Source organism: Rutidosis leptorrhynchoides, chromosome 4 (genome assembly GCF_046630445.1).
Source record: "Rutidosis leptorrhynchoides isolate AG116_Rl617_1_P2 chromosome 4, CSIRO_AGI_Rlap_v1, whole genome shotgun sequence".
Lineage (NCBI taxonomy): Eukaryota > Viridiplantae > Streptophyta > Magnoliopsida > Asterales > Asteraceae > Rutidosis > Rutidosis leptorrhynchoides.
In genome coordinates, this window is record NC_092336.1 from 68,005,186 (window position 1) to 68,077,274 (window position 72,089).

General features: G+C 33.6%; 2 protein-coding genes across 2 annotated transcripts; one reads left to right on the plus strand and one right to left on the minus strand.

Annotated features, from left to right (window-relative positions):
• The first annotated feature begins 24,211 nt into the window (after positions 1-24,211).
• Positions 24,212-25,827, plus strand: LOC139839702 (homeobox-leucine zipper protein HAT4-like). The gene is made up of 4 exons (XM_071829841.1): positions 24,212-24,469; positions 24,556-24,872; positions 24,989-25,068; positions 25,168-25,827. Exons 1-4 carry the CDS (start codon positions 24,313-24,315, stop codon positions 25,523-25,525), a joined length of 912 nt encoding a protein of 303 aa, XP_071685942.1. The 5' UTR covers positions 24,212-24,312; the 3' UTR covers positions 25,526-25,827.
• A 1,153-nt stretch (positions 25,828-26,980) lies between these two features.
• Positions 26,981-27,727, minus strand: LOC139840708 (uncharacterized). Its single transcript, XM_071830957.1, has 2 exons — positions 27,539-27,727; positions 26,981-27,463 (listed from the first exon to the last, which is right to left on the minus strand). The coding sequence occupies exons 1-2, from the start codon at positions 27,725-27,727 to the stop codon at positions 26,981-26,983; spliced, it is 672 nt and encodes a 223-aa protein (XP_071687058.1).
• Positions 27,728-72,089: the final 44,362 nt, after the last annotated feature.

Genomic DNA, 72,089 nt, shown 5'->3' on the forward strand with positions numbered 1-72,089 from the left:
TAATCAATCAACCCAAAATATTTCAAAACTTCGTCATGAGTTAAATTAGGTCATGGAACCGAAATTACTTTACCGAAAAGAGGGGCGTATATTTTTGATAATATTTGATTGATTAAAGTGGGATAAAAGCCAAAAAGATTTTTTATTTTTACCATGTTTTTAAATTAATATATAAATATTAAATTAATATTATAAACTTCTTTAAAATTGTAAATATCTGAAAAATTAATATTTTTAATATAAGTTTGTATGTATAAAAACAAAAATATAATTTAAGTTTGGTGTGAATTTTTAATGTGAATTTTTAATTTTATGCATTTTAAATTTAAGTTTGGTGTGAATTTAAAAACAAAAATTTACTTTATTTTGGTAAGTTAAAAATATGGTTTTTAAAATTCGTCGTAAGTTGAAGACTAGGTCGTTGAACCGAAATTGCTTTACCCGAGGGAGGGACGAGAATTTTTATTGTCATTATTTTTAATCTTATTGAATTAAAGTATGCCAAAAAAAACCAAAAATCTTTGCTTTTAAAACCGCGCTTTAAATTGACAAATTTTAAAATTTTGTCGAGGGACGGACTAGGACAACGATCCGAAACGCCCTCATCCAAAAAAGAAACAAATTTTTAAAATTTTATTAATTTTATGTTTTATTAAGTATAAGGTTATATAAAAAAAACAAAAAAACAAAAAAAACTGAAAGTTCTGTAGCCGGCACCCCATGCGATCGCATGGGGTTTACACACCAACCTCATGCGATCGCATGAGGCTGGATTTCAGGCCAGTTTGATAAAAAGAACTGCTCGCTGTTCTGTCCATAAACACACACACATATACGAACCAACTCCCAAATCACCTCTAAAATTCTCCAAAATTCACCGTAATTCGTCAAATTTCTTACTCTAATCATGCCTAGATTCGCATTCTTCAGCAAAAAGGTAAAAATTACACCCCTAAACTCTATAAATTCCTAGTTTTTGTGATAATTACCAATATTTTACCTAATGCAGTTTTGTTAATTTCTAGTGTAATTAGTGATAAATTGTTAGTATTTTATGCATGTATAACCTAGATTGATGCTATTTAACATGATTTGAAGCCAAAAACTTCAAAAAATTTAGAAATCTAGGGTTTGTGTTCTAGAGCAATTTGGGGCTTTTTGATATAAACAGGTTATGGCCGATTTTTGTCATGAATTATTGCTAAATTGAGTAGTGTAACATGTTTAGGTAGTTAAATGATCCAAACATTGATCCTAAACATGATTTTTAAAGATTAAAGTGGACTTTTTAGGCGAAAATTCATGAACTTGATTAATTTGATATATTTGCCATTTGAGACTTGTTTAATTGTTAGTAATGACTATTTTGATATGTTATTTAAGTTAAATGCTTATGAACTTTGTCTTCATTTTCATATGTGCTTATTTGAAAAAGTATAGAATTGTAAAAATTGTGAAAATGTGTATAAGTTTAATTTTGATTTAACATGTTATTGTGATTATTTTAAGTTGTTATTTTGCTAACACTAATGCATATTTAGATGCACAAATTTTGTGTTTAATGTGTTTTGCAGAAAGCCGATACAGGAGGTTCAGGAGCATCATCATCTAGACGACCTGCTCCAGCACCAGAACCAGAACCAGAAATGCAACACGAGCCAGAATCCGGACAAGAACCACAACAGGAACCACCAAATCATGAGCCAGCTATCATATCAGGTACCAAATAATTACATGCCTACTCGACCTGCTCGTTTTCCGCCACACAACCCCGAGATCCGACCACCCTTTAACCGGTATGACTATAACCAAGCCTATCAGGACACCTATAACCAACAATGGAACCCACCTGACGAGATGAACTGGAACCCCTATCCAGACCGATTTAGTTCCATTGGTTATTTTTATGATTTTTATGTTTTTATCTTTTTACTTTTTCATGTTTAAACTTATGTTATTGGATACATTTATGTAATTTTTATCATTTTTATTATTATTGTGTACTAATATTTCACATTTAGGATTTGAAAGTGGGATATTAAGTCCCATTTCAAATTGTCATGCATGTTTATATTTGTATTGTATGTATATTGTTGATTGTACAAAACAGGGTAAAACAGCGCATTTTCAAAGACTGACATTAAGTTCAGCAAAAGCTAGTTTTGACGAAAAAACGAAAAACAAATGTGATGTACCAACAGACGGAATGAACAAATGATGTGCACCATTTATCATTCAGCAAACAAACGCCAATATGTTTGGAAACTTTGGTAAAATTTAATCATTTTTCTACGCTAATCACCCTCAATAATTTAAATTGTTACTGATTTCTTGCAAATGAGGGCATTGCAAGATCTTAAGTGTGGGAAGGAGTTAAATTCTTTCAGAATTTTAAAAATTTTTTTAACTTAAAACACTTGGTTACCATTAAAACACTTGAAAGACTTTACTTTGAAGTTCTAAAATGGAACAACCATATCACTTTACTTCCTTTCACACACATACACACACATACACAAACACAAAACACACTACAAAACACCAAACTGTTAAATCTTGGCTTTTAAAATGATACATAAGAATATTATCACAATCCTAGGTCAAATAGTAACCTCCATAAGTCTCAAAAACACCTCCTGGTATAACCCTAGCTTCCCAAGAATCCATATTCCCGTCATCATTCATACTCGTGAAACCCGAGGATTTATCCGATCGTTTGACACCATACACGGCTCCTGAAATCATATAATCATACCCAACAATAGCATAGTTGCAACCTAGCTGCAATCACTCCACGAAACGAAAAAAAAAAACAAACAAAAACAAAATTAAAAGAAGGTAACTTTCACAGAAATAAATTTCCATGAAAGGATCAAATACTTAAATGTAAACTTAAATTCCTAAATAACACTGCTCCCCGACAGCGACGCCAAAAAGTTGATGTGTGAAATCTATACTTATAAAATATCTAGTATAACACTTAGCAATTATCACACAAAATCAGGTAACTAAACCCGATCGTAAAGCAATTAATAAGTATTAGACCAGTTCATTCCACATAGAGCAGTTAATCAAAAATATAAAAACTAATAATTATCCTAAAGTTTAAAAGGGGAGTTTTGATTTGATATTGATAATGCTAAAAACGAACATATATTTCATAGCATTATCCCTCAAGAAAAACAAGCTTTTAGTTGCAATTGTTCTATTTACAAGTGATATTCGTTTAAATAATAAAAGGTGAAGACAAAAGACAGATTCGACGAATTGAAGACGCAAACGACCAAAAAGCTCAAAAGTACAAAGTACAATCAAAGAGGTTCCAATTATTGATGAGAAACGTCTCAAAATTACAAGAGTACAAGACGCGAAACGCAAAGTACAAGATATTAAATTATACGCAAGGACGTTCGAAAATCCGGAACCGGGACCAGAGTCAACTCTCAACGCTCGACGCAACGGACTAAAAATTACAAGTCAATGGAGTACAAGAATATAATATAATATATATATAATTAAATTTAAATATATATATTATATTATATAATAAATAAATAAGCAGCCCACGTTTTTAAAGACTTTTGAGCCTCCCCAGCTGGCCATGCGATCGCAAGGCCTTGAAGGGCAAAGCCCATGCGATCGCATGAGGCCCTTTTCCAGCCCACATGCCTATAAAAGTCGCAGTTTGGTGCATCAAAAATATATATCCATCCATCCAACTCTCAACGTATATATATATATATATATATATATATATATATATATATATATATATATATATATATATTTATAATTTTAATTTTAATTTTAATTTTAATTTTAATTCTAATAATAAGGGTATGTTAGCGCATATTGTAAGGGTGTAAGTCGAAATTCTGTCCGTGTAACGCTACGCTATTTTTAATCATTGTAAGTTATGTTCAACCTTTTTACATTAATGTCTCGTAGCTAAGTTATTATTATGCTTATTTAAAATGAAGTAATCATGATGTTGGGCTAATTACTAAAATTGGGTAATTGGGCTTTGTACCATAATTGGGGTTTGCACAAAAGAACGACACTTGTGGAAATTAGACTATGGGCTATTAATGGGCTTTATATTTGTTTAACTAAATGATAGTTTGTTAATTTTAATATAAAGATTTACAATTGGACGTCCCTATAAATAACCATATACACTCGATCGGACACGATGGGTGGGGTATTTATATGTACGAATAATCGTTCATTTAACCGGACACGGGAATGGATTAATAGTCACTAGAATTATTAAAACAGGGGTGAAATTATGTACAAGGACACTTGACATAATTGATAACAAAGTATTAAAACCTTGGATTACACGCAGTCGATAACCTGGTGTAATTATTTAACAAAGTATTAAAACCTTGTTACAGTTTAAGTCCCCAATTAGTTGAAATATTTGACTTCGGGTATAAGGATAATTTGACGAGGATACTCGCACTTTATATTTATGACCGATGGACTGTTATGGACAAAAACAAGACGGACATATTAAATAATCTAGGACAAAGGACAATTAACCCATGGGCATAAAACTAAAATCAACACGTCAAACATCATGATTACAGAAGTTTAAATAAGCATAATTCCTTTATTTTCATATTTAATTGCATTTTTAATTATCGCACTTTTATTTATTGTCATTGTATTTAATTGCACTTTTAATTTTCGTACTTTTTAATTATTGCAAGTTTATTTAACGCAATTTTATTTATCGCAATTTCATTATCGTTATTTACTTTACGCTTTAAATTAAGTCTTTTATTTATTCAATATTTTACATTAGGTTTTAACTGCAACTAAAGTTTTAAAATCGACAAACCAGTCATTAAATGGTAAAAACCCCCTTTTTATAATAATAATATTACTTATATATATTTGTATTTTTATAAAATAAAACTAATATAGCGTTAAGCTTTGTTTAAAAGATTTCCCTGTGGAACGAACCGGACTTACTAAAAACTACACTACTGTACGATTAGGTACACTGCCTATAAGTGTTGTAGCAAGGTTTAAGTATATCCATTCTATAAATAAATAAATATCTTGTGTAAAATTGTATCGTATTTAATAATATTTCCTAGTAAAATATAAGCTATTTCATATACACCTCTACGCACATCAGATATTAAACTAAAATAAAAGCAAAATAAATAAACGAATAAGCAGATAACAAACAATGTCCACTTTCATGCTTAATAAATGACTAGAATTGTTCTTTTATTATTAAAATCGTTATTAAAGTCTAGGTAAATAGTGTATATCAGTCTCACGAAAGCAATAAACTAAAGGCATAATGAAATCAGTTTACTCACATTAACATCTTTCAGAGGTCCTAATTTTTACCCTGTTTAATTAATGAGACTATCTTTTTGGTTAAACTTACGTAAAATGTAGTGACCCGAACTTTTCCATGTTTATATATATTAATTGAGATTGATATTTACATGAATAAATGTTTCCAATGTGTTAAGCAATCAAACTTGTTAAGACTTGATTAAATGAAATAAGTTTCATATAGACAATTGATCACCCAAGTTGACCGGCGATTCACGAACGTTACAAAATTGTGAAAACTACATGTTGTGGTATATATAGACATATATATATATGGTTGACATGAGATTATGATGAATAATTATCTCACTAAGTATATTAACAATGTGTGATATACATAAGAAATGAGATTACTAAGTTAAGAAACACGAAATGATATATATAACGATTATCGTTATGATAACGTCTACTAAATACATATGTATCATATTAAGATATTGATACACTATATTTAACATGATAAAATGATATTTAAATATATCATTAAGTGTGTTAACAATGAACTACATATGTAAAAACAAGACTACTAACTCAAGAATTACGAAACGAGACTTATATGTAACGATTATCGTTGTAACGATATTTTAATGTATATATCATATTAAGAGATATTCATACATCATAATATCATGATAATATAATAATTTAACATCTCATTTGATATAATAAACATTGGTTTAACAACATTAATTGAGATCGTTAACTTAAAGGTTTCAATTACATGTAATGACTAACGAAGACTTAACGACTCCATTAGAATGTATATACATGTTGTGTTTTGATATGTATTCTTACACTTTTGAAAGACTTCAAGACACATATCAAAGTACTTCTACTTAACAAAAATGCTTACAATTACATCCTCATTCAGTTTCATCAACAATTCTACTCGTATGCACCCGTATTCGTACTCGTACAATACACAGCTTTTAGATGTATGTACTATTGGTATATACACTCCAATGATCAGCTCTTAGCAGCCCATGTGAGTCACCTAACACATGTGGGAACCATCATTTGGTAACTAGCATGAAATATCTCATAAAATTACAAAAATATTAGTAATCATTCATGACTTATTTACATGAAAACATAATTACATATCCTTTATATCTAATCCATATACCAATGACCAAAAATACCTAAAAACACTTTAATTCTTCAATTTTATTCATCTAATTGATCTCTCTCAAGTTCCGTCTTCAAGTTCTAAGTGTTCTTCATAAATTCCATAAGTATAGTTTCATAAAAATCAAGAATACTTCCAAGTTTGCAAGTCTACTTCCAAGCTTTCTAATCCATTCCAAGAAATCATCTAATATCAAGGAACCTTTTTTATTTACAGTAGATTATCTTTCTAATTCAAGGTAATATTCATATTCAAACTTTGATTCAATTTCTACAACTATAACAATCTTATTTCGAGTGAAAATCTTACTTGAACTGTTTTCGTGTCATGATTCTGCTTCAAGAACTTTCAAGCCATCCAAGGATCCTTTGAAGCTAGATCCATTTTTCTCATTTCCATTAGTTTTATCCAGAAAACTTGAGGTAGTAATGATGTTCATAACATAATTCGATTCATACATATAAAGCTATCTTATTCGAAGGTTTAAACTTGTAATCACTAGAACATAGTTTAGTTAATTCTAAACGTGTTCGCAAATAAAAGTTAATCCTTCTAACTTGAATTTTAAAATCAACTAAACACATGTTCTATATCTATATGATATGCTAACTTAGTGATTTAAAACCTGGAAACACGATGAATACCATAAAATCGGATATAAGCCGTCGTAGTGAAACCGGGGACTGTTTTGGTTTGGATAATTAAAAACTATGATAAACTTTGATTTAAAAGTTGTTCTTCTGGGAAAATGATTTTTCATATGAACATGAAACTATATCCAAAAATCTTGGTTAAACTCAAAGTGAAAGTATGTTTTTCAAAATGGTCATCAAGATGTCGTTCTTTCAACGGAAATGACTACCTCTTTAGTAATTGACATGTAACTTAAATTTTTGACTATAAACCTATACTTTTTCTTTGGATTCTTAAATTAGAGTTCAATATGAAACCATAGCAATTTGATTCACTCAAAACGGATTTAAAATGAAGAAGTTATGGGTAAAACAAGATTGGATATTTTTGATCTTTTTAGCTACGGGAAATGTTTAAAAAATCTATACAAATCATATCCTAACTAATTTATATTGTATTATACATGTATTCTAATATATTATTTAATCTTGGGATACCATAGACACGTATGCAAATGTTTTGACATATCATATCGACCCATGTATATATATTATTTGGAACAACCATAGACACTCTATATGCAGTAATGTTGGAGTTAGCTATACAGGATTGAGGTTGATTCCAAAAATATATATACTTTGAGTTGTGATCTAGCCTGAGACGTGTATACACTGGGTCTGGATTGATTCAAGATAATATATATCGATTTATTTCTATACATCTAACTGTGGACAACTAGTTGTAGGTTACTAACGAGGACAGCTGACTTAATACACTCAAATCTTTAAAACATAATACAAATAGTTGTAATTATATTTTGATCATACTTTGATATATATGTACATATTTGTATAGGTTCATGAATCGATCCGTGGCCAAGTCTTATTTCCGAGGAAGGAAATATCTGTGAAAGTGAGTTATAGTCCCACTTTTAAAATCTAATATTTTTGGGATGAGAATACATGCAGGTTTTATAAATGATTTACAAAATAGACACAAGTACGTGAAACTACATTTTATGGTTGAATTATCGAAATCGAATATGCCCCTTTTTATTAAGTCTGATAATCTAAGAATTTGGGAACAGACACCCTAATTGACGCGAATCCTAAATATAGATCTATTGGGCCTAACAAACCCCATCCAAAGTACCGAATGCTTTAGTACTTCGAAATTTATATCATATCCGAAGGGTATCCCGGAATGATGGGGATATTCTTATATATGCTTCTTGTTAATGTCGGTTACCAGGTGTTCACCATATGAATGATTTTTATCTCTATGTATGGGATGTGTATTGAAATATGAAATCTTGTGGTCTATTGTTACGATTTGATATATATAGGTTAAACCTATAACTCACCAACATTTTTGTTGACGTTTAAAGCATGTTTATTCTCAGGTGAATACTAAGAGCTTTCGCTGTTGCATACTAAAATAAGGACAAGATTTGGAGTCCATGTTTGTATGATATTGTGTAAAAACTGCATTCAAGAAACATATGTCGATGTAATATATTTCTATTGTAAACCATTATGTAATGATCGTGTGTAAACAGTATATTTTAGATTATCATTATTTGATAATCTACATAATGCTTTTGAAACCTTTATTGATAAAATAAAGGTTATGGTTATTTTAAAAATGAATGCAGTCTTTGAAAAACGTCTCATATAGACGTCAAAACCTCTCAAAGAAATCAATTAATATGGAACATTTATAATCAATATGAACGGGACATTTCAGTTGGTATCCGAGCGTTGGTCTTAGAGAACCAGAAAATTTGCATTAGTGTGTCTTATTGAGTTTGTTAGGATGCATTAGTGTGTCTGGACTTCGACCGTGTTTTCTTTAAAAATGATTGCTTAACATTTTTATTGAAAACTATATATTATTAACATGTAAATATTATGTGATATATTAATCTCTTAACATGTTTGATATTGTGTGATAGATGTCTACCTCTAGCACAAATCCCATTGACTCACCTAATAATAATGAAGAGTCGAATATATATTGGCAAGATTCACAAGTTCCCGAAGAACCGGAAGAAGAGGAAACGGAACCGGAAGAAGAGGAACCGAAAGAAGAGGAACCAGAAGAAGAGGAACCGGAAAAAGAAGAGGCTCTGTAGGGGGGAATAGTAGGAACCACATAAAACTGGTCAAATAAAATAAAATCCTCAACCAATGGACCAAAGTTAATAATGGTCAATGGTGTTTCGGCTAAGGAAGCAAAATATTGGGAAAATTACCAATTTTCTGATGAATCGGATCCTGATGAGGATTCCGATGATGTTATAGAAATTACCCCGACCCAATTTAATTAGGCAAAAGAAAATAATAAGGGAAAAGGCATCAAAATAGAGAAATCTGATTCCGACCCCGATGAACTTTATATGTACCGTCAACACCCGTATTTTTAATATCGTGACAATAACCCGGGAACCTCTAAACCACCAGGTTTTTCTAAACCAATGTGGAAAACGATGACTCGTATTAGAGGAACATCATATATCCCTAGAAGATTAGGAAAAAGAACCAATTCCGAAGAAGAAGAAACCAGTGATTCAGATTAGAGGGGTGTGAGCATGTTGTGTAATAAATGTATTGCAGTGTGCTTGTACTTTTATGTTCTATGTAAAAATTGCTTGTATTGTTTGTTAGTACGAATCTAATCCTTGTCTATTTTACAGTATAAAAATAAAATGGACGTTAAGGGTAGACAACTGAATATTTTAGAAGACCTACCAGAGGATATGATTGAGGAAATCTTGTCTAGAGTCGGTCAGAATTCATCAGCATATTTAGTTATGGCGAAATTAGCTTGTCAAACATTTGAAAGACTTTCCAGAAATGCCTTAGTTTATAAAAGGCTTTCCTTTGATAGGTGGGGTATATCACATTGGGGAGAATTTAAGTTACGCCGTGTTTTCTTTAAAGCGTTAAATGCGGGGAACCCAAATGCAATTTTACGCTACGGGTTAAAAACCTATTTTGACTCAACATATCCCAACATAGGATTTCGTGAATTAGAAAGAGCTTCTAACATGCAACATAAAGAAGCATGTTATGCTTACGGGTTAGTGATGTTCGCTTCTTACCTAAGTGAGAAAAAGAACATCGGATTGTAGCTTTTAAATAAAACTTTCCCACAAGTGACGGATTCAGTAGTTGGGGTGAGAAACAAGTTTTTTAGATTATTACGGGGCTGTTGGACATTACGAAACCCTCGTCCTTTTGACGACATTACAACATGCTGCCTAGCCAATGGTCATAACGGTTATTTTCCACAAGACCAAGGATGGGAAGTCGTCTTAGTAAAACCAGAATGCATGACTTGTTTCTGGACTTATAAATTACGTGTCTTTATTTCCTTTGCTGAACAACTTGCGTATTAACTAGATTTATCTTCAAAACTGTCCTGTATCATAGTGTACTATATTTCATGTTATATGTAATATAGCGAAGTTGTAAGTTTGAAGAATATTTGTATGTGATATATTATTATAATCAGTTTTTCATATGGAATTATAGTAGTTGAATTGTATATTAGCTACTAAGTATGAAATTAACGGGTAGGTAGTACCCGAATTTAAACTTATAAAACGCTAATATGAAGAAAAAGCTTTTATAAATGAGTTCATATAATGCTACGAGATACTATTGACTACTCTTAATATTCTGTATGATTAACTTGTTTCATTTGACTATTTTGAAGGAAATGGCACCGACTACTCAACACACCTTGAATATGAGCGAAGAGGAATTTCGTGCCTTTCTTGCTTCAAACATAGCCGCAGTACAGGCCGCGCTACATACCAACAATAACTCTGAATCTAGCAATACAGCTAACGGCGTAAGAAATCGTGTAGGATGCTCCTACAAGGAATTCACTGTCTGCAAACCTACAGAATTTGATGGGACCGAAGGACCAATCGGATTGAAACGGTGGACCGAGAAAGTTGAATCGGTGTTTGCCATAAGTAAGTGTGCTGAAGGAGACAAAGTGAAGTACGCTACGCATATCTTCACAGGTATTGCATTAACATGGTGGAATACCTATCTAGAGCAAGTGGGACAAGATGCGGCTTACGCGCTACCGTGGTCAGCATTCAAGCACTTGATGAACGAGAAGTACCGTCCCAGAACCGAGGTCAATAAGCTCAAATCAGAACTTAGAGGGTTACGAACACAGGGATTCGATATTACTTCGTACGAAAGACGATTCACAGAATTGTGCCTATTTTGTCCGAGAGCGTTCGAAGATGAGGAAGAGAAGATCGACGCGTTTGTGAAAGGGTTACCGGAGAGAATCCAAGAAGATATAAGTTCACACGAGCCTACCTCCATACAAAAGGCATGTAGAATGGCTCACAAACTAGTGAACCAGATTGAGGGAAGAATTAAAGAACAGGCGGCCGAAGAGGCCAACGTGAAGCTAGTCAAAAGAAAGTGGGAGTAAAACGGTGATAAGAGTCACCAAAACAACAACAACTATCCCAACAATCACAACTACAACAAACGGCACAACAACAACAACAACAACAACTACAACAATCATCCCAACAACAATAACAACCGCAACAATAACAACAATCAGAAGCAGTTATGCCAAAGGTGTGAAAAGTATCACTCAGGGTTCTGCACCAAATTTTACAACAAGTGTAAAAGAAATGGTCATAGTGCGGTGAAGTGTGAGGTCTACGGACCAGGGGTTAACAGAACGAAAGGAACAAATGGTGTCGGAACGAGTAATGGCGGAGCAAGTAGTGTCGGAGCAAGTTATGCCAATGTAGTTTGTTATAAATGTGGAAAACTGGGCCACATTATTAGAAATTTCCCGAACCAGGAGAACACGAATGAACAAGGCCGCAAAAGAGTTTTCAATATTAATGCGGCAGAGGCACAGGAAGACCCGGAGCTTGTTACGGGTACGTTTCTTATTGACAATAAATCTGCTTACGTTTTATTTGATTTGGGTGCAGATAGAAGCTATATGAGTAGAGATTTTTGTGCTAAATTAAGTTGTCCATTGATGCCGTTGGATAGTAAATTTTTACTCGAATTAGCAAACGGTAAATTAATTTCAGCAGATTATATATGCCGGAATCGAGAAATTAAACTGGGTAGCGAAATATTTAAGATTGATTTGATACCTGTAGAGTTAGGGAGTTTTGATGTAATAGTTGGCATGGACTGGCTGAAGGAGATGAAAGTAGAGATCGTATGTTACAAAAATGCAATTCGCATTGTACGAGAAGAAGGAGAACCCTTAATGGTGTACGGAGAAAAGGGCAACACGAAGCTACATCTTATTAATAATTTAAAGGCACAAAAACTAATAAGAAAAGGTTGCTATGCTGTTCTAGCACACGTCGAGAAAGTACAAACTGAAGAAAAGAGCATCAATGATGTTCCCGTCGCAAAAGAATTTTCCGATGTATTTTCGAAAAAATTACCGGGACTACCTCCACATCGATCTGTTGAATTTCAAATAGATCTTGTACCAGGAGCTGCACCAATAGCTCGTGCTCCTTACAGACTCGCACCCAGCGAGATGAAAGAACTTCAAAGCCAACTGCAAGAACTATTAGAACGTGGTTTCATTCGACCAAGCACATCACCATGGGGAGCTCCTGTTTTATTTGTCAAGAAGAAGGATGGTACATTTAGGTTGTGTATTGACTACAGAGAGTTGAATAAACTTACCATCAAAAACCGTTATCCACTGCCGAGAATTGACGACTTATTTGATCAACTACAAGGCTTGTTGGTTTATTCGAAAATTGATTTACGTTCTGGATATCATCAAATGCGAGTAAAGGAGGATGATATTCCAAAAACTGCTTTTAGGACGCGTTATGGTCATTATGAGTTTATGGTTATGCCGTTTGGATTGACTAACGCACCAGCTGTGTTCATGGACCTTATGAACCGAGTGTGTGGGCCATATCTTGACAAGTTTGTCATTGTTTTCATCGATGACATACTTATTTACTCAAAGAATGATCAAGAGCACGAAGAACATTTGAGAAAAGTGTTAGAAGTATTGAGGAAGGAAGAATTGTACGCTAAGTTTTCAAAGTGTGCATTTTGGTTGGAAGAAGTTCAATTCCTCGGTCACATAGTGAACAAAGAAGGTATTAAGGTGGATCCGGCAAAGATAGAAACTGTTGAAAAGTGGGAAACCCCGAAAACTCCGAAGTATATACGTCAATTTATAGGATTGGCTGGTTACTACAGAAGATTCATCCAAGATTTCTCCAAAATAGCAAAACCCTTGACTGCATTAACACATAAAGGGAAGAAATTTGAATGGAAGGATGAACAAGAGAAGGCGTTTCAGTTATTGAAGAAAAAGCTAACTACGGCACCTATATTGTCATTGCCTGAAGGGAATGATGATTTTGTGATTTATTGTGATGCATCAAAGCAAGGTCTCGGTTGTGTATTAATGCAACGAACGAAGGTGATTGCTTATGCGTCTAGACAATTGAAGATTCATGAGCAAAATTATACAACTCACGATTTGGAATTGGGTGCTGTTGTTTTTGCATTAAAGACTTGGGGGCATTATTTATATGGGGTCAAAAGTATTATATATACCGACCACAAAAGTCTCCAACATATATTTAATCAGTAGCAACTGAATATGAGACAACGCAGGTGGATTGAACTGTTGAATGATTATGATTTTGAGATTCGATACCACCCGGGGAAGGCGAATGTGGTAGCCGACGCTTTGAGTAGAAAGGACAGAGAACCTATACGGGTAAAAGCTATGAATATAATTATTCGTACTAACCTTACTACTCAAATAAAGGAGGCGCAACAGGGGGTTGTAAAAGAAGGAAAGTTGAAGAATGAGATACCCAAAGGATCAGAGAAACATCTTAATATTCGGGAAGACGGAACCCGATATAGGGCTGATAGAATTTGGGTACCAAGGTTTGGAGATGTGAGAGAAATGGTACTTAAAGAAGCACATAAAACCAGATATTCAATACATCCCGGAGTGGGGAAGATGTATAAAGATCTCAAGAAACACTTTTGGTGGCCGGGTATGAAAGCCGATATTGCTAAATATGTAGGAGAATGTTTGACGTATTCTAAGGTCAAAGCTGAACATCAGAAACCATCAGGTCTACTACAACAACCTGAAATCTCGGAATGGAAATGGGAAAACATTACCATGGATTTCATTAATAAATTGCCAAGGACTGCAAGTGGTTATGATACTATTTGGGTAATAGTTGATCGTCTCACCAAGTCAGCACACTTCCTGCCAATGAGAGAAGATGACAAAATGGAGAAGTTGGCGCGATTGTATTTGAAGGAGGTTGTCTCCAGACATGGAATACCCGTCTCTATTATCTCTGATAGGGATGGTAGATTTGTTTCAAGGTTTTGGCAGACGTTGCAACAAGCATTGGGGACTCGTCTAGACATGAGTACTGCCTATCATCCACAAACTGATAGGCAGAGCGAAAGGACGATACAAATGCTTGAAGACATGCTACGAGCATGTGTTATTGATTTCGGAAACAGTTGGGATCGACACCTACCGTTAGCAGAATTTTCCTACAACAACAGTTATCATTCTAGTATTGAGATGGCCTCGTTTGAGGCACTTTATGGTAAAAAGTGCAGGTCTCCGATTTGTTGAAATGAAGTGGGGGATAGACATATTACGGGTCCGGAGATAATACAAGAAACTACCGAGAAAATCATCCAAATTCAACAACGATTTAAAACCGCCCAGAGTCGACAAAAGAGCTACGCGTACAGTAAAAGAAAAGATATAGAGTTTGAAATTGGAGAAATGGTCATGCTTAAGTTTTCACCTTGGAAAGACGTTGTTCGATTTGGTAAACGGGGGAAACTAAATCCAAGGTACATTGGACCATTCAAGATTATAGATCGTGTCGGACCAGTAGCTTTCCAACTGGAGCTACCTCAACAACTCGCGGCTGTACATAACACTTTCCACGTCTTGAATTTGAAGAAATGTTTTGCTAAAGAAGATCTCACTATTCCATTGGACGAAATCCAAATCAATGAAAAACTTCAATTCATTGAAGAACCCGTCGAAATAATGGATCGTGAGGTTAAAAAACTTTAGCAAAACAAGATACCGATTGTTAAGGTTCGATGGAATGCTCGTAGAGGACCCTAGTTCACCTGGGAGCATGAAGATCAGATGAAAAAGAAATACCCGCATCTATTTCCAGAAGATTCGTCAACACCTTCAACAGCTTAAAATTTCGGGACGAAATTTATTTAACGGGTAGGTACTGTAGTGACCCGAACTTTTCCATGTTTATATATATATTAATTGAGATTGATATTTACATGACTAAATGTTTCCAACATGTTAAGCAATCAAACTTGTTAAGACTTGATTAAATGAAATAAGTTTCATATAGACAATTTATCACCCAATTTGACCGGCGATTCACGAACGTTACAAAATTGTGAAAACTACATGTTGTGGTATATATAGACATATATATATATGGTTTACATGAGATTATGATGAGTAAATATCTCACTAAGTATATTAACAATGTGTGATATACATAAGAAATGAGATTACTAAGTTAAGAAACACGAAATGATATATATAACGATTATCGTTATGATAACGTCTACTGAATACATATGTATCATATTAAGATATTGATACACTATATTTAAAATGATAAAATGATATTTAAATATATCATTAAGTGTGTTAACAATGAACTACATATGTAAAAACAAGACTACTAACTCAAGAATTACGAAACGAGACTTATATGTAACGATTATCGTTGTAACGATATTTTAATGTATATATCATATTAAGAGATATTCATACATCATAATATCATGATAATATAATAATTTAATATCTCATTTGATATAATAAACATTGGGTTAACAACATTAATTGAGATCGTTAACTTAAAGGTTTCAAAACAACACTTATCGGTACGACTAACGAAGACTTAACGACTCCATTAGAATGTATATACATGTTGTGTTTTGATATATATTCTTACACTTTTGAAAGACTTCAAGACACATATCAAAGTACTTCTACTTAACAAAAATGCTTACAATTACATCCTCATTCAGTTTCATCAACAATTCTACTCGTATGCACCCGTATTCGTACTCGCACAATACACAGCTTTTAGATGTATGTACTATTGGTATATACACTCCAATGATCAGCTCTTAGCAGCCCATGTGAGTCACCTAACACATGTGGGAACCATCATTTGGCAACTAGCATGAAATATCTCATAAAATTACAAAAATATTAGTAATCATTCATGACTTATTTACATGAAAACAAAATTACATATCCTTTATATCTAATCCATATACCAATGACCAAAAACACCTAAAAATACTTTAATTCTTCAATTTTCTTCATCTAATTGATCTCTCTCAAGTTCCATCTTCAAGTTCTAAGTGTTCTTCATAAATTCCATAAGTATAGTTTCATAAAAATCAAGAATACTTCCAAGTTTGCAAGTCTACTTCCAAGCTTTCTAATCCATTCCAAGAAATCATCTAAGATCAAGGAACCTTTGTTATTTACAATAGTTTATATTTCTAATTCAAGGTAATATTCATATTCAAACTTTGATTCAATTTCTACAACTATAACAATCTTATTTCGAGTGAAAATCTTACTTGAACTGTTTTCGTGTCATGATTCTGCTTCAAGAACTTTCAAGCCATCCAAGGATCCTTTGAAGCTAGATCCATTTTTCTCATTTCCAGTAGTTTTATCCAGAAAACTTGAGGTAGTAATGATGTTCATAACATCATTCGATTCATACATATAAAGCTATCTTATTCGAAGGTTTAAACTTGTAATCACTAGAACATAGTTTAGTTAATTCTAAACTTGTTCGCAAACAAAAGTTAATCCTTCTAACTTGACTTTTAAAATCAACTAAACACATGTTCTATATCTATATGATATGCTAACTTAGTGATTTAAAATCTGGAAACACGATGAACACCATAAAATCGGATATACGCCGTCGTAGTGAAACCGGGGGCTGTTTTGGTTTGGATAATTAAAAACTATGATAAACTTTGATTTAAAAGTTATTCTTCTGGGAAAATGATTTTTCATATGAACATGAAACTATATCCAAAAATCTTGGTTAAACTCAAAGTGAAAGTATGTTTTTCAAAATGGTCATCAAGATGTCGTTCTTTCGATGGAAATGACTACCTCTTTAGTAATTGACATGTAACTTAAATTTTCGACTATAAACCTATACTTTTTTTGTTTGGATTCTTAAATTAGAGTTCAATATGAAACCATAGCAATTTTATTCACTCAAAACGGATTTAAAATGAAGAAGTTATGGGTAAAACAAGATTGAATATTTTTGATCTTTTTAGCTACGGAAAATGTTTAACAAATCTATACAAATCATATCCTAACTAACTTATATTGTATTATACATGTATTCTAATATATTATGTAATCTTGGGATATCATAGACACGTATGCAAATGTTTTGACATATCATATCGACCCATGTATATATATTATTTGGAACAACCATAGACACTCTATATGCAGTAATGTTGGAGTTAGCTATACAGGGTTGAGGTTGATTCCAAAAATATATATACTTTGAGTTGTGATCTAGCCTGAGACGTGTATACACTGGGTCTGGATTGATTCAAGATAATATATATCGATTTATTTCTGTACATCTAACTGTGGACAACTAGTTGTAGGTTACTAACGAGGACAGCTGACTTAATACACTCAAATCTTTAAAACATAATAAAAATGATTGTAATTATATTTTGATCATACTTTGATATATATGTACATATTTGTATAGGTTCGTGAATCGATCCGTGGCCAAGTCTTATTTCCGAGGAAGGAAATATCTGTGAAAGTGAGTTATAGTCCACTTTTAAAATCTAATATTTTTGGGATGAGAATACATGCAGGTTTTATAAATGATTTACAAAATAGACACAAGTACGTGAAACTACATTCTATGGTTGAATTATCGAAATCGAATATGCCCCTTTTTATTAAGTCTGGTAATCTAAGAATTAGGGAACAGACACCCTAATTGACGCGAATCCTAAAGATAGATCTATTGGGCCTAACAAACTCCATCCAAAGTACCGGATGCTTTAGTACTTCGAAATTTATATCATATCCGAAGGGTGTCCCGGAATGATGGGGATATTCTTATATATGCTTCTTGTTAATGTCGGTTACCAGGTGTTCACCATATGAATTATTTTTATCTCTATGTATGGGATGTGTATTGAAATATGAAATCTTGTGGTCTATTGTTACGATTTGATATATATAGGTTAAACATATAACTCACCAACATTTTTGTTGACGTTTAAAGCATGTTTATTCTCAGGTGAATACTAAGAGCTTCCGCTGTTGCATACTAAAATAAGGACAAGATTTGGAGTCCATGTTTGTATGATATTGTGTAAAAACTGCATTCAAGAAACATATGTCGATGTAATATATTTCTATTGTAAACCATTATTTAATGATCGTGTGTAAGTAGTATATTTTAGATTATCATTATTTGATAATCTACGTAATGCTTTTGAAACCTTTATTGATAAAATAAAGGTTATGGTTGTTTTAAAAATGAATGCAGTCTTTGAAAAACGTCTCATATAGAGGTCAAAACCTCGCAACGAAATCAATTAATATGGAACATTTATAATCAATATGAACGGGACATTTCATAAAACCTAGATTATTAAGATCACTCAAAACAACCTACACTATTGTGTTATCATAGTATTGTTCCAATTACCACCTACACTCACATGCAAGTTTCTAGATCCTTATTGAAGTACAAGCTATGAACATTGATAAACTCACATAAAGCAGCACATAAACTTGTATAAGTGAATTTAAATAATTAGATAAACACAACAATAGATCTTTCAATAATGCACGATTAGTTAAACATAAAAAACTCAATAATCCAATAGTTAGAACCATCCCAAAATTATAGGTCTTACATTAAAGTGAACACAAATAAATTTAGCCTATCATAATAAAAGATGGAACAATCAAATAATTGGACAAGGTAGCATTTATAATTAAATCACTAAAATTAATGAAAACTAGATGTACCAATGATGATCTTGATCCAATCATCAATCTTGATGATGCTCTTGCTTGAATGTGGTGAAAAGTAGCTCAAAAGTACCTTAATTTATAGCTCAATTCGTCTGGAAATCATATGGTATAAATTGCAAAAACCCTTCCATAATTATACAAATTTCGTAACTTGCTGGCCAATCCAGACACAGATGCGCCGTATTTGAAGTGATACCCCACATCCTTAAACGTGTCATTGCTGGCCAATCGCTTATGAACTTGTATTTTTTCTCTCTGGTTTTCTTATCTTTAAGTTGAATTCTTCACTTTAATCAACCTTGATACTGCTTTTATCATCCTTTGCTTAAAACCATCTTCTTGCATAATTAACAAATCAATGTCTTCAAATCTATGTCAAATGTATCAATTTAGGAACCGATGACGTGTGTAAAATATATATAAAATGTACGTTATCATCGATATATCACCTACTTTGTGATTAAGATATTAATTGATTCGATTTATAATATTATTTTATTTTGAGTAACATCGCTAGAAAATTTTTAAATTTTACACTATGTGTATTATTTAGTTATTATTTTGTTGAATGCTCTTGAGTCTTTAAGTCTTGTTACTAGTTTAATAAAAAAGAATACAACTGGAAATACTTAAAAACTAATTTATGTAAATGAGAATAAATAAATTTTTAAAATTTAAACGAGAACCATAAAAATAACGAGAACTGTGAGAACCTTTTAATTTCATAGTTTTTATGCATTTAAATGCAACAAATTACATGCAAATATTAATTAATCCTAATATTATTAACAAACATATGTTCATTACCACAAATTACATGTTAAATTGTTAATTATATTAAATGTTCACATGTTACACAAAGAAATATGCACCTATGAACGATAAACTATATACTTTATTATATAGGTAAAATTTAGGTTTTTTAGACTATTTTATGTTCATTCTTACTCTTCATCAATAATGATGGGTGATTCAATATACTCATATGTGAAAATCTATGTAAATTAAAAGTTTTCGCAGTTCTCATTTTTTTTGTGGTTCTCGTTTGAACTTTTGACTATATATATATATATATATAAAGTTAATAAGAAAAATGAAAAGACTAAAAAATAAGGGTAAAAGAAGAAGGGCCCAAAAGTAAATAAACAAGACATGTTACACGTGAGATCTAGAAGGGAGAGGTTTACTTCCCACGTGAACTCCACTCTCATCGGTCATCTTTGGGTCCCCCGCTCGTGGCTCGGCTTTGGTTAATAATAATTAATATTATAAAATTATAAATTGTAATTGGCAATTATACCCTTGTTGTACAAACATTTCATTGGTAATTATTTTGCCCTTTTTCCACCCCACGTGTTTGATTTTCACATGTTTTCGACTTCAAAAGCTATGATTCATGATGCAAGTGGCCATTAAAATATTAAATGAAATAATGAATTATTTTGCCTTGTTTCTATTTTTTTTTTTTTGTTGGTGATTTTAGTGTCATACAACGTGCATTTTAGTTAGTTACGATTTACTTGAATGCAGATGTTAGTTAGTTATACTTAACAACGGGTTTGGAAAGTGTGGAGTACATGCCCGTAAGAGTTGACAAATACCTATCGCGCAAAATGCGAAGGTCGAGGGCGTTGCGCCCCCTTGTGGGGTCCAAGGGGCAGCGCCCCTGGCTGGGTTATAACAGATTTTTCCGCCCATTTATGAAGGGTTACATCCCTTCAATAATAACTGTTACAGTTATAGACATCCCTTTTGGGGATATTCTGCATTCATTAACAAACAGAAAACACACATACTCTCTAACAATTTGATCAGTGATTTCGTTGTCAAAAAAACACTGATTGCGTTCTTGTCTTATCCCTGTAAAGATTTCGTGCAACCGAGACAATCGTAGGGTCGAAATAATTTATAGAGAAAGTGAACACACGATTCAAGAACGAATCCATGCAGTCAATTCATACCCAATTTCTAACACTTTGTAATCTAAAATCTAAAATTCGTGTGTTTATCTTTATACCATTATACGACTTAGACATATAGATCACTTTTGATTGTTAATTAAACTAGTTTTAAAACTTGTGTATATATATACAGTCCTATGAATTAGTAGCATCTAATCTGTCAACGATGATAATAATAAAAATGATAATGATATGATAATTATACAGTAATTTGTATACAATCAAAGAAGATCAATAAAAAAAAAGGAAAAAAAAAGATCAATAACCATTTTGATTAGTTTCACTTTAGCTTTAGGTATGCTTTAAATGACTGAAACATACCAAATTCAATGTTTGAACGTTTTCTTAACAAAACAGGATTGAATTATCAACACATAAGAAAGTATGTGGAAGTAATAAACTTCTTTTGGTAATTATGCCTTTATGATAAATTTCTTTTGGTAATTTTACTTCTAATAAAAAAGTTCTATAACCATACTAGATATAGGTATAAAAAAAAATATAGATAAAAGCTATATCGTAAATTAATACTTATATGTTACGAGTCTTTGTATAAATAATGCTAGAGCATAATCTGAAAATCCCATAAAGATATTTGCAATTTAAGCTCAGTAGCAAAATGCACACACTCAAAAAATAATGGATGCGCCACTTATAATTTCATTTATTTAATACAAATAGTATAACACCATATATACATAACTTTAGTGTAAATACACATACATTTCCGTATTTAACATTTAAAAAATACTTGATTTTCCAGTACATAAAAATATTGGCACTTAAATGACGATAAAAGTGAATAACTAAATGAGCATCGACATTACCACTGAATTTGACAAATCCTACATAATCGTATATTACGAGTACGTAACAACTTTTACAATATAATTTTTTTGATTCCTTTTCGAGCCTGAGTTTACGACTCACTTTGCGTGCAAACTAATCTCGAAGTGACAACCTCTTTTGCATGTTGCCGAGAGTCGTGCATGGTGAATCTCCGTAGCCAAGAGGAGTTTTTAATGCTCCATGTATTCGAACTCCTGACCTCCCTTAATCTTTTTGTACTTTGTGAGAAAACCATTATCACCACTCTACCGCCAACTCATGATTTACAATACAAATATTTAATGATTGGCCTGTCCGATATAGTTGCTTCCCAAGGGTAATTAAACGTAGAGCTTATCATATGAAAGTTGTTCGGTGGAACATCTATGATACGTCAAATGAATATGATTGGATGGTGAAGACTCATGTGATGGTCCTGCTAGAAATTCGCTCTCAAATAAAAGTGATGTATTATAATTATGGATGGATTAGACACATATAGTACAAATATATAATAATGTAACATATATTAGTAGAATTATCAATTATAAAAGCGAAAATATCAATGACTTTCCTCGGTATTACTCGTATGATTTATGATTGAAATGTTAGAAATTTGTTAAATAGTTGGTCTTAAATATAGGGGGACCTGGGGTAAGCAAAGTAAATGGTAAAGAAAGAGAGAAGATAGTTTGATAAGGGGGTGGTGGGTAGGGCCTACAGCAGGTGGAATGGATATTGATTTGTCTGGTTGGTTGGGTTGGATCCAATCATACAAATCATCAATCTACTCATGAATGATGACACTATGGATGGACTTTGATGACCCTATGTGTTTTCTGGTCCCATGGATTATGTCCCTTACTCTATATATGGATGTAAATGTAAAGGGAGGTGATTCGTACACCACCTTATTTTGGCCATACACCACCAAAACAATTATTTGGACATTTTTACCCTTCGTTTTATTCACCACCAACTCCCCTTAACTTTTCAAAGGAAGGGTAGAAATGTCCAAATAATTGTTTTGGTGGTGTATGGCAAAAATAAGGTGGTGTACGGATCAACTCCCAAATGTAAATGCTCATGGCTCCATCGTATCGTATCGTATAGTATATATATTTATTACTCCGTATAAAAAAGACTATCAATGAAAACTTTACTTCAAAAGTCATTGAGTTGTAGGTTTTTACTTCATCAAGATTAAAGTAATATCTAAAAGGTTATTATTTTGAGTTTTAGAAGGTGACCAATGTGGTTAGGGCGGTTCCGTTAAAATTATAAGCTCTGTTTAACAAATATAATGTAGACTTTTTGTATAACAAAATTTTTATATATATAATTATAAATTCAATAGTACTAATAATATTATGATTACTAGCATCTTTTAAAATAGTAGTTGTAAAAAATTTAATATCAAACTGTTAACGGCCGCATTGGATCACTATATATAATATAAGTTGAATTTTTCTTTGACCCCTTTAAATTATGAACCCTGTGTTATGACACACTTAGAACATTCTCAAATCAGCTCATGAAGGTGTTCTTTAAAACATATAGATATGGAAGACGCTAATTCATTTTGAATAAAAAAAACTACTCAGTGTGTTTTTAGGTTAATGTGCCATATTAGTTGTGTTATCAAGAGTTGCTTTTAAATCAAGTGTCGCTTTCTATAATTTTTTATTTCAGGCAACCAACTATTAGAACGTCTTATAATCATTTCAGAAAAACTAAATACACATAAAAAATTAATGAATTTTTAAACCAACTTAATTATTATCTATTATCTATTATCTATTTACTCGAAACCAACTTGATTGGAGATCACTAGAAACCATTTAAAGTTATTAACGTACAAAATTTAGTAACAGCTCCATATATCCTGAAAACAGATAAATAAATACTCTAAATAAAAAGAGTCAACGGTCAAACAATAAAAAGCACTTGGTTGCATGCACATATGGTCATCAAAAGTTATTGTCCCCTTCACAACAAAAAGACACATTACATTACTACTTCTTTCCATCTCCTTTTACATTCAGCTCGGCTTAAACGGCTTAAACAAGCCAATAATTCCATCTACATTTCTTCTATATAAACCCCCATTCATCATTCTCAACTTCATTATTGTCAAACACCTTTCTCTTTACACATTTATCCTCTATCTTTCTGATTGCAATTCCAAACACACACTAATTATTATTTTTTGCTTCAGTTACATACTGTTATTAAATTATGGTTGAAAAGGAAGATTTAGGTTTAAGCCTGAGCTTAAACTTTCCGGCAGCCGGAAACACAAATTCGTCGTCTCTTCAGCTCAATCTCATGCCGGCGACGTTCAATCATCATCGTGCAACGCCTAATTGGACCGATTCATGTCCATCTTCATCAGGTATGTATAAATTAGGTTACGATCTATAAGTTTAACTGTCAGCTAAACAGATCTGAAATAATTAATTACATGAATTGATCATGCAGATCGGAACAACGCGGAGGCGTTTAAAGTCGAAACGAGGTCGTTTTTGAAAGGAATCGATGTGAACAGAATACCGCCGACGGCAGCAGAGGCGGAGGAAGAAGCCGGCGTATCATCGCCGAACAGCACGATCTCTAGTATTAGTGGAAAGAGAAGCGAAAGAGATCTGCCGGTGAATGAAAACGACGGCGAGAGAGCTTCATCTCGAGGCATTAGTGATGATGAGGACGGAGAAAATTGCCGGAAAAAACTCCGGTTGTCTAAAGATCAGTCGGCTGTACTCGAAGAAAGCTTTAAAGAACACAACACTCTTAATCCTGTAAGTATATATTTTGTTGTTAATAGCTTGTACGGTACAAGCCTTCTTTTAATTATCGGCTTTAATATAATTTATATTTTAATTTAATATAATAATTATTGTGTTTATATAAACAGAAGCAAAAGCAGGCTCTTGCCAAAAGACTAGGATTAAGAGCTCGTCAGGTGGAAGTTTGGTTTCAAAACCGAAGGGCAAGGTTAGTAAAATAATTAAACCTGTGAGGGTATTCTCGGTATTTAATATTTTAAAATGAATTAACTTCCTAATTATTAAATTTTGTTTATGATAATTGCAGGACAAAATTAAAGCAAACGGAAGTGGATTGTGAGTTTTTGAAGAGATGTTGCGAGAATTTAACTGAGGAAAATAGGAGGTTACAAAAGGAATTACAAGAATTAAGAGCTTTAAAAATGTCACCACAATTTTATATGCAAATGGCGCCCCCGACAACGCTCACTATGTGCCCCTCGTGTGAGCGTGTCGCGGTCCCTCCTGGTTCACCAGCAATGGATAAGTCAATTGATCATCAACATAAGCGGGCCCACATGACGGGTGTGAACCCGCACCTTAACCGAACACCGTTTAACCCGTGGGGGGTACTTGCTAATCAAGTCGTTCATCAACAAATGAGTGCCCTTCGCCCTAGCTCGTGATAGTCGAGAAGAGGGTGCTTTAGTCATTTAGTTTTTGTGAACGAGTCTAAGATATGATATGAGGTTTTGTTGGGTTAGGATCTAGAGATTTGGTCCCATTTGACCATTTAATATTTGGGTTTAGTTTTTGTAATTTTGATGTTTAGTTTTTTAATGTTTAAAAAGTCTTCCTTCCCAAAATATCGAAAGGAGAAAAAAAAAAAAAAACAACTCATTGTTTGAAGAGGAAGGAAGAGACGTGGTACTAGGTTTGTAAATTCCCAAAACTAATTAATTAATCGATTATAATTATGTTTTATCAACTTTTTGATTGTTGTATTTTAGTTATATTATAATTATATTATTATTAAGAATGTTGATTGATAAAATTGTTAAATATGATTGTAAATTATAAATTAATAAAAAATCAATATAAATGACGATGATGGTTACAATTGCTTGAATAGATACTTTAGGCCATCATTTCCCTTAAACGTTATGTGTATGATCACAAATGTTTTATACACGTAGTTAGGATACGGTATTAAATATAAATCATCAAATTAACTGATAAGTCTGATTATTTAGTCCAACTTCGATTAAAGACAACTATTAAGAGAACTGTAGAAAACTTGGATCAAATCACTATATTAATTAACCACTGACCAATTGGTTGAGTAGTAAAAAAGTCTTAGTTAGTTGTGGGCCCGTATTTTTGAAAAAATAGGTGTAAGTTCAAATTCTGGGGGAGAGTTTTCTCCAAAGGTTGTGCCTCTGGTATCCTTCACTCTGTGCATGCCAAGTAGTTAACCTAAAACATTCCGGGTACGCTTTACGCGATGGATGCAAGAGGTTTCTTCCTAACGGGTGCGTGGATGGCAAATGAGAGGATTCGATGTCGATATTGCCGTTTTAAAAAAAATCACTATATTATTTGTACTCACTCGTCAAAATTAATTTCTTTTAGATAAAATTTTCACAGTTTAAGAAAATGTAATTTTAACATGTGTTTTTTGTAATTATTAAATTTTACCATGTATTTTTGGTTAATTTAATTTTAACACTTACATTTTTTTTATTTTTTTAAGCATAAAATAATGATATAAAAGAAATTAACTTTATCGCTTTTATTTACTTATAAAAATAATTAATTAATTTGAGTCATTTAAAAAAAAAAATAGACTACAAGTGCAGAACGGATTTGGCACAAAATGGGTAGTGACTCGTACACCACTAAAAATTATCCAACACTGTATTGCATATTTAGTGGTGTATCATGTATGAATAACTTTTTTTTTTTTTTTTTTTGTAATGGGGTTTACCCGGTGAATCTTTATTAAAAAAAATAATGAATGTTTACAACTGAAGCACAAACGGATGTAGGTGAATCTTACATCCTCTCAACCAACCAAGCTAATATCTAAACATACTAGCCACTTGAGCAATATGCTCACATACATAACATAATAAAACAACTTAAGAGACCTTCCAGTCCGCTTTTAATCGAAGCGTCTTTGGCGTCAACCTCCACTTTATAGTCATCAACTTGAGCCACACTTTTGAGTAAATCGCCTTGTACACTTGATCAATCGACCTTGTCTTTTTCTTAAATATTCTGTTATTACGTTCTTGCCACAAAAAGTACACCGAAGCCACAAACAAAAGCTTAATAACGATAATACGTCCTATGTTCCTTTTAGCAAATGGGGAAACTATCAATGAAAAGTCCTTCCATGAATCACTGAAGATAGGAAACTCCATATGCTTATTAACCTGGTGCCATACATGTCGAGAAAACGAGCAAGTGAAGAACAAGTGATCATGAGAGTCCGGTACTTGGTCACACGACGAGCACACCAAAACACAATTCGCCGCTACTTCCCAATGTTTGGGTTTGTCTTGTGTTTTCAAATTTTCACCCATTAGTAACCACATTATAAACGCATGTTTAGGAGTATTCTGCGCATGCCATACCAACGAAACTCATGGAACTTCTGTGGAACGACTACGGACATGTTCCCACGCCAAACTCACTGAAAAGTCCTTCAAATTACCATTCGAATCCCGCCACTTGATTACATCCTGCTCATTCGAAAGGATTGGAGTCACTATGTTCGTTAACTGTGAAAATTGATTCAACCAATTAGTAGGCCAAACCATACCATTATGATGTATAAGGTCTTTAACGGAAAAAGATAAATCAAATCCTTCTTGATGCACCATTCTAGGGGTGATCAAATTCGAAAGACGACCCCCTTCACACCACATATCAAACCAAACCGAAGTAAATTCGCCATTATGAACAATGTGAAAAAATCGATCCTTAAACTCGTCTCGAATCCCAAGAATATTTCACCAACTCCAACTTGCATTACCCGTAACATCGACATTCCAAAAATTACGCACCGCAAGTTTATGAGAATATATCCACCTAACCCATAAAGAATTTTTATGTATGGATAATATTAATGGTGTACGTATCACCCGCACAAAATACACTCAAAATAACAAAGCAGTCTATCACGGAGTATGTAGCAAATAATATATGTTTGACGTATAGACAGATACCTCTATAGCAAATAATATCAATTTGACATGTTGACAAATACATTTTACCTCTATAGCAAATAATATCAATTTGACATGTTGACAAATACCTTTTATGTTTCATCACAGCAATCATTTCTTGATTACTTTTGTTACAGACGATAAATAGTTTTCGTATTTGAAAGTTGTACTTTAATTTTGTTAGACAATTTTTAATCACAATTTAAGCGATCATAAATATATCTTTATATAAAAGTTAGATAAAAAAACAAAGTGGTTTTCTCCCAAAATTTGAAGTCAAAGGTTGTGAAAAACTACACTTAATTTACATATATTAGTTTTAAATGCACCATTTTGACCTTCGAGCCGAGAAAGTTTTTAATTTGAATAAGGTTTTAGCAAATAACAAGGTCTATTGACCACCGTTGCATTGCATGAGTGATATAAGTTTTGAATTGGATGTGAGTTCTAGTTGGCGCATGTTCATATGCAGGGGAGGTATTCTTAAGGATTCTGTTGTGGTGAATAAAGATGTATGCCCTAAGCAACTTGATTTATCCAATGCACACCGGATACGGAATGCGACGATGATGTGTGAAGGTTTTCTCCTAACGCGTCTGTGTGTAACAAATGAGAGTATTCGATGTCGAAATAACCGTTAAAGAAAACAAGGTCTATTGACTTAAAAAAATATATTAGTAGGAAATAAAGTTAATTAATGAAGTTCTAGACGAATCGAATAATCTACATATAAAATAATAAATGATTTTTTTAACGTAGCTTTTTGCTTGGAACGGAAAAAAAAATGTACAAATAAATGATTCACTTTAAAATTTAATGTTAATTAATAATTAATAATACTTTTATGAATGTTAAGGAAAACTCTAAGGTTACGTATATAACAAATCAATAATTAGATAAGAATACTTGATATTAGTAGGCAATCATAAAACACTAAATTTCAAAAAGCTTGATGCATAAAGTTCTTGAAAATATGTTAAACTCAAGTATGTTAACACATTTTCTATCGTAGGACTCAACGTAAATATTATCAAACTTGATGAGGTAAGCACATTAAAGGATTGATTCATTCATAAAAGAGATTTAAATATTAAAAAAGATTTTGAAGTCTAAATTATATGATGTGTAGATTTTGACTTTACCAAAAGAAAACATAAATTAGTCACTTATATAGCCTAACAAAGTATTAAAATTAAGATCCACATGAACAACTTATATAGCGTAACACAGAAAATATAAGCATATTCTCTACCTAAAGGCACTCTTAACCATGACATAATGTAATCTCAAGACTATAAGCGCTACTTCCTTCCCATTACTAATCCAGGACTAAATGCTAACCACCATGACATACCCATCACATACTTTCTCACACCCACTAAATTAATTTAATTATTTACAAGTACAAGTTTAAAAGCATTATGTACAAGCAAAACATAGCATTTGTCTGTCTTCGAATATGCGTAGCAACGACCAAATGGAGTACGGGTCTTCAACGACGGACCAAGGACATTTTGCGAATATTGGCGTTCTTGGATGACGGAGGCAAAGAGGTTTCAAAGACGAATCGTTAAGAGCACTCTAAGTAATTTGACGGGTTTAAAAACATATTCCGATACCAATTTGAAATCCATACCTGTATTCCCTGGATCATTAATGCTTAGAAATCATTAAATTATTAAATTATTAGTATGTAAAACAAATCATCTTTCTATATGTTCGTAGATAGGCCCAGCCCAATAATGATATGAGATAGTCTTACAAATAGCCTAATATGTTTATATCTATTGTCTGTAATTTGATAGTGGATTTTTGTCACATTTAGATATCGAAGGAAGTCAGTCCTGGGAGCTAAGAAAAACAAATCTATCTATAATCTATCAATCAATCTATAATATATATATATATATATATATATATATATATATATATATATATATATATATATATATATATATATATATATATATATATATATATATATATATCAAAAGTTTTTTGTGAATTGTAGTTGAAAGTTAATTTAGGATGTTTATATATATATATATATATATATATATATATATATATATATATATATATATAGTGGACCAATCCATGGATAAGCACTAAATGGGGCACAAACTGGATAAGTAAAATTTCAATTTTTTTTTTTTAAAAAAAAACGATCCTTTAATATGCAAATAGAAGAAAACGAAAAAATTTTAAAAAGTTTTCCAACAAAATCGTTCGAAAATCGATGATGAATGGTAAATATCGATGATGAATGGTAAAAATTGATGATGAATGGTAAAATTAACCATTCATCTGGTTAATTTATCATTCTTTTTGTTCGCGATGAATGATAAAATTAATCAATCCTAAAAAAAAGCAGATGAATGGTTAATTTAACCATTCATCTGTTTATGATGAATGATAAAAAAACAGATGAATGGTTAATTTAACCATTCATCTGGTTTTTTTTAGCATTGATTAATTTTATCATTCATCGTAAATAAGATGAATGATAAATTAACCCGATGAATGGTTAATTTTACCATTCATCATCGATTTTTGAAAGATTTTGAACTTTTTTTTTTATGAAAAAAATTGATTAGAGGTGCATTTTAATGCAGATTTATGAATGTAAAAAAAAATTCAAAAACAAATAATTTTATTTTGCTTATCCCGTTTGTACTCCTTTTAAGCTTATCCATGGATCGTGCCCATATATATATATATATATATATATATATATATATATATATATATATATATTAATTTATAATCCGTAAATATATATAATTTATAATCCATAAATCTACATAAACGTTGGTTTATTATTAATTATAGCATACAAGTAATTTCCAAACATATTACTCCGTATATACATTATATACATACATTTTTATGTGTAACAAACCTTTTGGAAAGTTAAATATAAAAGTTAAACCCACTAAATTTTTTTAACGGATTTATCTTTCTATTAGTCGTGAGTTGGGTTCCACCGCCATCACCGTTCAACTCGAAATAATTTTACGAACAAAACGCAATTAATTGTACTCGAAACGGAGCTTCGATGCACTACCAACGAAGCATTTCTTTTTAGCAATAAATATGGAAGTGATTTGAACTTACAGTTTAAGTCCTTCAAATATTTATGAACATGGAAATATAACTATTATAATATTAATTATACATGACGACTCCCCCGAGTACCATTATTTTGCTGAAATGAGTAACAACTTTTCTAAAATTAAATTCGCGGGTTAAACTTTATTCAAAAAATAATTGTATATAATAATTCTAAAATAATATAACTTATACTTTACTAATGTTACGTTCCATGATAAATTTTCAATGTACTCTAAATATTACGTAGTATATAATTTATATATTAAAAAGATATTAATGGTGAGAAAAAAAAAATTGTATACATTAAGTTACTAATACCACCCAAACCCACATTTAAAGTTTGTCAACACCACGGACTCTTAAACTCAAAAGAACTTTTAAAATTCGTCAACACTACGGGCTCTTAAACTCAAAAGGAATTTTTAAAATTTTTTAATAGCACGGGCTCTTAAACTCAAAAGAACTTTTAAAATTTATCAACATCACGGGCTCTTAAATAATTCATATACTTTTCCTATTTTTTAAGTATTGAAATTTACATACCAATATGAACTGCAATTTACATTTTTTGCACTTGTTTTTTACACACCCGTGCAACGCACAGGCTCAAAAATCTAGTATGTATGTATATATATATATATATATATATATATATATATATATATATATATATATATATATTATTTAAGAGCCCGTGATGTTGACAAAATTTAAAAGTTTTTTTGAGTTTAAGAGCCCGTGCTATTAAAAAAAATTTAAAAATTCCTTTTGAGTTTAAGAGCCCGTAGTGTTGACGAATTTTAAAAGTTATTTTGAGTTTAAGAGCCCGTGGTGTTGACAAACTTTAAATGTGGTTTTGGGTGGTATTAGTAACTTAATGTATACAATTTTTTTCTCACCATTAATATCGTTTTAATATATAAATTATATACTACGTAATATTTAGAGTACATTGAAAATTTATCATGGAACGTAACATTAGTAAAGTATAAGTTATATTATTTTAGAATTATTATATACAATTATTTTTTGAATAAAAGTTTAACCCGCGAATTTAATTTTAGAAAAGTTGTTACTCATTTCAGCAAAATAATGGTACTTGGGGGAGTCGTCATGTATAATTAATATTATAATAGTTATATTTGCGTGTTCATAAATATTTGAAGGACTTAAACTGTAAGTTCAAATCACTTTCATATTTATTGCTAAAAAGAAATACTCCGTTGGTAGTACATCGAAGCTCCGTTTCGAGTACAATTAATTGCGTTTTGTTCGTAAAATTATTTCGAGTTGAACGGTGATGGCGGTAGAACCCAACCCGCGACTAATAGAAAGATAAATCCGTTAAAAAAATTTGGTGGGTTTAACTTTTATATTTAACTTTCCAGAAGGTTTGTTACACATAAAAATGAATGTATAATGTATATAGGGGGAGTAATATGTTTGGAAATTACTTGTATGCTATAATTAATAATAAACCAACGTTTATGTAGATTTATGGATTATAAATTATATATATTTACGGATTATAAATTAATAATTGCATATATATATAAATATATATATATAGATATTATATATAGATACAAACATCCTAAAATAACTTTCAACCACAATTCACAAAAAAACTTTGTTTAAGAGCCCGTGCTATTAAAAAATTTTAAAAATTCCTTTTGAGTTTAAGAGCCCGTGGTGTTGACGAATTTTAAAAGTTCTTTTGAGTTTAAATGCCCGTGGTGTTGACAAACTTTAAATGTGGTTTTGGGTGGTATTAGTAACTTAATGTATACAATTTTTTTCTCACCATTAATATCTTTTTAATATATAAATTATATACTACGTAATATTTAGAGTACATTGAAAATTTATCATGGAACGTAACATTAGTAAAGTATAAGTTATACTATTTTAGAATTATTATATACAATTATTTTTTGAATAAAAGTTTAACCCGCGAATTTAATTTTAGAAAAGTTGTCACTCATTTCAGCAAAATAATGGTACTCGGAGGAGTCGTCATGTATAATTAATATTATAATAGTTATATTTGCGTGTTCATAAATATTTGAAGGACTTAAACTGTAAGTTCAAATCACTTCCATATTTATTGTAACGACCCGACTTTTTCGACTTGCGTTTGTGCCTTGTATTTTTGCGAAACTGCGTATTTGTGCGTACTATGTTACTTTATTACTCCGGAACCTTAGCACACGTGTTTTATATTCATGTATACTTAAAAACATGCCTTGGTGTATGTAGAATGCTTAACTTGTCCATTGGATGCTTTATAACCGTTAGTGTTATTTGCCGTTACGATTAAAACGCGGACTGCGCGCACGTTTGACTTTTGTCGGAACCGGAACTTTTGGACTGCGAAATATTAATTATTATTTTCTAATAATAATTACCTGGGCTTTTGGATGCTTAATTTTATTTATTTAATTGCTAAAGCCCAATAGTTAGCCTTTTTGGACTTTTTACCTTGTTGGGCTCAAGCCCACCCTACTCTAGCTAGTGACCCAATTAATTAGCCCAAATATAATTACTAGTGGCCCATAATATTAAATAAATAATAAATTAATTAATTAATGAGTCATGCTAGCATAATGGATAAGGATTATCAACTTTGTTACATAAGATTCTAGCAAAAGGACATACTTTAGACACCATTAGCCAAAAAGCAAGATTTTGTCCCCCCTCCCCCTCTAAAATTCGTCCACCACCACCACCATATGGCTTGCCACCTCATCAATCCATGTGAATCTCTAATGCTTATAAATACTAGCCTTTAGCCTCTCATTTTCATACTTGATCATTTTGGTTTTTCACACACACTTTCTTTCTTTCTTTTCCTTACTTGTAAGTTTTCTTTTCTCCCTCATTTTCCTTTCAAAAACGTGATCATCATCATCATTCTTATAAGATCCAAGTTCCATGTAGCTTTGATCTTGCTTATATCTTGTTGATTCAAGCATGAATCTTTCAAGAACATGGAAGATTCAAGCTTTTAGCTTGAATCTTCATAACTTTTGTAGATCTACTTCTTTTATACTTTAATCTTTCTATTTTATGATAAAGATTCAAACTTTTGTTTGTAATCTTCATGCACCTTCAAGATCCAAGCTTTATGCTTCAAGATCTTCAAGAACAATCAAGATGCAAGCTTTCTAGCTTGAATCTTCATGTATTGTTGTTAGATCTAAGTTCTTTTTGCTTTAATCATGTTGTTTTGTAAAAAAGATTCAAACTTGTGTTTGTTATCTTCATATATCTTAAAGATCCAAGCTTTATGCTTCAAGATCTTCAAGAACACTTAAAGGTTCAAGCTTTCTAGCTTTGCAACCTTGTAACTTGTGTGAAATGGATCCAAGCTCTCTAGCTTAGGGTTCCATCACCTCATTTGACTTAGATTGTGCTATTACTTTTTGAATTAATGTAAAGTTTGTAACTTTAGTTGTTATTGTGAATTGAAATTGTGTTAAGACTAAGGATATGATGTAACCTTGGTTCATCATCCATCTAAGACTCATGAATGAGTTGTGTTCTTACTTAGTCTTAACATATTGTGTATTGATGGTGAATCTTGGTTAAAATTGATGCTAAACCATCAACAAGTTATACACTTGAAGCTACAAGCATCAAGGATGAGAACCGTGATGAGCATCAAGCACCAATAACCCCACCAGAGCACTTGTCCACTGATTTTCGTATCTGATCAGACCACCTGGGCTACTGGAAAGTTGATTTTCAGTTATTTCTGTTCGATTAGATGATTTTCCGTTTAGGCCTCGTCTTAATCCGAGTTACAGTTTAGGATTTATGGCCCTCCGAGAGTCACTACACCCTATTAACGTTGTGCTGAAATTTCTGACATACTCGCACTTAAACCGTCGCCATGGTCAAACGAAGAAGAGTTAGGTTCTGAAAATTGGTCAGCTATTAGGGGACTCATATACAGAGTCATAGCCACTGACCATGCATCTTTTCGATTTACGTAGAGGTTGTAGAAGCTGACCGAAGTCAGCCCATTGTTTCGATCTCTATTTTTGTCAACCTTACTTAGCTTTTATGATGATGAATGATGATGATGATGACACTTAAACTTATTTTATGCACTATTAGAACTTATTAAGACAACCTACTAACCTAGTAACCTTTGATTTAGGTTGACGACCTTTCGGACCGACTTACTACTTGCGTACTTTCATTACCGACTTTACCGCTTTTATCACTGTGAGTTATAGCATCCTTTTTACTACTTTTACTATTTTTGGGACTGAGAATACATGCGCTTTTTACGTTTTACGTGTTAGGCACGAGTACTTAAACTTTGTATATATGTGGGTTATATAACGGCATAAACATTCCCTTTAGCACGGTAACGTTTAGTCATTGGTTTTTGAACCGGTGAACGCGAATCTTAGATATGGATCCATAGGGTTTGACATCCCCACTCGGGCTAGTCGCGCTAGCATTTAACGGGTGTTTAATACTTCGTGAACATACGCACTCGCCAAGTGTACTTTCAGGGGGTTATAAACGTTAAGTCTAGTTACCGGGTGCCCACGGTTATACATATACTTTTCATACTGTTTTGATACGCTGTTTGCAGCACTGAAATCTCGTGGCATATCTTACGTTACTATTACAACTTAAACTATAGCTCACCAACATTCGTGTTGACTTTTTAAGCGTGTATTTCTCAGGTGCCTAGAGGTTTATTGCTTCCGCTGTTACACTTGCTGTCATGCTGTTATTGAATTGCTGTTATGGACCTACTGTACTAGTTATCCGCTGCATTACTAGAGATGTCTCAAATTATGAAACTTATGTTTTGCATTCGTAAACTTATATTATTTCGGAACAATGGTTTGTAATAAGTCTTATGACATGTTATCTTTGTAAAACGTTATCTTTTTAATGAATGCAAATCAGTTTTCAAACAGCATATAGTGTTTGACCTTGTGATGATCCTGTTGATTGACGAACCGTACACGATGGTTTTGTACGGGGCGTCACAGTTGGTATCAGAGCATTGGTTGTAGGGAATTAGGTTGCATTAGTGAGTCTAGGACCGACCCGAGTAGGATTCACTAATAGGACTAATCTACAACTTGATAGTTTACTTGTTTCTGCAAGCTACTGCTTACTTTTACTGCTATGTGATCTTACTGCATGCTATTGCTTATCTTTACTGCCATGCGAACTTGCTGTATGCCTATTTCTTCCTTTGCATGATTACTATCTGCTTTCACATGTTATTACTGTTTAGCACTGTCGTTATTGCCATGCTAGGATGCTATAGTGCCTAATACTTGCTTGCTTATGACTTACTGATATGGAAAATTTATTTTCCTTGTTCAGATGTCGGATATTCCACCTGTCATTATTTTGGATAGCGATTCAGACTCGTCAGCCACCTCACCTACTGCTGCTACCGACACACAGATCCCGTTAACCAGTGACCCCAACGCTTCATCCTCCGGAACCAGCAGCCATACACCTGTACCGGTGGTTACCGCAGTCGGAGCCCAGGACCCTCCGGAGATTCCAGCTCTAGTTGCCCCGGTACCTCAGGAGCCACAGCCCCGCCCCAGTGGTGTTGTGATTCCTGCGGATCTTGGGGAAGGTCCGGTTCGTAATGAACGTAACCACTGGTGCCGACGCACTCCTGATGGACGTCTCGTGCCAATCGGACCCGCCAGATACCGACAGATGATGGCCGCCCGAGGAGGGCCACCTGGGGTGTCACCCCCAGCTAGTTCAGATGACTCATCCACAGACGACTCTAGTGACGATGATTCTGACGAGGAGGACCTTGTTGATATACCTGTACAGCCACCCTCCACCCCGCCGAAGAAGCGGTACCGTTTTGATGGCATCGTTATTCCGGGGATCAACGGAGGACGAGCATTCACTGACGTACATGGTCAGCGTCATAGGGTTACCGCTCGTAAGCGGGTCGTGCCCTACCCGGCTGATCCGTTCGTGCGTAAGCCTTACCGCCATGCAGCATCTACCTCTGGAGCCGGACCATCTGCACCACCAGCACCACCTGCACCAGCAACACCACCTGCACCAGCAGTACCGCCTGCTCTGCCAGCCCCTCCCTCTGTCGAGGAACTAGCAAGGGAGGTGGAGATCCTCCGTGCTCGGGTAACTGAGCTCGAGGAGCAGATGTCCCATGTGCTGGACATCCTTTACCCACCGTCACCATAGAGCTTTGTAGTAGGTTTCATTTTGTAATCTCGTTTGTAGCTCCATGTTTTCCTTATGTAATGTACGAACTTATGTATGCAACTCTTTATTAATGGAACTTTGTATTGTTAAATTCTTGCACAGTGTTCTATTTACGTTACTGTATGTTGGTTTTGCGGTATTTATACCTGGTTGCGTTACTATATTGGCATGGGTTGTGTTGTTTCCCTGTTTACTATATACGGTATTATTGTATGTTGTATGCTGAATTTTGACTTGAGTCAAAATTTATGTTTCGAAGGGCAATGGCAAACACATGAACAACACCCACAGCAGCTCAAATCGAAGAGATGATTAATGAACGAGTCGCCGCAGCCTTGGCGGAAATGAACCCTTAACCTGAACCACCGCCGGTTATCCAACCCGTTCGAAAAGAGTGCACCTACAAGGAATTCCAGAGCTGTAAACCACATAACTTCAGCGGAACTGAGGGGCCTGTTGGTCTCACAAGATGGTTTGAAAAGCTTGAATCAGTATTCCTAGTCAGCAACTGTTCCGAGTCTAACAAAACCAAATTTGCTTCCTGCACGCTATCTGATGACGCCCTCACGTGGTGGAACACCATGGCTCAGGCACAATGTATTGATGAGGCATATGCTACGCCATGGGAGGAGTTTAAAGCGGCTATGATTGATGACTATTATCCGAGAACCTAGATACAAAAGATGGAAATAGAGTTTATGCAATTGAAAGCTGTTGGCAACGATCTCGATGGTTACAATCGGAGGTTTCTTGAGTTAGCTCTTATGTGTCCTACCATGGTCACCCCGGAATTCAAGCGTATGGAGAGATACTTTTGGGGACTCCCTAAGTCCACTAAGGGTAATGTCACCTCATCCAAGTCACCGAATGTTCCCGAAGCAATGCGCATGGGGCATACACTCATGAATCAGATTCTCATCGATGAACCGGAGAAGTCCAAGTCTGAAGCAGGTAGTGGTGAGAAGCGTAAGTGGGATAATTGAAATGTCCCGTTCTTATTGATTAAAAACGTTCCATATTAATTGATTTCGTTGCGAGGTTTTGACCTCTATATGAGACGTTTTTCAAAGACTGCATTCATTTTAAAACAAACCATAACCTTTATTTCATCAATAAAGGTTTAAAAAGCTTTACGTAGATTATCAAATAATGATAATCTAAAATATCCTGTTTACACATAACCATTACATAATGGTTTACAATACAAATATGTTACAACAAAATAAGTTTCTTGAATGCAGTTTTTACACAATATCATACAAGCATGGACTCCAAATCTCGTCCTTATTTAAGTATGCGACAGCGGAAGCTCTTAATAATCACCTGAGAATAAACATGCTTAAAACTTCAACAAAAATGTTGGTGAGTTATAGGTTTAACCTATATATATCAAATCATAATAATAGACCACAAGATTTCATATTTCAATACACATCCCATACATAGAGATAAAAGTCATTCATATGGTGAACACCTGGTAACCGACATTAACAAGATGCATATATAAGAATATCCCCATCATTCCGGGACACCCTTCGGATATGATATAAATTTCGAAGTACTAAAGCATCCGGTACTTTGGATGGGGTTTGTTAGGCCCAATAGATCTATCTTTAGGATTCGCGTCAATTAGGGTGTCTGTTCCCTAATTCTTAGATTACCAGACTTAATAAAAAGGGGCATATTCGATTTCGATAATTCAACCATAGAATGTAGTTTCACGTACTTGTGTCTATTTTGTAAATCATTTATAAAACCTGCATGTATTCTCATCCCAAAAATATTAGATTTTAAAAGTGGGACTATAACTCACTTTCACAGATTTTTACTTCGTTGAGAAGTAAGACTTGGCCACTGTTGATTCACGAACCTATAACAATATATACATATATATTAAAGTATGTTCAAAATATATTTACAACACTTTTAATATATTTTGATGTTTTAAGTTTATTAAGTCAGCTGTCCTCGTTAGTAACCTACAACTATTTGTCCACAGTTAGATGTACAGAAATAAATCGATAAATATTATCTTGAATCAATCCACGATCCAGTGTATACATATCTCAGTATTGATCACAACTCAAACTATATATATTTTGGAATCAACCTCAACCCTGTATAGCTAACTCCAACATTCACATATAGAGTGTCTATGGTTGTTCCGAAATATATATAGATGTGTCGACATGATAGGTCGAAACATTGTATACGTGTCTATGGTATCTCAAGATTACATAATATACAATATAAGTTGATTAAGTTATGGTTGGAATAGATTTGTTACCAATTTTCACGTAGCTAAAATGAGAAAAATTATCCAATCTTGTTTTACCCATAACTTCTTCATTTTAAATCCGTTTTGAGTGAATCAAATTGCTATGGTTTCATATTGAACTCTATTTTATGAATCTAAACAGAATAAGTATAGGTTTATAGTCAGAAAAATAAGTTACAAGTCGTTTTTGTAAAGGTAGTCATTTCAGTCGAAAGAACGACGTCTAGATGACCATTTTAGAAAACATACTTCCACTTTGAGTTTAACCATAATTTTTGGATATAGTTTCATGTTCATAATAAAAATAATTTTCTCAGAATAACAACTTTTAAATCAAAGTTTATCATAGTTTTTAATTAACTAACCCAAAACAGCCCGCGGTGTTACTACGACGGCGTAAATCCAGTTTTACGGTGTTTTTCGTGTTTCCAGGTTTTAAATCATTAAGTTAGCATATCATATAGATATAGAACATGTGTTTAGTTAATTTTAAAAGTTAAGTTAGAAGGATTAACTTTTGTTTGCGAACAAGTTTAGAATTAACTAAACTATGTTCTAGTGATTACGAGTTTAAACCTTCGAATAAGATAGTTTTATATATATGAATCGAATGATGTTATGAACATCATTACTACCTCAAGTTTAGTAGGTAAACCTACTAGAAGTGACAAGAAATGATCTAGCTTCAAAAGATCTTGGATGGCTTGAAAGTTCTTGAAGTAGGATCATGACACAAAAACAAGTTCAAGTAAGATTTTTACTCGAATTAAGATAGTTTATATTTATAGAAATTGAATCAAAGTTTGAATATGAATATTACCTTGAATAAGAAAGATAACCTACTGTCTATAACAAAGGTTTCTTGATCTTAGATGATTACTTGGAATGGATTAGAAAGCTTGGAAGTAAATTAGTAAACTTGAAGGGATTTTTGAAGTGTTCTTGAAGTGTTCTTCCTATGATGATTATAGCTTGATTCTTGAAGTGATTTTTGATGAAGATGATGATTAACTACTGGAAAAATACGTTCATAATAGTGTGTGTGTGTTGAGAGAGAATTAGAAAGAGAATTGGAAGTGAAATGGAGTGAATGATGAGTGGTAATTGGTGAGTGGTGAGTGGGGTTAAAAGGAGTTCTAGTTAGTTGACTAGCTCATGGTAGAAGTTAAAATTGATTAGTCATACATGACATAATCAAGAGTGGAATCCCATGCTAGTTCCTATTGGTATATACCCATAGTAAGTACATTTTGAAGCTGTGTATAATACGGGTAAGAATACGACTAGAATTCTTGATGAAAGAAAAGAATGGGAAAGTAACTGTAACCATTTTCGTTAAGTATGAGTGTTTTGATATATGTCTTGAAGTCTTCCAAAAGTATTTTAATACATCTAAATACACTACATGTATATACATTTTAACTGAGTCGTTAAGTCATCGTTAGTCGTTACATGTAAGTGTTGTTTTGAAACCTTTAAGTTAACGATCTCAATTAATGTTGTTAACCCATTGTTTATTATATCTAATGAGATGTTAAATTATTATATTATCATGATATTATGATATATTAATATATCTTAATATGATATATATACATTTAAATGTTGTTACAACGATAATCGTTACATATATGTCTCGTTTCGAAATCCCTAAGTTAGTAGTATTGTTTATATGTATATAACTCATTGTTAATATACTTATGGAGATACTTACTTATCATAATCTCATGTTAACCATATGTATATCCATATATATATCGTCATGTCGTTTTTACAAGTTTTAACGTTCGTGAATCGCCGGTCAACTTGGGTGGTCAATTGTCTATATGAAACATATTTCAATTAATCAAGTCTTAACAAGTTTGATTGCTTAACATGTTGGAAACATTTAATCATGTAAATATCAATCACAATTAATATATATAAACATGGAAAATTTCGGGTCACTACAATAATAACAAGGGAAGAACCTATGATCAAAACCCTGCCAAGAGGCACAACAACGGTGGAAACCCCAACCCCGGCACAAGTTCAAACCCGAACTACAAGGGCACTCTACCGCAGTGCAAGAGGTGTTACAAACACCACACTGGGTACTGTAATGCGGTCTGTGAAAAGTGAAACAGGATCGGACATGTTGGTAAGAACTGCAAGATTCCCGTCCCAGCTGCAAGGACAAACCCGAATGGGCCAAGGAAATGCTATGAGTGTGGACAGCAGGGCTACTTTAGGAATGATTGCCCTAATAAGAAGAAGGACGGTGGACCACCGTGTGGTAGAGCTTTTAATGTTAATGTAAGGGATGCACGTGAGAACCCCGACTTGGTGACAGGTATATTCACAATCAACAATCTTTTAGCTTCTGTCCTATTTGATACTGGTGCCGATAGAAGTTATGTATGTAGACACTTTTGCGATAAGATAAATTGGTCATTAGTTCCTTTAAAAGAAAGTATGTGATAATGCTAAAAACGAACATATATTTCATAGCATTATTCCTCAAGAAAGACAAGCTTTTAGTTGCAATTGTTCTATTTACAAGTGATAATCGTTTAAATAATAAAAGGTGAAGACAAAAGACAGATTCGACGAATTGAAGACGCAAACGACCAAAAAGCTCAAAAGTACAAAAGACAATCAAAGAGGTTCCAATTATTGATAAGAAACGTCTCGAAATTACAAGAGTACAAGATTCAAAACGCAAAATACAAAATATAAAATTGTACGCAAGGACGTTCGAAAATCCGGAACCGGGACTAGAGTCAACTCTCAACGCTCGACGCAACGGACTAAAAATTACAAGTCTACTATGCACAAGAATATAATATAATATATAAATAATTATATTAATTATTTATATTTTATATTTATATATAAAATCCGTCGGCAAGAAAGACTCCAAAAGATGTGAGCTGTAATTTCAATCTCCGCGACTCGCGGAGTTTGAAGGCCAAAAGGGCCGCGAGTCGCGGAGCCCCAATTTCAGAAACTTCCTATAAAAGCAAACGAATTCTGATCGAAAAAACAACCAAATATATCCATCTCTCTATCTATATCGTATATATTTATATTTATATTTTAATTTTAATTTTAATTTTAATTATAATTCTAATAATAAGGGTATGTTAGCGAATATTGTAAGGGTGTAAGTCGAAATTCTGTCCGTGTAACGCTACGCTATTTTTAATCATTGTAAGTTATGTTCAACCTTTTTATATTAATGTCTCATAGCTAAGTTATTATTATGCTTATTTAAAACGAAGTAATCATGATGTTGGGCTAATTACTAAAACTGGGTAATTGGGCTTTGTACCATAATTGGGGTTTGGACAAAAGAACGACACTTGTGGAAATTAGACTATGGGCTATTAATGGGCTTTATATTTGTTTAACTAAATGAAAGTTTGTTAATGTTAATATAAAGATTTACAATTGGGCGTCCCTATAAATTACCATATACACTCGATCGGACACGATGGGCGGGGCATTTATATGTACGAATAATCGTTCATTTAACCGGACACGGGAATGGATTAATAGCCACTAGAATAATTAAAACAGGGGTGAAATTACATTCAAGGGTAATTGGTGTAATTGTTAACAAAGTAGTAAAACCTTGGTTTACACGCAGTCGATAACCTGGTGTATTCATTAAACAAAGTATTAAAACCTTGTTACAATTCGAATCCCCAATTAGTTGGAATATTTAACTTCGGGTATAAGAATAATTTGATGAGGACACTCGCATTTTATATTTATGACTGATGGACTGTTATGGACAAAAACCAGACGGACATATTAAATAATCCAGGACAAAGGAAAATTAACCCATGGGCATAAAACTAAAATCAACACGTCAAACATCATGATTACGGAAGTTTAAATAAGCATAATTCTTTTATTTCATATTTAATTTCCTTTATTTTATATTTAATTGCACTTCTAATTATCGTATTTTTTATTGTTATTATATTTAATTGCATTTTTAATTATCGTACTTTTTAATTATCGCAAGTTTATTTTATCGCACTTTTATTATTCGCAATTTCATTATCGTTATTTACTTTACGCTTTAATTTAAGTCTTGTATTTATTTTATATTTTACATTAGGTTTTAACTGCGACTAAAGTCTTAAAATCGACAAACCGGTCATTAAACGGTAAAAACCCCCCTTTATAATAATAATATTACTTATATATATATTTGTATTTTTATAGAAGTAAACTAATATAGCGTTGAGCTTTGTTTAAAGATTTCCCTGTGGAACGAACCGGACTTACTAAAAACTACACTACTTTACGATTAGGTACACTGCCTATAAGTGTTGTAGCAAGGTTTAAGTATATCCATTCTATAAATAAATAAATATCTTGTGTAAAATTGTATCGTATTTAATAGTGTTTTCTGCTAAAATTAATAACTATTTTATATACACCTCGCATAACATCAAGTATTTTTGGCGCCGCTGCCGGGGACTTATCTTAAAAGCCGGAAGCGCAACGCTAATATAAAAAAAAAAAAAAAATTTTAGTTTACTTTTATTAAAAATTCGTTTTTGTAAAAATACGTTTTAATTATTCAAAAATATAAAAAGAAAAACAAAAATATAAGTATTTTTAAGATTTTGTTAAATATTTAAGTTTTATAAGTTTCTTTATTTCTATTTTAGTTTATAAAAATATAAGTTTTATTAACTATCTTTTATTTATAGAAAAAAATTAAAAACAGAAAATAAAAAAAAAATAAATAAAGAAAAAACGCGTCGAATTTAAAGCTGTCATCTGAATTTTTGAACCCCGCGACTCGCGGGGTTTGATGCAATAATTACCGCGACTCGCGGAGACTTTCTGACACGCGAACAGGAAGCCCTAATTCAGCATTTATTATGGATTATTATTAATTATTATTAATATAACCCTAATTATGTATTATTATTATAATTAAGTTTTATTTTAAAATTTCTTTTTATTTAATTTGTTTTATTTTGTTTAAATTAGTTTTATTAAATTGTAAAATTAGTAGTTTTATAAAAAAAATTAATATAAAAATAATATTTTTATAAAAATTGTACTTTTTACAACTTTTTATATATTTTTAAATTTTGTCCCTTTTTAATCATTGTAGCGTAATATTTGTATTTTTAGCTCATATTTAATTTTAAACTTAGTTTTTGCCATAGTCATTTTTACTCCTAGATTTTTAGGCTTTGCCGTAGAATTCCTTAAGTGCTTTTTCTTTAGACTAAGATTTAGGTACTTTAGAATTTTGCGACGCCTTTTTAAGTTTTAGTTTCTTTTTAAGTTATTTCTATTTGGGATTTAGTTTTTCCTGTAAGCTTTAATATTTTTTTTTTAGACACCTTTTACTATGTATCAATTATCATTCCAATTAGTAATTTCAATTTGCGATTATAATTTTAAGTTAGTTGTAGTAATAAGGTTAGGTTAGTCAAGTATTTTTAAGTTTTTATAAGTTTCTTTTATTTTTCCGTCACCTTTTATTTTTCAACCATTTTTTCTTTTTCAACCTTTTTCGACGAACTCTTTTTCTCTCTTATTTCTCGCCATTCTAGTTTTTAGGACATAGATTTTTATTCTACTTCTTATCTAAATTTCTTAAAATTACGAAAATTTATTTTGAGTGGTTAAATTGATACACATCAAAATTTTCTGGTTCGTAGTAATAGTTGGATTTGTACGTGGACCGGGTTATTGGAGCCAAACAGTCCTCAATTATATTGAGACCAAACGAATCCTGCCCCTCTGCTGCATCTTTTGGCTATTCGAAACGTGGGCAAAATCAGAAAAGTCTATTGATTGGATAACTTATTATAATTTTTTTCCTTTTTAAAAACTAATAGGATATTCAGTGAATGCACCGAGCAAGACGTTCATCACCTTTTGTACGTTCACCACCTGTAACTAGATCAAGACATTTAGCAAATATAACCGCCGTTGATTTTTCTTTAGAATCGTCATCCAGTCGACCAAGTACTTCAGTTCAAATTTCCGATAATCCATTTTTTGAACCCAACCTCACAATTGAGAATCCGGAGAATATTCAGGAACGGTTCGTAGATCCTGAACCATTAAACTTTCCTCCGGAGCCACCAATCATTCAAACAGAGATTGTTGAGGAACGAACCATTAAAACAGAATCATCTAGTGATACCGATTCAACAAATTCAATTATGGAGAATCTGGAACCTTTAAGTATGGAAGACCGAATGAGAGCTAAACGCACTGGCCAAGGTCACGCAATTACTCATCCAGACATTAATGCGCCAGATTATGAAATCAAAGGAAAAATTCTACACATGGTGACTAATCAATGCCAATTTAGTGGTGCGCCGAAGGAAGATCCAAATGAACATCTACGTACCTTTAATAGGATCTGCACACTATTTAAAATACGAGAAGTGGAGGATGAACAGATATATCTCATGTTATTTCCCTGGACTTTAAAGGGAGAAGCCAAAGATTGGTTGGAATCGTTACCTGAAGGGGCGATTGATACATGGGATGTTTTAGTTGACAAATTTCTTAAACAATTCTTTCCTGCATCTAAAGTCGTAAGACTTCAAGCAGAAATTGTTACGTTTACACAGAAACCAAATGAAACTCTATATGAGGCGTGGACAAGATATTGAAAGTTACTAAGAGGATGTCCGCAACATGGTTTAGACACCTGTCAAATAGTACAAATATTCTACCAAGGATGCGACATCACTACAAGAAAAGACATAGATATAGCAGCTGGTGGGTCTATTATGAAGAAAACCGAAACTGATGCTTACAAAATTATTGATAATACTGCTTCCCACTCACATGAGTGGGACCAAGAAAAAGATATCGTTAGATCATCTAAAGCAGCTAGAGCCGATTCTAGCCATGACTTAGATTCCATTTCCGCAAAGATAGATGCTGTGGAGAGACGAATGGAAAAGATGACTAAGGATATTCACTCAATACGAATTAGTTGTGAGCAGTGTGGAGGACCACATTTGACAAAAGATTGTCTCAGTATTGAATTAACAATGGAACAAAGAGAGAATATTTCATACATAAACCAAAGGCCTGGAAATAATTATCAGAATAATTATCAACCGCCAAGACCAATTTACAATCAAAACCAGAATTATAACCGAAATATTCCATACAACAACCAACAAGGTCCTAGCAATCAACAAGTATCCAATAATACTTATAATCAGCAAAGACCGAATTTTCAAAACAAACCACCACAACAAACCGATGATAAAAAGCCGAATTTAGAAGATATGATGACGAAGCTAGTTGAAACTCAAACGCAGTTTTTCACATCTCAGAAACAAACCAATGAACAAAATGCTCAAGCATTTAGAAATCAACAAGCTTCTATTCAAAATCTGGAACAAGAAGTAAGTAACCTAGCAAGGTTAATAGGTGAAAGAAAACCGGGAAGTTTACCTAGTGATACAAATGCTAACCCCCGAAATGAAACAGCTAAAGCCATTACCACAAGAAGTGGTACAACACTTAAACCACCTGAAATACCTGTAACTTCTGATGAAACCATTCCTACTCCACAAGAACCACAACCTGATCAAGATAAGGAAAAAGAACCGGTAGTTGAAAAGGTTAATGAAGATAACACAGTTAAGGATAAACCTTATGTTAAACCATACCAACCACCACTTCCTTACCCGAGTAAAATGAAGAAAGAAAAACTTGAAGCCGAGCAATCCAAATTCTTGGATATGTTTAAACAGATAAATGTAAATCTTCCTTTCATTGATGTGATTTCAGGAATGCCAAGATATGCTAAATTCTTGAAAGATCTAATCTCAAATAGAAAGAAAATGGAAGAACTCTCGGCTGTTACTATGAATGCTAATTGTTCAGCAGTGCTGTTGAATAAGATACCAGAAAAATTATCTGATCCAGGAAGTTTCACAATTCCATGTTTTCTGGGTAGTCTTAGTTCAATAGAAGCATTGGCAGACTTAGGTGCTAGTATAAATCTAATGCCGTATTCACTATACGCTAAACTAGACCTTGGAGAATTGAAACCAACCAGAATAAGCATACAACTAGCCGATAGATCAATAAAATATCCTAGAGGGATAATGGAGAACATGCTAGTTAAAGTTGGTACTTTAGTATTTCCAGTAGATTTTGTTGTTTTGGACATGGAAGAAGATTCTCAAGTTCCTCTCATATTAGGAAGACCATTCTTAAACACGGCTAAAGCAATGATAGACGTGTTCGGTAAGAAATTGACCCTAAGTATAGAGGATGAGAGTGTTACCTTTTCAGTTGATAGAGCAATGCAACAACCACAATCTGCAGATGATACATGTTATTATATTCAAACTATAGATGCACATGCAGAATTATTAGAAGAATTTCCAGAATTACAAGGAACAGGAGAATGTTCTTTAGGAGAAGGTAATGAACCAATTGATGAAGCTGAAATGTTAGCTACACTTATAGCTAATGGATATGAACCAACAACAGAAGAAATTCAAATGCTAAAAGAAGAAGACAGATATCGATATAAATCATCGATAGAAGAACCTCCGAAATTAGAGTTAAAGCCACTTCCAAACCATTTGGAATACGCTTATTTACATGGTGAATCTGAATTACCTGTAATAATATCGTCTTCTCTTACTGAAAATGAGAAATCACAACTCATTTCTGTGTTGAAAGCTCATAAACCAGCCATTGCATGGAAGATTCATGATATTAAAGGAATAAGTCCTTCGTATTGCACACATAAAATCCTTATGGAAGAAGGTCATAAAACGTATGTGCAACGCCAACGAAGACTAAATCCTAATATGCAAGATGTAGTTAAGAAAGAGATTATTAAACTGCTAGATGCAGGTTTAATTTATCCAATCTCTGATAGTCCATGGGTAAGCCCAGTTCAATGCGTACCTAAGAAGGGTGGCATGACTGTCATTACAAATGAGAAAAATGAGCTTATTCCTACTAGGACTGTAACAGGATGGCGTGTATGTATTGATTATAGAAAATTAAATGACGCCACCAGAAAAGATCACTTTCCCTTACCTTTCATAGATCAAATGTTGGAAAGATTAGCCGGAAATAGTTACTATTATTTTCTAGATGGATTTTTCGGATATTTTCAAATTCCAATAGCACCCAAGGACCAAGAGAAAACCACATTCACGTGCCCTTATGGTACTTTTGCTTACAAACGCATGCCATTTGGACTTTGTAACGCCCCTGCAACCTTTCAAAGGTGTATGATGGCGATTTTTCACGACATGATAGAAGAATGCATGGAAGTATTCATGGATGACTTTTCAGTCTTCGGTGATACATTTAAATCATGTCTAGTTAATCTGGAACGAATGCTAATTAGATGCGAAAAATCAAATCTAGTACTTAATTGGGAGAAATGCCATTTCATGGTTAAAGAAGGCATCGTTCTTGGACATAAAATTTCAAAAGAAGGAATTGAAGTGGATAGAGCTAAAGTAGATGTAATTGCTAAACTTCCACATCCCACAAATGTTAGAGGAGTTAGGAGTTTTCTAGGGCATGCCGGTTTTTACCGACGTTTCATAAAAGATTTTTCTAAAATTGCCACTCCTATGAATAAACTCCTAGAAAAGGATGCTCCATTCATCTTTTCAGATGAGTGTATCAAATCTTTTAATATTCTTAAAGAGAAACTCACTAATGCACCAATCATGATAACACCAAATTGGAATCTACCATTTGAACTAATGTGCGATGCAAGTGATTTTGCAATGGGAGCCGTTTTAGGACAAAGGATTGAAAAACGATTTCAACCTATATATTATGCTAGTAAGACATTACAAGGAACACAAACGAACTATACAACTACTGAAAAAGAACTCCTTGCTATTGTCTTTGCTTTTGAAAAATTTCGATCATATCTCGTTCTAGCAAAAACGGTGGTCTATACCGACCATTCTGCTCTTAGATACCTATTTTCAAAACAAGATGCTAAACCAAGATTAATCCGTTGGATCTTACTCTTACAAGAGTTTGATATTGAAATCCGAGATAAAAGAGGAGCAGAAAATCTCGCCGCTGATCATCTTTCTCGTCTTGAAAATCCTGAGTTAGAAGTTCTAAATGAATCGGCCATACAAGACAACTTTCCTGATGAATATCTATTGAAGATAGATTATAAAGAAATTCCATGGTTTGCAGACTATGCAAACTACTTAGTTTGTGGATTCCTTGAAAAAGGATTATCGTACCAAAGACGAAAGAAATTCTTCAGTGATATAAAACACTATTTCTGGGAAGATCCACATCTGTTTAAAAGTTGTCCCGATGGAATAATACGCCGATGTGTATTTGGAGATGAAGCTAGTAAAATTTTAAACCATTGTCACACAGGACCAACAGGAGGGCATTATGGGCCTCAACTAACAGCAAGAAAAGTTTATGAAGCTGGATTCTATTGGCCTACAATTTAGAAAGACGCACACCTTCTTTGCAAATCCTGTGATGCATGTCAAAGGGCCGGAAAAATAAGTCAACGTGATGAAATGCCACAAAATGTCATCCAAGTATGTGAAGTATTTGACATTTGGGGTATTGACTTTATGGGTCCATTTCCAAAATCTAATAATAATCTATATATACTCGTAGCCATTGATTATGTATCTAAATGGGCGGAAGCACAAGCTCTCCCAACTAACGATGCACGAGTGGTAGTAAACTTTTTAAAACGTCTTTTTGCAAGGTTTGGAACACCGAAAGCTTTAATAAGTGATCGGGGTACTCATTTCTGTAATAATCAACTTGAGAAAGTTCTTAAAAGATATGGAGTAACTCATAAAATCTCCACCGCATATCATCCACAAACAAGTGGACAAGTTGAAAATACAAACCGAGCTTTAAAACGTATTCTAGAGAAAACCGTAGGATCAAATCCGAAGGAATGGTCCATTAAATTGGAGGATGCACTCTGGGCTTTTAGAACAGCCTACAAAACTCCAATTGGAACCACACCTTTTAGACTTGTTTATGGAAAAGCATGTCATCTTCCAGTAGAAATTGAACACAAAGCATTTTGGGCTTTGAAGACATGTAATCTTGATTTACATGAAGCCGGACGTCTACGATTAAGTCAACTAAACGAATTAGAAGAATTAAGACATGAAGCATACGAAAATTCGTTAATCTATAAGGAAAGAACGAAGAAATGGCATGATAAAAGAATCAGAAGTTCAAAAGAATTTAAAGAAGGAGACAGAGTTCTTCTTTTCAATTCACGATTCAAGCTATTTCCTGGAAAATTGAAATCAAGATGGTCTGGACCATTCATAGTCAAAAGAGTTTTCCCATACGGAACGATAGAATTAATAAATTCAAATGGGATGGAATTTAAAGTTAATGGTCACAGAGTTAAACATTACATACATGGTCCGATGGAAGTCGACAACGAAGTTAATCACAATTTCGACACCACAACTAACTAAGTGTGGGGATAATCAAGTCTTTAAAGGATAATATGTATTTCTGTTAGAGTTAGATTGTCTGTTTTCGTGTAGTTCTCGAAAATGGAACCCGAATGGTCTTTCCTTAGCAGACCCTAAAGAACTAGTCTTCTCCCCCCATTCTGAATTTTTATTTTTTTAGGTTTTTACAAAATGAAGACTGCCTGTGAACTAAACCATGGTCTAATGCTACACGCTTTGATCACTAAACGTAATAATGACATACTACCGAGCGAATTAGTATCAGTAATCAGAGAAAGAATGGACGGAGTTAGAAAAGAATCCAGATGCGAAGATAATAAGTTACAATTTGGTAAAGGAAAATCAAAATCCGCAGCGAAAAGAAGAGCACGACACCTAGAAAGATGTCACAAATGCGGAAAATGGTCACATGGAGGTAAATGTTCAAATAATCAAACCTATTCAAATACCGAATTTGTTACTTTATGCAGAGAAGGACCGTTCATATGTTTAGAAGAAAAGACACTGAATGCTCGAGGTTACGCCTATGTAGCCATGGAAAATCAATTAAACCGACTATCTTATGAATGGGATAGATCATATAACTAAGAAATCTATTCCACAGGTATGTCTGTACAGTTTTTATTTTTATTTTTATTTTTAACCTTTTGATAATAAACGCTAATTTGTTCGCTAAAAAGTATTAAATTGGTATTGAATAAAATTAGGTTTGGCGACCGAAATTATTGATATCATTCAAAAATTTATTACATCACTGCGAAATTTAACGTTTATTCTTAAGGTATAAATATCTTTAATCAATCAACCCAAAATATTTCAAAAATTCGTCATGAGTTAAATTAGGTCTTGGACCGAAATTACTTTACCGAAAAGAGGGGCGCATATTTTTGATAATATTTGATTGATTAAAGTGGGATAAAAAGACAAAAAGATTTTTAATTTTATTTTTACCATATTTTTAAAATTAATATATAAATCTTAAATTAATATTGTAAACTTTGTAAAAACAATATATTTAAAATTGTAAATATTTGAAAAATTAATATAAATTTGATATGAATTTATGAATTTTTAAATTAAGTTTGGTGTGAACTTTTAATTTTTAAAATATAAATTTTTAATTTTATGCATTTCAAATTTTAAGTTTGGTGTGAATTTTTAATATTAATTTTGAATTTTATATTTAAGTTGTGTGAATTTAAAAACAAAAATTTACTTTATCTCATTAAGTTAAGAATATGATTTTTAAAATTCGTCGTAAGTTGAAGACTAGGTCTTTGAACCGAAATTGCTTTACCCGAGGGAGGGACGAGAACTTTTATTATCATTATTTTTAATCTTATTGAATTAAAGTATGCCAAAAACATTTAAAAAACCCAAAAATATTAGCTTTTAAAACAATCGCTACAAAAAGACAAATTTTAAAATTTTGTCGAAGGACGGACTAGGACATCGATCCGAAACGACCTCGTCCTAAATAACAAGGGAAACAAAATTTTAAAATTAAGTACTTAATTGTTTTAATAAGTTAATGATTATAAAAAAAAAAAAAAAATACCAAACTCCGCGAGTCGCGGAGTTTGGAGGGTAAATCCCCGCGACTCGCCAATATATTTGGAAACTTTGGTAAAATTTAATCATTTTCACACAAATCACCCTCAATAATTTAAATTGTTACTGATTTCTTGCAAATGAGGGCATTGCAAGATCTTAAGTGTGGGAAGGGGTTAAATTCTTTCGGATTTTAAAAATTTTTACTTTATACACTTGGTTACCATTAAAAATACTAGTAAAGCAGTAGTTGTATTAGAATCTAGTGCTCTATGATAAAAAAGAACAGCCCTAGTCTTATATACTGACTACCCAATTCTAGTAAAAATTTTCAAAATTTTCAATTAAATGAATTCAAAATCATGTTTATACATATTTATGAACGATAAAACTAGGTTTTAACACCGAAATTATTGTAACCTCGGAAAGGACATAAATTGAGAAACAAACCAAAATGTTAAAATTCATTTAAGATGGAATAGAGGACGATAAAAAGGAAAATAAAAGCCAAGTGTGGGAAAATTTACCAAGTTATCTTAAACATATGTCACATATATCTGTAACAAATAACTGAAAATACTTTTGCTTTGGACTAAACTAAACTGTTTTTACCCGATGAAAGAAAAGAAGAGATGGATCTACACGATGAATCAATTCCATCATTAAAAGGAAGTAAAGTCTTCCGAAAAAGACACGCGCTTCTTGATTTAGGTCATGAAGTTGTCGTCCAGACCAGCTGTAGGTTGACGAAAAATCTAGAAAAGTCATCTCTAAAATCAGCAGGAAATCCACGGACCTCAGCATCAAACAGGGTCGCCAAGTGGTCAGATTTATCCTAACCATGAGAAGGATTTATCTCGTACAATGGGGGGGCACCATGCAAATTAGCTGGATAAGACTAATGAATCAGATCCCCAGAAAGGATAATCTCCTTAAAGATTAAAAATCAGCTTTTAAGACTGATATTACTCAATCCTAGAGATTGACCTTAAAGATTGAGAATTACAAACTCATGGAATTCAATGATATCTAAACTCGAGCTTGAACGAGAAAATATTTTGATCAAAATTACAAACCGATTTGTTTTCTGAAAGCCCTATTTTCAATACGTTCATTACCATTGAATGTAAAATCCTAGGAATTCACCTGGAATTCATTAGGTCACCTGAACTAAATCGGGTGTCAACCGTAAGAACGGTGGTTGCATAGCATGGTCAAAGACAGGACCTTGTGCCAGACCGAAAAATTATAAGGGTGAGCTTTACTATTGCTCCTACCAAGGATAGTAATTGCGTCCGACACGTTATAGACCATAATCAAAAGCATGTCACGGGACATTGCCTTAACAGTTGCTTGTTCAACGCTTTCCTTTACAACCGGACGGTAGTTTGCCGAAAGGTAATATACGGAACAAGTAAACTGGACGTGTTGCTTTCCTAATACAAGGTTAGCAAGTGGGTGACACAAAACAGCAAGTTTTGAGCTAAAATTTTCAATTCTGAACCCCACCAAACCCACAAAAATATTTTGCAAACACCGGTAAAGGGTTATCCCGGAAAACTTATCTAGGGTAAAAACTAGATTTAATTTTCAAAAGATCAAATGTTTTCATAAAGATCCAATTTCCTTAATGGATCTAAATTTTTATAGTCATGTGGGACTGTAAACCATATCGTTACTACCATTGTTTATACCGCCGTATAGAAATCACTGATGTACAAAGTGTGAAGAATAAAGAAGTGATTCTAGTATTTCAAGACAATATTGCTTGAGGACAAGCAACGCTCAAGTGTGGGAATATTTGATAATGCTAAAAACGAACATATATTTCATAGCATTATTCCTCAAGAAAGACAAGCTTTTAGTTGCAATTGTTCTATTTACAAGTGATAATCGTTTAAATAATAAAAGGTGAAGACAAAAGACAGATTCGACGAATTGAAGACGCAAACGACCAAAAAGCTCAAAAGTACAAAAGACAATCAAAGAGGTTCCAATTATTGATAAGAAACGTCTCGAAATTACAAGAGTACAAGATTCAAAACGCAAAATACAAAATATAAAATTGTACGCAAGGACGTTCGAAAATCCGGAACCGGGACCAGAGTCAACTCTCAACGCTCGACGCAACGGACTAAAAATTACAAGTCTACTATGCACAAGAATATAATATAATATATAAATAATTATATTAATTATTTATATTTTATATTTATATATAAAATCCGTCGGCAAGAAAGACTCCAAAAGATGTGAGCTGTAATTTCAATCTCCGCGACTCGCGGAGTTTGAAGGCCAAAAGGGCCGCGATTCGCGGAGCCCCAATTTCAGAAACTTCCTATAAAAGCAAACGAATTCTGATCGAAAAAACAACCAAATATATCCATCTCTCTATCTATATCGTATATATTTATATTTATATTTTAATTTTAATTTTAATTTTAATTATAATTCTAATAATAAGGGTATGTTAGCGAATATTGTAAGGGTGTAAGTCAAAATTCTGTCCGTGTAACGCTACGCTATTTTTAATCATTGTAAGTTATGTTCAACCTTTTTATATTAATGTCTCGTAGCTAAGTTATTATTATGCTTATTTAAAACGAAGTAATCATGATGTTGGGCTAATTACTAAAACTGGGTAATTGGGCTTTGTACCATAATTGGGATTTGGACAAAAGAACGACACTTGTGGAAATTAGACTATGGGCTATTAATGGGCTTTATATTTGTTTAACTAAATGAAAGTTTGTTAATGTTAATATAAAGATTTACAATTGGGCGTCCCTATAAATTACCATATACACTCGATCGGACACGATGGGCGGGGTATTTATATGTACGAATAATCGTTCATTTAACCGGACACGGGAATGGATTAATAGCCACTAGAATAATTAAAACAGGGGTGAAATTACATTCAAGGGTAATTGGTGTAATTGTTAACAAAGTAGTAAAACCTTGGTTTACACGCAGTCGATAACCTGGTGTATTCATTAAACAAAGTATTAAAACCTTGTTACAATTCGAATCCCCAAATAGTTGGAATATTTAACTTCGGGTATAAGAATAATTTGATGAGGACACTCGCATTTTATATTTATGACTGATGGACTGTTATGGACAAAAACCAGACGGACATATTAAATAATCCAGGACAAAGGACAATTAACCCATGGGCATAAAACTAAAATCAACACGTCAAACATCATGATTACGGAAGTTTAAATAAGCATAATTCTTTTATTTCATATTTAATTTCCTTTATTTTATATTTAATTGCACTTCTAATTATCGCATTTTTTATTGTTATTATATTTAATTGCATTTTTAATTATCGTACTTTTTAATTATCGCAAGTTTATTTTATCGCACTTTTATTATTCGCAATTTCATTATCGTTATTTACTTTACGCTTTAATTTAAGTCTTGTATTTATTTTATATTTTACATTAGGTTTTAACTGCGACTAAAGTCTTAAAATCGACAAACCGGTCATTAAACGGTAAAAACCCCCCTTTATAATAATAATATTACTTATATATATATTTGTATTTTTATAAAAGTAAACTAATATAGCGTTGAGCTTTGTTTAAAGATTTCCCTGTGGAACGAACCGGACTTACTAAAAACTATACTACTTTACGATTAGGTACACTGCCTATAAGTGTTGTAGTAAGGTTTAAGTATATCCATTCTATAAATAAATAAATATCTTGTGTAAAATTGTATCGTATTTAATAGTGTTTTCTGCTAAAATTAATAACTATTTTATATACACCTCGCATAACATCAGTATGCTTGTCGAGGTAGCCAACGGTAAACTTGAAAAGGTTGACCAAATTGGCCGAGGAGCTATTATTAATATAGCTGGTGTGGATTTCGAAATTGACTTGATACCTATCAAACTGGGAAGTTTTGACGTGATCGTCGGTATGGATTGGTTGACCAAGGTAAGGGCTGATATTATTTGTGGAGATAAAGCTCTTCGTATACCACAAGGAGACGGTGAGCCACTGACTATTTACGGAGAGAGATGTAACTCGAAGCTGAACCTCATTAGTTGTATGAAAGCGCAGAAGATTATGAAGAAAGGACGACTTGCCGTTTTAGCACACGTGAAGGCTTTAGAATCAGAGGAGAAGAGTGTGAATGATGTGCGAATCGTGAATGAATTCCTCGACGTCTTTCCGGAAGAACTGCCTGTATTATCGCCACCAAGAGCAGTGGAGTTCCAGATCGATCTAGTGCCGGGAGCTGCACCCGTAGCTCGTGCACCTTATCGTCTGGCACCTTCAGAACTGCAAGAATTGCAGAGTCAACTGCAGGAATTGCTCGACCGAGGGTTTATCCAACTGAGCTCGTCGCCTTGGGGCGCACCTATTTTATTTGTGAAGAAGAAGGACGGATCTTTCCGCATGTGTACCGACTACCGTGAACTCAAAAAGTTGACGATTAAGAACCGATATCCTCTTCCCCGAATTGACGATCTTTTTGATTAGCTACAAGGATCGAGCGTTTATTCTAAGATCGATTTGCGATCAAGTTATCACCAATTGAGGGTGAAGGAGAGTGATGTGGTGAAGACTGCATTTAGAACCCGCTATGGTCATTACGAGTTTCTCGTGATGCCATTCTGTTTAACCAACGCACCCGCTGTGTTCATGGACCTCATGTGTAATGACCCGCACTTTTTTGATCATTCTATACTTATAAGATTAATATTTACATAAATTAAACCTTACTAACATGATAAGCAATCCAAATTGTTGAGATTTATGTTTTTGAAATGAGTTTTACACAACGTTTGACCGTCTAGTTTGACCGCTGATATCACGAACTATATAACATATGATAATTATACGTTTGTGTATATATATGTATATATACATATTTAACATGATCTAAGGATTGAAGATATTTCGTATGCCCGAGAGACATATTTAATTAATGTGGCTAATATATTATGATCCAAGTCGGGTCATACCCAATAACAAACTTACCGACACCTTATTCGTCTTTGATTTTAACGATTGGTTCATTGATCAAATACGCGACACTTGAACTTCAAGAAAAATGGTTTTCTGAAATATTACTTGATGTGTATATATATATATAAATTATGGATTAATTTATATATATAACAAGAGTTTAAATTATTTATAGGTTAAATAATTGATTTTGTTATGCTACATTTTATAAAGTTTGGTTTTATAAAAATATAAATGTACATAACAAATATATATATGGAAGTATTATAAAAGTTTTATAAAATTTAATCCTCCCATTTTATAAAACTTATTTAATAATACTTGAATGGAAGTGGCATTGGGACTCTTGTACACATGCTAAGATCCCTTTTCTTGGTCAATTACAAGGGCCATACTTCTATAACATGCAAGACTTGAATTATTCCAAGACACTCTTGCACATACACATCAAAAGAAAAAGAAAAAAACTGCAAAAACTCTTTGTGGCTGCTGCTGAATGCCGTAGCATTTGAGGAGTCAAAGAGGGTTCAAAATTTGATCTTTGCAAGCTAAATTCAAGTGTTAGTAAATCCTAACCAAAGTACAAGGTGTTGGTGACAAGTTTGGGGTATAACTACTTGAGGTTTCATACTTTTGGAGCTCCATTCATCATCATCATCTTCAGCATCAACTACATAGCTTGGAGAAGGTATAAACACTTTACTTGCTTGTAGTTTGTAAGTATATATCACAACTTGATCCTAATTGGGATTTAACTTTAAATGGTTAAAGATTAACATGTTTTAAAATGGTAATTACATGCTTCCGCTTTTAATTGGTTCTTAAATGGTTTTAAGTATCATGAAACTTGTTAAATCCCAACAATGGTATCTAGAGCCGAGGTTGATGAAATATGCTTCGAGATGGGTTTTGAACTCACCATAACTTTGCATTTTATGTACATGCATGATAATAAAATGCAAAAATTATTGGTTTTGGGTGGTTTGATGTCTTGGCCGAATTTGGAAGCTCCAAAAATTGGGTTTGGTTCTTCCATTTTGGTCATTTTGTTGTATGTTGAAGTTCACAATCAAGCCTTGGCCTTTTGTTTGAATGGTTGCATGTTTGGTTGAATTAATTCATTCATTTGGTATGTAATATTAATTCATTCATGTGGTTGTAATATTCATGCAATTTGGTTTGTAATATTATTCATTTGGTTATGTAATTTATTTTATATTTGGTATGTAAAATAGATTAGGTTGTATTTTCATTTTCTAGACAAAATGTATTAGGATATATTTTGTAAAATGATGAAGATGATGAAGACTTGAAGAACACATGAAGAAGCATTTGGATGCAAGATTAAGTGGGAGGTTAAAACCTCCTACTTTGTGTTATAACCCCTTAACCGGTGGCATTTGTTTTCGGCTAAACAAATGTCTACCAAAAATGGCTTGATTGTGAACATATGATTTTGCATGCGTGGTTGTTTTGTATGATTATGTGGATTGTATGTTTGTATGCTACAAGTTAATCACACAAGTTAACAACAAACTAAAATGGCAATTTAAATTGGTTAAAATTGACATTATTAACGACATGCAAAACGTCAATTTAAATGGTTAAATTAAAAACGGCTAAAAGGACATTAATAATCGGTTATTAAGAACATGATAAGGATCATACATATAAAATGGTTAAAATTGGCTTTATTACATAACATGAAAATGGATTTTCAAATAAACCATACACTAAATGCATGTTGGTGTATGGTGCAAAGTTTTCTCAAACTAGAATTAACGAAAACTCAAAATCCCTTACTAACAAGGCAAACAAGTTAAACGCCTTCCTTTTTGTGGAAACACTTAGACGTATTAGGAAACTCTTGATGGGATAAAGGTCACCTAACCGTCATGAGCGAACTAATATGAATAAGGTACACTTCGCATACATGTGGGATAAAGGTCACCTAACCACTTGTATGTTAAGTCTACATGTTTACACAAGTAGGACGACTTGATTTGGGAATCATGAACTTAGGGTCACCGAAGCATGATGAACAAATAGGCGTTGATGGGATAAATATGCCATGCAAAAGGATTGCATGATCCCATAACTTAGAAGTTGCAAAAGGATTGCAATTGTCATATAATGACTACCTAGCTAAATCAAATAACGGGATAAAGGTCACCTAACCGAAATTTGATTTACCGTTGGATTCTAATATTTAATAAGTCAATTAAAATTTAAAAGGGTATTGAATGTTAAATTAAAATCGATACTTAAACGAACTTTGTTAATTTTGTAGATGGCCGCCAATAACAACAACAACATTCCAAACGCACCACTTAACCTAAACCACCTATCATTAAGGTCTCTCTTAGAGAAAGACAAACTCAACCATACCAACTTTATGGATTGGTTCCGCAATCTTCGGATTGTCCTCAAACAAGAGGATAAAATGTATGTGCTTGAAGACCCCATTCCCGATCAACCGAATGAGAATGATGTGGAGGCAATGGCCTCTTACGATAAGTATTGCCACGACTCCCTTCAAGTCTCATGCTTAATGCTTGGGACTATGATACCCGAACTCCAAAAGGATTTCGAACATCATAGTGCATACGACATGATAACGTAATTGAAGGAGATGTTCCTCCAACAAGCACGTGTCGAGCGCTTCGAAACGGTTCGGGCGCTACATGCTTGTCGTATGGACGATACCCAATCGGTTTCATCTTATGTACTTAAGATGAAAAGCCTTATCGATCGTGCTAACCGTCTTAACCTAAACATTTCCAATGAGTTAGCCACCGATCTTATCCTTAACTCCCTATCAAAAAGGTTTGATCAATTTGTAATTAATTACAATATGAATGGGATGGATAAGAGCATAGGTGAGCTTCACGGTATGCTTAGAACGGCCGAAACTAGCATGGGTAAAAGGGCTTTACCCGTGTTAACAATCGATCAAGGTGGGTCCAAAGGTAAGACCTCTAAGCCAAAGGTGGCTAAGAGAAAAGGACCCGCCCATCAAGGCAAAGGGAAAGGGAAGATGGTTACCCCAACCATCAACAAGGCTAAGAAGCAAAAGGTAGCCGAGAAGGCAAACCCCAAGGAAGACCCATGTTTCGGTTGCAGTGAAATGGGTCATTGGAAACGAAACTGTCCGGTTTATCTTAAGGAGTTGAAGGACAAGAGGGATGCAGGGCAAACCTCAGGTAATATATATATGGTATATATAGAGCTTAGTATTACTTCTTCTAATACATGGGTATTAGACACGGGATGTGGAACTCATATTTGCAATTCTTTGCAGGGGTTCAAAAGAAGTGATCGTATGGCGGGAACATCAAATCTCTATATGGGCAATGGTGCAAAGGTGCATGTTAAAGCTCAAGGAGAATTTGTTTTGAAGCTTCCAAGTGGATTGGAGCTTATTTTAGAAAATGTTTTGTATGCTCCGGATTTGTGTAGAAACATTATTTCTATTTCTCGCTTAAAACAATGTGGTTACGTTGTTAATTTTATTGATGATGATATTCATATTTCTAAAAATAATGTATTCTATTTCAAGGCTTCGCCTTCAAATGGAATTTATGAATTGGTTCATGATGACGCATCATCGAGCTCTATATACCACACTAGCACCAAGAAACTCAAAAGGGATTTGAGTGATTCCTATTTATGGCATTGTCGCCTTGGTCACATAAACAAGAACCGAATGCATACACTTCAAAGGAATGGACTTTTGAAATCAAATGAAATGGATTCTTTTGATGTATGCGAATCTTGTTTACAAGGCAAGATGACTAAAGCACCTTTCAAAGGGACTTATGAAAGGGCTAAAGATTTATTGGGATTAATACATTCGGATGTATGTGGACCCTTTAAACCCATGACTAGGAATGGTGAAAGATACTTTGTTACTTTCATTGATGACTTTAGTCGTTTCGGATATGTCTACTTATTAAGACACAAGGACAAAACGTTTGAAGCATTCAAAGAATATCAAAACGAAGTACAAAATCAACTCAATAGGACAATTAAGGTACTTCGTACCGATAGAGGAGGTGAATACCTAAGCGATGCCTTCCAAGATCATCTTAGGAGTTGTGGGATTATCTCACAACTTACTCCACCCGGAACACCCCAACTTAATGGAGTTTCCGAAAGGAGGAACCGAACCCTAATGGATATGGTTCGATCTATGATGGCAAGAAGCTCGTTACCTCTATCATTTTGGGGTTATTGTCTAAGCTCCGTGGTTCGTATTTTAAATATGGCCCCAACCAAGAAAGTGGAACGAACTCCTCATGAGATGTGGTTTGGAAAACCTCCTTCTCTTTCATACTTGAAAGTATGGGGATGTGAAGCTTATCCTAAGCGTTATGTAGCAAATAAGCTACATGCTCGATCCACGAAGTGTATCTTCATAGGATATCCCAAGGATGATATGGGATACTATTTCTATGATCCATCCGAGCAGAATGTATTTGTTGCTCGGAAAGCGGAATTCCTAGAAACCAAGTTCCTTATGGAAGGTGATGGTGAAAGGAAGGTAGATCTTGTAGAGGTACAAGATCAAGCCGATGATACACAATTGGTTGGCACTAGTACTCAACATGAGGATGTTGAAAGTGATCAAGTGGATGATCAAGGTACACAAGACGTTCGAAGATCTAGTAGGATTAGTAATCCTCCCGAGAGATATGGGTTTCTCGTGGATGGTTGCTACACGGTTGATTTGGATGAACCGACAAACTACGAAGATGCTTTATCAAGGATTGATAAAGATGAATGGCAGGAAGCCATGAACGCCGAGATGCAATCCATGTATGAAAACCAAGTGTGGGAACTTGTTGAGCAACCTCCTAGCTCTAAGCTAGTTGATTGCAAATGGCTTTTCAAGAAGAAAACCGACATACATGGAAACTTGGATACATATAAAGCTAGACTTGTTGCAAAAGGTTTCACTCAAACTCAAGGGGTTGATTATGATGAAACTTTCTCGCCTGTGGCAATGCTAAAGTCTATTAGGATATTATTTGCCATTGCTGCTCACTACGACTATGAAATATGGCAAATGGATGTCAAAACCGCTTTCCTAAATGGATATCTTATGGAAGATGTCTATATGGTCCAGCCTGAAGGTTTTGTTGATCCAAAATATCCTAAAAGTGTATGCAAGTTAAAGAAGTCAATCTACGGATTGAAACAAGCATCGAGAATGTGGAATCATCGTTTTAATGAGGAAGCCGAGAAATTTGGCTTCATTAAAAATGGTGATGAAGCTTGTGTATATAAGAAAGCTAGTGGGAGCACTATCATATTCCTTGTACTATATGTGGATGATATATTATTATTTGGGAATGATATTACCACAATGCAAGGAGTCAAAACTTGGCTAAAGAGTTGCTTCTCCATTAAGGATCTTGGAGATGCACAATACATTTTGGGGATAGGGATCTATAGGAATAGATCCAAGAGATTGATAGGTTTAAGTCAAAGTACATACATTGATAAAATCTTGAAAAGGTTCAAGATATGAAACTCCAAGAGAGGTTTGGTACCTATTCAAAAGGGAACCGTTCTCAGTTCATCTCAGTGTCCTGCCACGAAAGATGAACAAGAGAGAATGAAGAAAGTCCCATACGCATCTGCTATTGGGTCTATCATGTATGCAATGATATGTACTAGGCCGGATGTGTCATGCGCTCTAAGCTTGACAAGTAGATACCAGAATAACCCAGGAAATAGTCATTGGATTGCTGTTAAAAGCATATTGAAATACCTTAGGAGGACTAAGGATATGTTTCTAATATATGGGTCTGGTGAGGAGGAACTCGCTGTAAAAGGTTACGTGGACGCGAGTTTCCAAACTGATCGAGATGACTCTCGATCACAATCCGGTTATGTCTTCATGTTAAATGGTGGTGCGGTCTCTTGGAAGAGCTCGAAACAGGAGGTTGTTGCGTTATCCACTACAGAGTCGGAGTACATTGCCGCCTCACTGGCAGCTCAAGAAGCTGCATGGATGAAGAAATTCATCGACGACTTAGGAGTGGTCCCTTCCATTCAGGACCCTCTTGAGATCTTTTGTGACAACGAGGGTGCGATTGCTCAAATCAAGGAACCTCGTGCCCATCAAAAGACTCGTCACATTGAGCGGAGATTCAACCACATAAGGGATGAAGTTGAAAAAGGAAAGATATGTATTCGCAAAGTTCATACAGATCATAATGTTGCGGATCCACTCACGAAGCTTTTACATGGGCCAAAACATGAGGGACATGTTTGTGCATTAGGGCTTCGATATTCTAGTGATTGGAATTGATCTATTTATGTATTGTAACGGAACGAATTAGTTCAAACTCATTAATATAATTATGGTATTAATTTATTTATGAGTCATGTTCCAATTTTGCATATTTTATCCATGAATAAACCATTATTCTAAATTCCGTAGTTGATCACATTTATGGGAACAAGTGTGAGGTCTAGACTATTATGAACTTGGATTGGTTAACATTCAAATGGTGAATGTGGGGCAAGGTTGCTACCAAGGTTCATAGATATTTGTGGGACACAAATATTGGAAGACCCGCTCTCAAGAATTACTGTATAGAGCCTTTGTGGTTGATCACATGTAATCTTGAGTAAAGGCGAATATCATTGTATCCTCTGACCTGAGATACATATTGGGTTCGGATATTCACCTAGTACTGTGCCTTGATTCCTTCCTTCGCTATTCTGAAACATGGTAGTACATAAGGAAGAACTCAGGTATATTACAAAGTGTATATCTAGGACGTATGTAGTCAAGATGGAATTTGTCCCTCTTATTCGTTGAGAGTCAGATGTCTAAGGCCTGAAAAGTTAAATCTATAAGAGAGTGATCACTCTGTATCTCTTGGATTTAACATGACATCTAGGACGAAAGGAAATAATGAAAGATTCACCTAATCATATTCGAGATGGGAACTCGAAAGGGATGATGTTATTGAATGGCACAAAGTCATAACATATTAGGGGTGATGGATGGTGTGTTAGGCTGCATCCATCACTTGCATTAATTTCTTATGTTTCTCGTGCAAGTGGGAGATTGAAGATATTTCGTATGCCCGAGAGACATATTTAATTAATGTGGCTAATATATTATGATCCAAGTCGGGTCATACCCAATAACAAACTTACCGACACCTTATTCGTCTTTGATTTTAACGATTGGTTCATTGATCAAATACGCGACACTTGAACTTCAAGAAAAATGGTTTTCTGAAATATTACTTGATGTGTATATATATATATAAATTATGGATTAATTTATATATATAACAAGAGTTTAAATTATTTATAGGTTAAATAATTGATTTTGTTATGCTACATTTTATAAAGTTTGGTTTTATAAAAATATAAATGTACATAACAAATATATATATGGAAGTATTATAAAAGTTTTATAAAATTTAATCCTCCCATTTTATAAAACTTATTTAATAATACTTGAATGGAAGTGGCATTGGGACTCTTGTACACATGCTAAGATCCCTTTTCTTGGTCAATTACAAGGGCCATACTTCTATAACATGCAAGACTTGAATTATTCCAAGACACTCTTGCACATACACATCAAAAGAAAAAGAAAAAAACTGCAAAAACTCTTTGTGGCTGCTGCTGAATGCCGTAGCATTTGAGGAGTCAAAGAGGGTTCAAAATTTGATCTTTGCAAGCTAAATTCAAGTGTTAGTAAATCCTAACCAAAGTACAAGGTGTTGGTGACAAGTTTGGGGTATAACTACTTGAGGTTTCATACTTTTGGAGCTCCATTCATCATCATCATCTTCATCATCAACTACATAGCTTGGAGAAGGTATAAACACTTTACTTGCTTGTAGTTTGTAAGTATATATCACAACTTGATCCTAATTGGGATTTAACTTTAAATGGTTAAAGATTAACATGTTTTAAAATGGTAATTACATGCTTCCGCTTTTAATTGGTTCTTAAATGGTTTTAAGTATCATGAAACTTGTTAAATCCCAACAAGGATGTTTTAATATCTCATTTTGTATTAATAACAATAAGTTATAAGTATATTTTGAAACTACTAACTTAAGTTTTCAAAACAATAACCATACGTAACGTTATTTGACATAAATACTTATAACCTATAATGTTTATACATATATCGTATATGTAATGTATTTAATCACTTTTAAAGACTTAAATACATAAAACAATATAAGTATATTCACAAAAGATAGCTATATTTGAATTCTCATTCCATTTTTCACAAAATTTCTATACGTATATCTAGAGTACATGTACTCGTATCATACCTAGCTTCTATACGTATTTACTATTGGTATATACACATCAAATCACCACCAACCAGCCCTTGTTCAATGCCTTATGTATAAGGTAACTACTTTTGTTATCTAGTATGACAATTTCACATGATTAAAAGATTTTTTCACAAAATTACAAACTTATACACCTTTTACACCACCATTTATACTCCATCCATTTTCAATTTTTGATTCATTTTTACCTCAAACCTCTAGCTAAAAACACACACATTTTTAAGAGCCTTAAACTCCATAACCATTCAGCTAATATCCATGAAGATCTAGCCATAAAAACATCACTTAATCACCATAAGAAAACTCTTACAAAAACACTTCAAGAATCCTTTCCAAGAACACAAACTTACTTCCAATCTTTCATCCAATTCCATCACCCTTTTGGTTCTAGGTTCTTACTCCTCTTTTACAGCAATCTTGTCCAAGTAACTTGAGGTAGTAACTTTGTTCATAACCTTATTCGATTCATATATATATAGCTATCTTATTTTATGGTATAAAATTTTAACAACAAGAACATAGTTTGAATGTTTTCAAACTTGTTTGCAAACTAAATAGATCCTTCTAACTTAACTTTTAAAATACTTCAAGACCTGTAATATATCATAAATATATTCTAATTTAACAAGGTATAACTTGATTTTTCAAAGAACACCTTAAAAACTGTTTTTACGACGTCGGAGTGCAACCGGGGGCTGTTTTGGGTTGGATAATTAAAAACCATCTTAAACTTTGAATTGGAGGTTTATTTTCTGGAAAAATAATTTTTACTATGAATATGATAACACATAAAAATTTCATGATTTAACTCAAAGTATAAGTATTTTTAGAAAAATAATCATTTAAGGTTGTTTACATGATGGAAAATGATTAACTTCATAAGTTTCACTAAAGTTTGACCTATGATCTGTGATTTAAATTACAAACTAAGGTATTTACAGTTCATAGTCTTAAAGAGGAACTCGATCCAAGGAGATGGCAAGTTGAATCAACGAAAACGGAGTTGTAACGAAGAAACTATGACCAAAACGAAATCAGATATCCAAGACTAGTTTAGCTACGTGATTAATTGGAAAAAAATTAAATAAACCACATCTTTCTAAAATAACATGATATTTTATATATATGTACTCATAATTTAATTTTATATGGTTCAGGATCACCCGTAAACAATACGAGAAGATTAATCATAAGATCCCATGATTGTACGCAACACGTCATTTGACAACACCGGTACTTTATGTACGCAACACGTCATTTGACAACACCGGTACCGTGTGTCAAGATTAATCTCGACCAATACATATACGATGGGGGTTTTATTTATTTCATTGGGGGTTTATTAAACATCTAAATATGAACCATTAAAATTGAATTACTAACAACGAACTGCTAACTACGGACTAAGGAATTATTAAAAGTATTGAAAGTATAACAAGTATATATATGTGACGATTGTTAAAAAGATAAGGTATTGATATATTATATATGGATAGGTTCGTGATATCAATCGGAGACCGAGTCGAAATTACATATCTTCAAGAAAATAGTGAGTATATAGTCCCACTTTTAAACTCTAAATATTTCGGGATGAGAATACATGTATTTTATGTTTTACGTTATGGACACAAGTAACTGAAAAATATATTCTACGTTGAGTTGTACCACTGGCATACTTCCCTGTAGCTTGGTAACTGTTATTTACAGCGGTATTGTAAACGCGAATCCTGTTGATAGATCTATCGGGCCTGACAACCCCAACCGGACTGGACGACCAGTATTCAACGGTTGCACAGTACTTCGTTTCGTGACTACACTTGGTACGGTGTAGTAAGATTTCATAATAAAGGGAATATGCGACGTGATTAAATGTTAAGTATGGTTATCAAGTGCTCAACCACTTAGAATATTTTTATTAAAATATTTATATATGAAATCTTGTGGTCTATATTTATATCGCTGCCGGCATTAAACCTATATCTCACCAACTTTATGTTGACGTTTTAAGCATGTCTATTCTCAGGTGATAATTAGAAGCTTCCGCTGCAACATGTTGAATTTAAACAAGATCTTGAGTATGCATATTTGTGTCAAAAATAAAACTGCATATCGGAGGATTTGTAATGTAAAATATGCTAGAAATCGTATTGTTATCATCACATGTAAAGTTTGTAAGTCTAAGATTATCGCTAAACGATAATCATCTTTATTTTGTCTAAAGCTTGTATCAAAATAAGAATTATGGTTTGTAATGTAAAATATATGCAGTTGTTCTTTTAAAAATGTTGCATATAGAGGTCAATACCTCGCAATGAAATCATACGATATCTAACACGTTCTTATGGTTAAGGACGGGTTATGACATGTGGTATCAGAGCGGTGGTCTTAGCGAACCAGGTTTGCATTAGTGTGTCTAACTGATAAGTCGTTAGGATACATTAGTAAGTCTGGACTTTGACCGGGTTTGATTTAAAAACCATTGCTTATCATTGTTGGTTAAAATTTATATGTAAATATTATGTAGTACTAATGGGTTAGTTGTTGTGTGATAAATGTCGGGCTCAAAACTTGTTATCACATTCAGCGACTCCGAACCAGAATCTTCAGATGGTGTTCCAGTCATTAACCTATCCGATGACGAAAATAATATCTTTGGGGAAGACTCACAAATTCCGGATGAACCGACTATAGAGAACCCGGAAAGTGAACCCGAGGAGGAAAGTGAACCCGAGGAGGAAAGTGAACCCAAGGAGGAAAGTGAACCCGAGGAAGAAATACAGGAAATTACAAAAGACAAGTTCGAACTAGGAAAGAAACGAAAGGCTAATGAATTAGAAAATTCAAATCCCGAGTTTAGTAAGGATGATGTGGCACTAACTCCACTAGACACTACCACCCCTATTCCCGCTATTCCTATTCGTTCTATCCCGGCATCCAGTTCTTCAGCCCCACAGCCAAAATATAGGCAGACAGCCAGGATAAGCGTTAAGCGATTCTTTGAACCTAAACGTCCTAGAAAATAGACCAAACGATGCGCTGCCGTATTAAACCATGGAATCATATAATGTTTTGTATAATATTATTAGTGTGGTTTGCTTAATGTTCGATGTAAGATAAGCATATGTAAAATAGTGAAGTGTGAAATGCAATAATTTTCCATGGTTAAGTATTATTTGGGTGGTAGTAATTGATTTTCGTACTAAGCTATTAAGTATGAACTTTAACGGGTAGGTACTACCCTAGATATAATTATAAAATGCTAATAAGAAGAAAAGGCTTTTATAATAATACCTGGTTCATATTATTAACAAGCTATAATGTACTATAAATATACACTACATCTATAATATTCCATGTGAATAATTATTTTCTTTCATTAGGAAATGGCGCGATTGAATCGAATGACGGAACAAGAAGTCGAGGAATTCATCAACCAGCGAGTGAACGACAGAATGCTATGGGTCGAAGCTGCAAGAGCTGCTGCAGTTAACCCAAATCCTCGTGTAGGATGCACCTACAAGACTTTTCAAGCTTGCAAGCCCTCATCATTCAGTGGAACAGAAGGACCGATCGGTTTAACCCGGTGGATAGAAAAGATGGAGACTGTGTTTAAAATCAGTGGTTGTGTTGAAAAGGACATGACCAAGTATGCATCGTGCACTTTACAAGATAGTGCACTCACGTGGTGGAAAAATTATGTGAAGGCTGTAGGAGGAGATGTAGCTTATGATACTCCATGGGAAGAATTCAAAATAATGTTAATCAACGAGTATTGTCCAAGGAACGAGGTTAGGAAGCTGGAAGATGAATTACGAAGTCTGAAGGTTGTTGGTACTGAAATCACCAACTACAATCAGCGATTCATGGAATTAGTTTTGCTATGTCCTGAATTGGTTCCAACCGAAGAACGGAAGATTGAAATGTACAAAGATGGTTTGCCCAAAAAGGTCAAGGCAAATGTTACAGCATCGAAACCTAAGACAATTCATGAAGCTATAACCATGGCAAACGAGCTAATGGATCAGGTCATCTTGGATAAGAAAGCATCCAATACTGAAGTGAAGGTATCAGGTAACAAAAGAAAGATAGATCTTTTAGGATGTGTATAGATTATCGTGAATTAAATAAGTTAACTATCAAGAATCGGTATCCACTACCGAGAATTGATGACTTATTTGATCAACTGCAAGGATCATGTGTTTATTCAAAAATCGACCTAAGATCGGGCTATCATCAATTACGCGTCAAAGAAGAAGATATACCGAAAACTGCTTTTCGGACACGTTACGGTCATTATGAATTTTTGGTCATGCCGTTTGGGTTGACAAATGCGCCAGCTGTATTCATGGACCTCATGAATCGAGTTTGTAGTCCGTATTTAGATAAGTTTGTTATCATTTTCATTGATGATATTCTTATCTATTCCAAGAGTGAGCAAGAGCATGAGCAGCATTTAAGGTTGATATTAGAGTTGTTGAGAAAAGAACAGCTATATGCTAAATTTTCTAAATGTGCTTTCTGGTCGAAAGAAGTGCAATTTCTTGGCCACGTTGTTAGTAGCAAAGGAATTCAGGTTGATCCAGCAAAAATTGAAGCCATTGAAAAATGGGAGACTCCTAAGACACCAATGCAGATACGCCAATTTTTGGGTTTAGCCGGTTATTATAGAAGGTTTATTCAAGATTTTTCCCGAATAGCTAAGCCGTTGACAGCGTTAACGCAAAAAGGGAAGAAATATGAATGGACTTCTGAGCAGGAGAGTGCATTTCAATTACTGAAAAAGAAGTTGACTACGGCGCCTATTTTATCGTTACCAGAAGGGAACGATGATTTTGAAATATATTGTGACGCTTCGCGACAAGGTTTTGGTTGCGTTCTTATGCAACGGAAGAAAGTTATTGCATACGCATCCCGACAATTGAAGATTCACGAGCGGAATTATACGACGCATGATCTAGAACTGGGAGCAGTCGTGTTTGCATTAAAGATATGGAGACACTACTTGTATGGGGTTAAATGCACTGTGTTTACTGATCATAAAAGTCTTCAACATATTTTTGATCAGAAACAGCTGAACATGAGGCAACGTAGGTGGGTCGAGTTAATAAACGACTATGATTGTGAAATTCGTTATCATCCAGGGAAAGCGAATGTGGTGGCTGACGCACTAAGCAGAAAGGAACGAGAACCAATTCGAGTACGAGCGATGAACATAAAAATTCGTATGAATCTCAACTCACAAATCAAAGAAGTTCAACGAGAAGCACTTACTAAAGAAAACATAAGAAATGAAATAATGAAGAAGTATGAGAAGCAACTCGTTATACGGGAAGACGGAATTCGATATTTTGCAAACCGTATTTGGGTACCGAAGTTGGGTGGATTAAGGAAGTTGATATTGAATGAGGCACATAAGACAAGATACTCGATACATCCTGGAGTTGGAAAGATGTACCAAGATCTTAAGACACATTATTGGTGGCCTAATTTAAAGACAGACGTTGCAACATATGTTGGGGAGTGTTTAACTTGTTCCAAGGTCAAAGCAGAACACCAGAAGCCGTCAGGGTTACTTCAACAACCAGAAATAACAGAATGGAAATGGGATGGTATTACCATGGATTTCATCACGAAGTTACCAAAGACTGCCTGGGGATACGACACCATTTGGGTGATTGTTGATCGTCTCACCAAGTCTGCACATTTCTTGCCTATAAAGGAAACGGATAGAATGGAGAAACTATTACGATTGTATATAAAGGAAATTGTTTCAAGGCATGGAATACCTATTTCCATTATATCTGATCGTGATAGTAGATTTACCTCAAAGTTCTGGCAATCACTACAGGAGGCACTAGGAACTCGTCTGGATATGAGCACCGCATATCATCCGCAAACCGACGAGCAGAGTGAAAGAACAATTCAGACTCTTAAATACATGCTCAGGGCATGTGTGATCGATTTTGGAAACGGATGGGATAAATATCTACCATTAGCAGAATTCTCGTATAATAATAG

Bases quoted from the DNA above. Each gene is read 5' to 3' on its own strand.
- LOC139839702 (XM_071829841.1), top strand. From the start codon at position 24,313: ATGGTTGAAAAGGAAGATTTAGGTTTAAGCCTGAGCTTAAACTTTCCG. The intron at 24,873-24,988 runs GTAAGTATATAT...TTATATAAACAG, and splicing joins AACACAACACTCTTAATCCT to AAGCAAAAGCAGGCTCTTGC. The intron at 25,069-25,167 runs GTTAGTAAAATA...TGATAATTGCAG, and splicing joins TTTCAAAACCGAAGGGCAAG to GACAAAATTAAAGCAAACGG.
- LOC139840708 (XM_071830957.1), bottom strand. From the start codon at position 27,727: ATGGTGCATCAAGAAGGATTTGATTTATCTTTTTCCGTTAAAGACCTT. The intron at 27,464-27,538 runs GTGAGTTTGGCG...TGGCATGCGCAG, and splicing joins GTAATTTGAAGGACTTTTCA to AATACTCCTAAACATGCGTT.